Genomic DNA, 72,089 nt, shown 5'->3' with positions numbered 1-72,089 from the left:
CTGCGTATGCACCCTCAGGGGATGTGGCACGTATATATTTGGTCTAAAACTCCTCCTCTGCTAAAGTGACTGTTTTTGATGCCATAGACAAAAAAATTCCTTGAAAATTTTTCAAAATGTCAGTAAAAGGGCATGCAGGGCACTGGAGATTTATCTAGGGAGAAGTCTGAGGTTTTATGCTTTGATACAATGTAATCCCCACAAGTTACACTGTATAAGTGTTTGTGGGCGTGTGCGCGCGCCTGTTTGTGTGTGTGCGTGTCCTTTAGATTTGCAGTTTTTAATTTCCTGCCCAGTTCCGCCCCTGTGTGGCGACACTGCAGGCAGAGAACACCACTGGACTAGAGAGCAGTTAAGATGCTTCTAGGCAGTGCAACTCCAAGTTTGCCTCGGGATTACAGATTTTGTCAGTTAACATTTACCCCGAGCTACATCGGGATTACCGCCAGCGAGCTTAATCAAATAACTCAATCAGGAACATGATGGCAATGTGTTTCAGAAAAGAAATGAAAAGAAAAGAAAAAGGAAAAATTGCTGATTAGATTCTGCAAGGTGACTGCGCAGGCAGGTCTGAGGAAGTCAGTCCTCACACAAAAGTCCGTTGGCCCTGGGGAGTGAGCAGAAAAGGACAAGACACCTGGAAGACCTCCGGTAGATAAGAGCACATCCAAGTCAAAAGGAAAGCCGTCTAAAATTTTAAAAAATCATTTTATTGGAGGCTGACACAACTCTTATCAAAATCCATTCATCTATCCATCCATCCACTATGCCAAGCACATTTGTACATGTGTTGCCATCACCATTCTCAAAACATTTGCTTTCTGCTTGATCCCTTAGTATCAGGTCCTCACTTTCCCCTCACTCCCTCCACAGCTCTCCTAATGAACCCTTGAAAATTTAAAATTATTAATATTTGGTCATATTTTACATTGTCCGATGTCACCCTTCACCAAGTTTTCTGTAGTCCATCCCCCCAGGGAGGAGGTTATATGTAGATCCTTGTAGATAGGCTCCCCCTTTCCATTCCTCCGTCCCTCTACCCTCTGGGCATCAGCACTGGTCCTGAAGGGATCATCTCTCCTGGATTCCCGGAAACCATCTGCAAGGAGATTCATCTGAGAATGGTGATTTCCTCTGTCCAGAAAAATAGACTACGACTGACTCTCAAGTACTTTAAAAACTGTTTTTAGGGAGTGGGGAGTTATGAGATCGGCTCTTCTGTCTGAAGACATTGCCAAAGAGACAGAGCGTTGTGATTGCACAATTTTTTGTGTGTCATGTCCAGCATTGCCACGATTAGAAATTCATCATCATCAACCTCAGCTCCAGGGAAGAAGAAACTCTTCTAGAATCAAAAAGGATGAAAATAAATGGCGGTATGAAGGATATGACAAGCAGCTAAAGTGAAAGTTTAAATGGTCAAAAAAGCAAAACAAAACAAAAGTTAAAAAGACAAAAACTTGATTTTCTCCGCCATCCTCAACAAACAAAAAATTCAAAAAGTTTGTGTAAGAATTGGATTGCTTTGTGGGGTGGATAGGTGATGGCTGGGTGTTAGGTAGGGTAGGGAGAATCCAGGTGACAAAGTCCGCAGTGGCTTCCCTGGGTGGTGTGCCTGCCTTAAGTGGAAATCGATCATCACTCCTCAAGGAAAATCTATCACACGCACCCAAACACACACAGGGTGGTCATGAGTGTTCTCATGACTCCTTGGGTGGGTCAGTGGTTCCTGTAGCCACCTTGTAACCACTTCTCCATATGCACCCCGCCTCACTTTTTGTTCTGATCACAGTGGTCACACCCATTAGCGCTTGTCTGCTCCTACCAGCACCTGCGGTCACTCCAGTGGAAACCTGCTGCTGCCAGTCACTATCAGTTGATGGCAATTCTGCCCCATTGCTCTCTCTCCACTGATCGATTGATTCCCATGTGAGTGGCCTAACTATTGACAGAGAATTCTTCAACAAACAGGCAGACAAACAGGCAGGCACAGGCAGACTGACACACGGACAACAGATCCTTGGGAAGAGCTGTACCCACTGAAAGAGCCACACCACCATCAATCAAAAGAGCTTTTAGTGAAATCCAGTGGGTGAATGGGTGAACTGTAAGAGTCAGTGGGTTCTGAGAGCACAGCAGAACACACTCAGCTTATTAGATTGCAAACCACCAGTATGGAAGGATGACCAATCATGGACCCATGCAATTCCTCGAAGTGGGATCTTTAGGGGGGAATTCCCAGTATATTCAGGCTTCAGGCTGAGGTGTTTCTATCCACCGATTATTTCAAAACTGGGCCTTGGGTGTGTGAATGTTTGAGCACTGCGGGGGAATTGGCGCACATTTATCTGGGCTAAAACTCCCTCTGTGCTAAAGTAAGACTTTTTTTGAAGCCATGTGCAAAAAGTTTCCAAGGAAAATTGTTTTCCAAATGACAGTAAAGGACAGGCAAGGCACTGGGGACTAATCTAGGGATAAATCTGAGGTGATTTGCTTTGATACAATATAATCCTCCCAGGTTGCACTTTATCACTGTTTGTGTATGTGCATGTGCTTTTTAGACATGCGATTTTGAATTTCCCACCCAGTTCGGTTCCCATTTGGTGACACTGAAGGCTGAGAACTATGCTGCACCTAGGAGCAAAGAACAGACTTCTCTGCAGTGCAACCCTAAAAGTGTCCCAGGATTATTGCTTCTAACAGTTAACATTTACCGCAAGCGAGCTTCGGGATAACCGCCAGGGAACATAACCATATAACTCAATCATGGAAATGATGGCAATGGGTTTCAAAATGGAAAGGAAAAGGAAAAAAAAAAACTCTCATCAGATACAACAAGGTGGCAGGGCTAGCAAAATCCAAGGAAGTCAGTCCTCACATAAAAAGGTCCTTCAGCCCTGGGAAGTGAGCAGAAAAGGACAGGACACCTGGAAGACCTCCAGAAGATAAGAGAACATCCAAGTCTAAAGGAAAGCCTTCTTTAAAAATATATATATATATATATATATATATATATATATATATATATATATATATATATATATTATTGGAAGTTCGTACAACTCTTATCAAAATCCTTCAATCCATCAGATGTGTCAAGCACATCTGTACCAGTGTTGCCATCATCATTCTCAAAATATTTGCTTTCTGCTTGAGCCCTTGCTATCAGCTCCTCATTTTCCCACTCCCTCCCCGCTCCCCCTACCTCATGAACCTTTAATATTTAAGAATTATTAGTATTTTGTTATAACTTACACTGTCCAATGTCTGCTTTCACCCTCGCTTTTTCCTCCATCCCCTCAGAAAGGAGATTATATGTAGATACTTGTAAATTGGTTCCTGTTTTCCACCTCACCTTTCCTCTACCCTTCTGGTATCCTCACTGGTCCTGAAGGAATTATCTCTCTTGCATTCCAGGAAATCCATCTGAAAGGAGTTTCACTTGAGAATGGTGACTTCTTCTGTGTGTAAAAATAGAAACACATCTGGCTCTCCAGTACTTTTGAAACTGTATTTAGGGAGTAGGGAGTTATGAGATCGGCTCTGCCATCTCAAAAGTTTGTGAAAGAGACACAGAACAGAACGTTTTGATTGCAGAATGTTCTGTTGTGTCTAGTCTAGTATTACCATGATTGGAAAATCATCATCATCATCATCACCACCTTCATCTTCAATCACAGTTAAAGGGAAGAAAACAATGTTCTACAATTTAAAAGGATGACAATAGTATTGCGGTATTGATGGTACGACATGCGGCTGAAGTGCAACTTTAAACAGTTTAAAAATATACAAACAAGCAAAACACCTGATCTTTTTCCCCATCCCCAACAAACAAACCAACCCCAAAATGTGTGTAAGAATCTGAGTTTTTGTTGGGGAGGCAAGAGATGGGTGGGGGGTCGGTGTTAGGCAGGACAGGGAGAACTCAGGTGGTATAATCCACAGTGGCATGGCTGGGTGGTGTGCCTGTCCTCAATGGAAATCAATATCACTCCTCTAGCAAGGGCTATCACATACACAAACAGACACACACTAACAGACACACACACACACACACAGACGGTGTGCATGGGTCAGTCAGATTCCTAGAGCCACAATGTAAGCTCTTTGACATACACGCCCCATCTCTCTATGTGTTCCAATCACGGTGGTCTGACCCCTGCCTCCTATTCTGGTCCCATTCATAACTGTGGTTTCTGGAGGGGAAACCCATCACAGTCAGTCACGATTGGTTTTGTGGCAATTCTGTCCCTCTGTTCTCAACTCGACCGATTAATTGATTCCCATTTGAGTGGCCAAGCTAGTGACTGAGAATCTTCAACAGACAGGCCGACAGACAAGCAGATAGGCAGATAGACAGATGGACAGATCCTTGGGAAGAGTTTACCCAGTTGATTTCAAAGACAGTCCAATGAGCCACAACACAATAAATCCAATGAGCTTTTAGTGAAAGCCAGTGGGTGAATGGGCAACACAGAGGAATCAGTGGGTCGCGAGAGCACAGCAGAATACACTCAGCTTATTGGGCATCAAACCACCAGCAGGGAAGGAGGATCAATCCTTAACACACCCAGTACCTCCAAGTGAGAATGTTTTGGGGGAATTCCCAATGTTTGCAGTCCTCAGGCTGAGGTGTTCCTAGCTACTGTTTAGTTCATAATTGGTCAACGTGTTTGTGAGAGTGAGGGCATGGAGGGGATGTGGTTGTAGTAGGCCATAAGCTGGCCCAGGTGTTTCTTGGTGTGCGACTAGTCCCCTGTGCCTCTGTTTACCTTGTAACTAAAAGCATTGTGAGATACCTAATTCCTTTCTGACCTGGCAGCTAAAAGCAGTGTGAGATAACTCAGTTATTTACAACCTCTTAAGATCCTTTTGAACCTTGCATGTCCTTGCGCTTATCCTTGAATATAGTGCTCTTATTATACAAATGTTTAGAAAGCGTGACTAGCTAAGTAACATTTGCATAGATTAGAGGTTAGGCATGTTTTTTAAAGCAAGTTCTCTGATGTTTGTTTTGTAACCATTCCCTTGTAAGAACAGTGTAAAAACCAAGCTCTGAACATATTTTAGTCCATCAGACTGTTGTCCTCCCAATCCCATGCTTTGTATATGGCTCTATCTTTTTTTCTTTCACCCGCACGCCTCATTTCAGACGCAGCTTGATGGGGGATAAACTGGACTAATCACCCGCACTTTTGGCGCCCAACATGGGAGCTTTGAAAACTGAGGACCCCGTGACAGACAGGCCGTGAAAGTTTACAGTGAAAATTAAGGGCAAGTGGTGAAACGTTGGGAGTAACAAATAATGGGACACACTTCTAGTAAATGTATGTATGTAAATATGCTTCAAAATATGTTAAGAACGAGAGGAGCAAAAGGAACCTACTAAAGATTAGAAGAGTTTTTAGATTTTGTGGTTAATGTATGTCACCTTCTGCTGCTGACTTGAAACGTTCAGGGAAGCACGTGCAGGGCCCTGATCTGCTTCAGCTTAGACCAAATTATGGTGTAATACTGAGAGCCTCGTGCATTGGAGCAAACATTGTGGGAAACAGTGAGGGAAGATGGACCCCTCGGGTTGGAGGGCACTCAGAATGGGACTGATGCCGCAGTCCAGCTGCAGCAATGTCCACGGATGCCTCAAGGTGGGTCACGGCGTCGGCGAGTGAGAGACAGAAACCACACGACTCAAAGGTTGCGGGTGACACTTCCAATTTTATTCATGCAAAGCTTCAAATTATAGATGCTTTTCCTTTGCTTAAATCTTACGGCTTGAGGTCATACATCAGGAAATTCTCAAGACCATGACAAGTTACATAATCACATTTCTTTACTCTCCATCAGATGCACATCAGGATTCCTGGTTAAAAATTAGCACATCTTGAAAGGAAAACTGTCCCAAACACAAGTGTGAAAAACACAAACCTTCTAACCATAAGTGAGCACACTTTATCACACTAGGGCATATTGTTCGAACTATGAAATCAATAAAGCATTCATGCATTTCATTATCAAACACCAAAATGACTTGACAGACTTTGGCTGTCCTTTCTGTTCCTTCTTAAATTGTTCCTCTGGGCTTTCATTTATTGTTTTCTTTTCCACTAAGTTCCCATAAATCAAATTCCCAATGGTCTTTCTGAACCAAGACACGAGTTGCCTCAAAATATGTAGCTTTGCATCAGTGGACGTCAAGTTGCCTCACAATAGGTAGCATTACTTCAGTGGACTCCAACCACCACGGGGGCTTCAGCTCCTTGCAATGAAGATCAGGGCGTCTTGCAAGCAAGTGTAGGGCCCGTGGGCAACTGACATCTCGTGAGCAATTCCAATCATTTCTCACTTGGGGAGGGTCCTTGGGAACTTTCGTCAGCCTGGGTGTCCTGCTGACTAGCTGGACTTGTCGTCTCATTCCGCTGTTGCTTCTCAGTTTGTAGTATCAGCACGTACATCCGAACATAGGTTTTGGCTGTGTTTTGGTAAACCACCTCAGCCAGTGTGTCCCTGGGTCAGGCCCTGCCGGTGCATGATGCAACTATCCTTTTCGGGCACGTATGTGCGCGCAAGCACACACCCAGCGCCACACAGAGGCACGCACACTCACACGGTCACGTTGTGCGCTTCGGAAAGGCGCAGTCCCCCGGGTTTTTAAATATTACTTCGAAACATAAACAGTTTTAATTTAAAAATAAAAAGGATACATTTTTAAATAAAAGGGGTATCTTTGAGAAATGAAACCAGAAACCAGAACTATGCAGAAGGAGGAGGAGGTGAATGCTCTTTGGCGCTCGCCAGACAGTTGCAAACACGTGCCTCATCCCTATTGGCTGTGCTCATTCCTGTCGCCAATCACATCTTGTATATCGAATCAGGTGCTCGAAGGGAAAGCTATGTAAGAGCGGCGGCTGGCACTCTCCTCCGAAGAGCTCAAGTTCCGCTGGCCTGTCGGAGCCCACAGCCCTCTCTTCTCCCCCAGAACTGCTCCTCCATCCGCAGCATGGCGTCGAAAGGCCCTCCTGCCCGTTCTCAGCGTACCCAAGACCGAAGAAAGAGGACTGTCTGGACCGCTTCTCAATCTGACATCTTAGAAGCCTCATTTGCTCGAGACCCGTATCCAGGCTTCACGGCCAGAGAAGAACTTGCCAGAGCCTTCGACGTGGCCGAGGACAGAATCTTCCTGTGGTTCAAAAATCGCAGAAGTCGACAGCTCAGGAGGAGCCGACTGAGCTCCGTGCCGCCTCGCACCACTTCTGCAGCCAAAGCGCCGAAGGCAGACAGACGCAAGAGGACTGTCATCAGCAAAGATCAAAGAGCCCACCTGGTGCAAGCATTCCAGAAGCAGCCATTCCCTGGCGTGAAAGACAGGCAAGAGCTGGCACGCCACACAGGCCTTCCGGAAGCGCGGATTGACACGTGGTTCCAGAACAGAAGGGCCCGACACCCACCGCACACCAGGGTGCAGCTGGATCACCGCGGGCTCCAGCGATGCAGCTCCAGCCCGGTCTTCCCATGTCCGCTTCTGCAGCCACTGGAGCAAAGCACACCCCTAGATGCCCAGGGACCGCCCTCCCTGGGCTTCGAGGGCGGCGGCCGAGGTGATGGAGACAGCAATCCGTTAGCTTGCGTCATGGGAGGCCAAGCCTCTGTGGGCCCGGTGCCCCATCAGGGGCAAATGCCACAGGAGTTCACCCAGGCGGCAAGGCCTCCGGAGACAAGGACACACTACTTGGACCTTTCCAGCTGCGGAAACCAAGGTCCCAAAGAACACGACATTCTTTCGGACGCCGCGCAGTGGAAAGACACTTCGTTGTGGGAGCATCCAAACCTGTTCTGGCAGAGCCCGGCTCCTGCACACACACCAGCCCCAGTGGGATGGGGGCCTGGCCTGGCCCTGAGCGTGAGTGCCCAGCGGCAGCTGACTGGGGAGACACACCTGCACAACCAGCAGGCCACACTGCTGCAGGAAAATTCTCCACTGCTTGCCCAAGCCTCTCCACAAGGCACCAGCTTCTTGGACCAACTCCTCGACGACCTGGAAATTCAGCAGAATGCCCAGCCATTGGTGAATCAACAGGAAGCAGGCCTGCAATGGGAGCCACCACTGCAATTCCCCATCAGCGAGGAGCTCTATCAGGAGTACCTAAGAGACTTGTAAAACGCCCCGAAGGCCCGGAAGACTCACTAAAACCCTCTGAAAAGCACCAATCATACCTTATACGCTTAAAAAAAATTAAAGAAAACACGAAACGTATTTAAAACCACCTTTAATGCCCCACAACCAGGAAAATAATAAACACACTGAAATCAGTAAGAAACAACAGCAACACAATGATACCCTAAAAAAGGCCCCTGAAGGAGTAGATATCTATGTATATTTATATATTATATAAGTGATTTTATGTAAACAATTAATGTATAATACGTTTATAATTTATACATCATAGATCATTTATACATAGAGTACATACAAAATCTGAAACCCCCCCAAAACCATTCATAAACCGTGGAATACATTTGCAAAGACCCAAAGGGACCAAAGAAGCCCTTTAGGACCCCTTGGAGATCATTTGTAATTTCCTCCCCCCAAGAGAGTAAAACCCTACATAGACTTGGTCAGGTGTCCACTGAGCTTCTTCATGTCCCCGGCCCCACCAATTGAGGTCATCGAGCTGCAAGCTGATTAACAGGCTAAAGGCCATCCCTTCACTCTCAAGAGCCTCAAGTTCAGAGAACATCATGTATCTCTTGCTGCACACGTGTGACAGGAAAGCCCACCCCTAGAGTCCAGATGACAACCTAAGCTTTGTCTCTGAGCTGGCTTGACCTTAGTTGTCTTTGAATTCTTGTTCAGGGCTTAATCTATGTGCCTGATGGAAAGGGTGTGGAGCCTACTTAGGGTGGGGCAGGAAGCAGGTCTGAAATCTTTTGATAGCTGACCGCACTCAGGCATGTAGTCATCAAGCAGTTGCCCTGGGAGTTCATGTAGTAGCGTAGCAACCTTGTGCTGTGAAGTGCCTTCAGACTGGCATTGTTATGGTGTGTGGAGGTGGTGGTGTGGTGGTGTGGTGGTGGTGGAGGAGGAGACACGGTGGGGACCGACAGTGACTTCGTAGACGGTGACTGGGATACACCTCCAAACCAGGAAAGTGAAGGTACCCTCCAGGGAAGCCCCACCCTCTCAGACTACTTAACAGATGGACATTGACAGTTGGTTCACACACATGGTCCTGTAGGTTGTGTTTCACACACTCTGGGGACTGTGAAAACCCCAGATCTATGCTTGAGTCTCCGTGTGAATGAATGGATTCCATTTGAGCTTCCATTCGGAGCACTGCGTGGACGGTGGAAGACCAACATGCACTTTTCAGTGGATTTGCCTCTGTGGCTCTGACGACTGGATAAGGGGGTAGATTGGCAAAGGTCTAAGCCTTTGCCCAGCTAGATGGCAGTCACTCTCTCTCTGGTTCTCTCTCTTCTCTCCCACACACCCACACCCACATCCACACACACAAACAGAGGGTCATGCATTATCTCCTGACTGCTTGGGTCAGTCCGAATTTCCTGGAGACACCTTGGAAGCTCTTCTGCGCATGAATCCCATCTCTCTATGTGTTCCATTTACAGTGGTCAGACCCGTGCCCGTTTCTCTGATCCCACTCGCAACTGTGATCTCTTAGTGGAAACCTGCCTCCGCCAGTCACGATCAGTTTGGTGGCAATTCTCTGATTTTGCTGTCTCTCCGCCGATCCATTGATTTCCATTTGACTGGCCTAGCTAGTGACTGAGAATTCTTCAACATGCATGCAGACAGACACCTCCTTCGGAAGAGTTGTACGTGGTTGGTTTCACAGACAGTCCAAAGAGCCACACCGCAATCAATCAAGTGAGATTTTAGTGAAAGCCATTGGGTGAATGTGTGAACTGGAAGAGTCAGTGGGTCACAAGAGCACAGTAGAACACACTCAGCTTATTAGGCGTCAAACGGCTAGCAGGAAAGGATCATCAATCCTTGACATGAGCAGTTCCTCCAAGTGGGAACATTCTGGGGGAATTCCCACTGTGTGCAGTCCTCAGGATGAAGTGTTCCAAGCCAATGATTATTTCAAAACAGGTCGGGGTGTGTGTAGGGGGGGTGGTTGTGCACGCGGCAGGGGATGTGCTGCACATTTATCTGGTTTAAAACTCCGTTTGTGCTAAAGTGAGGATTTTTGGATGCCATGGGCAAAAAGTTTCTAGGCAAAAACTTTGCCAAATAACAGTAAAAGGTAAGGAAGAGCCCTGGAGACTGATCTAGGGCAAGTCATTGGTGCTTTGTTTGAAATAATGTAATCCTCACAGGTTACCCTCATCAATGTAAGTGTGTGTGTGTGTGTGCTTGTGTGTGTGTATGTGTGTGTGTGCGTCCGTGTGTGTGTGTGTGTGTTTTTGGACATCCCACCCAATTCTGCTTCCGTGCAGCAACACTGCACAGAGAGAAAACCGCTGGACCAGGGAGCAGTTATGTAATCCCGAGTGTGGGTCCGGATTACAGCTTCTGACAGTTAACATTTACCCTGAGGCACCCTCGGGATTACCCCCAGGGAGTTTAACAATGTAACACAATCACAAACACAATGGCTATGTATTTCAATAAAGAAAAGGGAATGCAAAACACCTGCTGAAAAATTTCAGCAAGGTGGCAGGGCAAGCAAGGTCCCAGGAAGTCACTCCTCACACAAAAGACCCTTGAGCTCAGGGAAGTGAGCACAAGAAAGACAGGACTTTTGGAAGGTGCCTACGGATAAGAGCATGGCCAAGTCCAAAAAAAGCCATCTGTTTTTTAATCCTTTTATTGGAGGCTCACACAACCCTTAACAAATTCCATACACGCATCTATTCTTCCATCCATCCATCCATCCAGCCATCAATCCATCCATCCATTCACCAACCCATTGTATCAAGCACATATGTATATGTGTTGCCATCATCATTCTCAAAACTTTTGCGTTCTGCTTGAGCCCTTGGTATCAGGTCCTCATTTCCCCCCTCCTTCCCCACTGCCCCTTCCTCATGAACCATTGATAATTTAAAATTATTAGTACTTTTACATGTCTTACTCTATCTGATATCTCACTTTCCCCTCTTTTCTGTAGTCTATCTCCCCAGGGATGGAGTTATATGTAGAACCTTGTAAATAAATTCCCATTTCCTTCCCACCCTCCTTCCACTCTCCTGGTATCACCACTGGTCCTGAAGGGACCATCTCTCCTGGATTCCCGGAAAGCCATCTGAAAGGAGATTCATCCAAGAATGGTGATGTCATCTATGTTTAAAAATTGACACACATGTGGCTCTGGAGTACTTTTAAAACTGATTATAGGGCATTGGAGTTTACGAGTTCGGCTCTTCCATATCAAAAGGTTGGCAAAGAGACACAGAAAAGAAAGTTGTGATTTCATGATTTGTGTGTCAAGTCAAGTATTGGCACGATTAGAAAATCATCATCATCATCACCACCACCACCATCATCATCGGTCACAGGTACAGGAAAGAAGAAAATATTCTAGAATCAAAACTGGTGAAAATAAATGGCTGTAAGAATGGTATGACATCAGGCTGAAATGCAAGTTTAAAAGTTTCAAAAAAGCAACACAAAACAAAAAAAATGAACCCATCTGATCTTTCCCCCCACCCACAACAAACAAACCAACCAAAAGTTTGTATAAAAATTGCATTGCATTGCAATGTGGGAGGGTGGATGTTAGGTAGAATAGGGAGAACCCAGTGGCATAGTCCTCAGTGGCTTTCGTGTGTGCTGTGCCTGCCATGATTGGAAATCAATCATCACTCCTCGTATACACACACACACACACACACACACACACACACACACACGGTGGTCATGCCTCCTCTCCTGACTGCTTGGATCAGTCAGAGGTTCCTGGAGCCACTTTGTAAGCCCTTCTGCGTATGCACCCTCAGGGGATGTGGCACGTATATATTTGGTCTAAAACTCCTCCTCTGCTAAAGTGACTGTTTTTGATGCCATAGACAAAAAAATTCCTTGAAAATTTTTGAAAATGTCAGTAAAAGGGCATGCAGGGCACTGGAGATTTATCTAGGGAGAAACCTGAGGTTTTATGCTTTGATACAATGTAATCCCCACAAGTTACACTGTATAAGTGTTTGTGGGCGTGTGCGTGCGCCTGTTTGTGTGTGTGCGTGTCCTTTAGATTTGCAGTTTTTAATTTCCTGCCCAGTTCCGCCCCTGTGTGGTGACACTGCAGGCAGAGAACACCACTGGACTAGAGAGCAGTTAAGATGCTTCTAGGCAGTGCAACTCCAAGTTTGCCTCGGGATTACAGATTTTGTCAGTTAACATTTACCCCGAGCTACATCGGGATTACCGCCAGCGAGCTTAATCAAATAACTCAATCAGGAACATGATGGCAATGTGTTTCAGAAAAGAAATAAAAAGAAAAGAAAAAGGAAAAATTGCTGATTAGATTCTGCAAGGTGAATGCGCAGGCAAGTCTGAGGAAGTCAGTCCTCACACAAAAGTCCGTTGGCCCTGGGGAGTGAGCAGAAAAGGACAAGACACCTGAAAGACCTCCGGTAGATAAGAGCACATCCAAGTCAAAAGGAAAGCCGTCTAAAATTTTAAAAAATCATTTTATTGGAGGCTGACTCAACTCTTATCAAAATCCATTCATCTATCCATCCATCCACTATGCCAAGCACATTTGTACATGTGTTGCCATCACCATTCTCAAAACATTTGCTTTCTGCTTGATCCCTTAGTATCAGGTCCTCACTTTCCCCTCACTCCCTCCACAGCTCTCCTAATGAACCCTTGAAAATTTAAAATTATTAATATTTGGTCATATTTTACATTGTCCGATGTCACCCTTCACCAAGTTTTCTGTAGTCCATCCCCCCAGGGAGGAGGTTATATGTAGATCCTTGTAGATAGGCTCCCCCTTTCCATTCCTCCGTCCCTCTACCCTCTGGGCATCAGCACTGGTCCTGAAGGGATCATCTCTCCTGGATTCCCGGAAACCATCAGCAAGGAGATTCATCTGAGAATGGTGATTTCCTCTGTCCAGAAAAATAGACTAAGACGGACTCTCAAGTACTTTAAAAACTGTTTTTAGGGAGTGGGGAGTTATGAGATCGGCTCTTCTGTCTGAAGACATTGCCAAAGAGACAGAGCGTTGTGATTGCACAATTTTTTGTGTGTCATGTCTAGCATTGCCACGATTAGAAATTCATCATCATCATCATCAACCTCAGCTCCAGGGAAGAAGAAACTCTTCTAGAATCAAAAAGGATGAAAATAAATGGCGGTATGAAGGATATGACAAGCAGCTAAAGTGAAAGTTTAAATGGTCAAAAAAGCAAAACAAAACAAAAGTTAAAAAGACAAAAACTTGATTTTCTCCGCCATCCTCAACAAACAAAAAATTCAAAAAGTTTGTGTAAGAATTGGATTGCTTTGTGGGGTGGATAGGTGATGGCTGGGTGTTAGGTGCGGTAGGGAGAATCCAGGTGACAAAGTCCGCAGTGGCTTCCCTGGGTGGTGTGCCTGCCTTCAATGGAAATCGATCATCACTCCTCAAGGAAAATCTATCACACGCACACAAACACACACAGGGTGGTCGTGCGTGTTCTCATGACTCCTTGGGTGGGTCAGTGGTTCCTGTAGCCACCTTGTAACCACTTCTCCATATGCACCCCGCCTCACTTTTTGTTCTGATCACAGTGGTCACACCCATTAGCGCTTGTCTGCTCCTACCAGCACCTGCGGTCACTCCAGTGGAAACCTGCTGCTGCCAGTCACTATCAGTTGATGGCAATTCTGCCCCATTGCTCTCTCTCCACTGATCGATTGATTCCCATGTGAGTGGCCTAACTATTGACTGAGAATTCTTCAACAAACAGGCAGACAAACAGGCAGGCACAGGCAGACTGACACACGGACAACAGATCCTTGGGAAGAGCTGTACCCGCTGAAAGAGCCACACCACAATCAATCAAAAGAGCTTTTAGTGAAATCCAGTGGGTGAATGGGTGAACTGTAAGAGTCAGTGGGTTCTGAGAGCACAGCAGAACACACTCAGCTTATTAGATTGCAAACCACCAGTATGGAAGGATGACCAATCATGGACCCATGCAAATCCTCGAAGTGGGATCTTTGGGGGGGAATTCCCAATGTCTTCAGGCTTCAGGCTGAGGTGTTTCTAGCCACCGATTATTTCAAAACTGGGCCTTGGGTGTGTGAATGTTTGAGCACAGCGGGGGTATTGGCGCACATATATCTGGGCTAAAACTCCCTCTGTGCTAAAGTGAGACTATTTTGAAGCCATGTGCAAAAAGTTTCCAAGGAAAATTGTTTTCCAAATGACAGTAAAGGACAGGCAAGGCACTGGGGACTAATCTAGGGATAAATCTGAGGTGATTTGCTTTGATACAATATAATCCTCCCAGGTTACACTCTATCACTGTTTGTGTGTGTGCATGTGCTTTTTAGATATGCGATTTTGAATTTCCCACCCAGTTCGGCTCCCATTTGGTGACACTGAAGGCTGAGAACAATGCTGGACCTAGGAGCAAAGAACAGACTTCTCTGCAGTGCAACCCTAAAAGTGTCCCAGGATTATTGCTTCTAACAGTTAACATTTACCGCAAGCGAGCTTCGGGATAACCGCCAGGGAACAGAACCATATAACTCAATCATGGAAATGATGGCAATGGGTTTCAAAATGGAAAGGAAAAGGAAAAAAAAAACTCTCATCAGATACAACAAGGTGGCAGGGCTAGCAAAATCCAAGGAAGTCAGTCCTCACATAAAAAGGTCCTTCAGCCCTGGGAAGTGAGCAGAAAAGGACAGGACACCTGGAAGACCTCCAGAAGATAAGAGAACATCCAAGTCTAAAGGAAAGCCTTCTTTAAAAAAAAATATATATATATATATATATATATATATATATATTATTGGAAGTTCGTACAACTCTTATCAAAATCCTTCAATCCATCAGATGTGTCAAGCACATCTGTACCAGTGTTGCCATCATCATTCTCAAAATATTTGCTTTCTGCTTGAGCCCTTGCTATCAGTTCCTCATTTTCCCACTCCCTCCCCGCTCCCCCTACCTCATGAACCTTTAATATTTAAAAATTATTAGTATTTTGTTATAACTTACACTGTCCAATGTCTGCTTTCACCCTCGCTTTTTCCTCCAACCCCCCAGAAAGGAGATTATATGTAGATAATTGTAAATTGGTTCCTGTTTTCCACCTCACCTTTCCTCTACCCTTCTGGTATCCTCACTGGTCCTGAAGGAATTATCTCTCTTGCATTCCAGGAAATCCATCTGAAAGGAGATTCACTTGAGAATGGTGACTTCTTCTGCATGTAAAAATAGAAACACATCTGACTCTCCAGTACTTTTGAAACTGTATTTAGGGAGTAGGGAGTTATGAGATCGCCTCTGCCATCTCAAAAGTTTGTGAAAGAGACACAGAAGAGAACGTTTTGATTGCAGAATGCTCTGTTGTGTCTAGTCTAGTATTACCACGATTGGAAAATCATCATCATCATCAGCACCACCTTCATCATCAATCACAGTTAAAGGGAAGAAAACAATGTTCTACAATTTAAAAGGATGACAATAGGATTGCGGTATTGATGGTACGACATGCGGCTGAAGTGCAACTTTAAACGGTTTAAAAATATACAAACAAGCAAAACACCTGATCTTTTTCCCCATCCCCAACAAACAAACCAACCCCAAAATGTGTGTAAGAATCTGAGTTTTTGTTGGGGAGGCAAGAGATGGGTGGGGGGTCGGTGTTAGGCAGGACAGGGAGAACTCAGGTGGTATAATCCACAGTGGCATGGCTGGGTGGTGTGCCTGTCCTCAATGGAAATCAATATCACTCCTCTAGCAAGGGCTATCACATACACAAACAGACACACACTAACAGACACACACACACACACACAGACGGTGTGCATGGGTCAGTCAGATTCCTAGAGCCACAATGTAAGCTCTTTGGAATACACGCCCCATCTCTCTATGTGTTCCAATCACGGTGGTCTGACCCCTGTATCCTATTCTGGTCCCATTCATAACTGTGGTTTCTGGAGGGGAAACCCATCACAGTCAGTCACGATTGGTTTTGTGGCAATTCTGTCCCTCTGTTCTCAACTCGACCGATTAATTGATTCCCATTTGAGTGGCCAAGCTAGTGACTGAGAATCTTCAACAGACAGGCCGACAGACAAGCAGATAGGCAGATAGACAGATGGACAGATCCTTGGGAAGAGTTTACCCAGTTGATTTCAAAGACAGTCCAATGAGCCACAACACAATAAATCCAATGAGCTTTTAGTGAAAGCCAGTGGGTGAATGGGCAACACAGAGGAGTCAGTGGGTCGCGAGAGCACAGAAGAATACACTCAGCTTATTGGGCATCAAACCACCAGCAGGGAAGGAGGATCAATCCTTAACACACCCAGTACCTCCAAGTGAGAATGTTTTGGGGGAATTCCCAATGTTTGCAGTCCTCAGGCTGAGGTGTTCCTAGCTACTGTTTAGTTCATAATTGGTCAACGTGTTTGTGAGAGTGAGGGCATGGAGGGGATGTGGTTGTAGTAGGCCATAAGCTGGCCCAGGTGTTTCTTGGTGTGCGACTAGTCCCCTGTGCCTCTGTTTACCTTGTAACTAAAAGCATTGTGAGATACCTAATTCCTTTCTGACCTGGCAGCTAAAAGCAGTGTGAGATAACTCAGTTATTTACGACCTCTTAAGATCCTTTTGTACCTTGCATGTCCTTGCGCTTATCCTTGAATATAGTGCTCTTATTATACAAATGTTTAGAAAGCATGACTCCCTAAGTAACATTTGCATAGATTAGAGGTTAGGCATGTTTTTTAAAGCAAGTTCTCTGATGTTTGTTTTGTAACCATTCCCTTGTAAGAAGAGTGTAAAAACCAAGCTCTGAACATATTTTAGTCCATCAGACTGTTGTCCTCCCAATCCCATGCTTTGTATATGGCTCTATCTTTTTTTCTTTCACCCGCACGCCTCATTTCAGACGCAGCTTGATGGGGGATAAGCTGGACTAATCACCCGCATTTTTGGCGCCCAACATGGGAGCTTTGAAAACTGAGGACCCCGTGACAGACAGGCCGTGAAAGTTTACAGTGAAAATTAAGGGCAAGTGGTGAAACATTGGGAGTAACAAATAATGGGACACACTTCTAGTAAATGTATGTATGTAAATATGCTTCAAAATATGTTAAGAGCGAGAGGAGCAAAAGGAACCTACTAAAGATTAGAAGAGTTTTTAGATTTTGTGGTTAATGTATGTCACCTTCTGCTGCTGACTTGAAACGTTCAGGGAAGCACGTGCAGGGCCCTGATCTGCTTCAGCTTAGACCAAATTATGGTGTAATACTGAGAGCCTCGTGCATTGGAGCAAACATTGTGGGAAACAGTGAGGGAAGATGGACCCCTCGGGTTGGAGGGCACTCAGAATGGGACTGATGCCGCAGTCCAGCTGCAGCAATGTCCACGGATGCCTCAAGGTGGGTCACGGCGTCGGCGAGTGAGAGACAGAAACCACACGACTCAAAGGTTGCGGGTGACACTTCCAATTTTATTCATGCAAAGCTTCAAATTATAGATGCTTTTCCTTTGCTTAAATCTTACGGCTTGAGGTCATACATCAGGAAATTCTCAAGACCATGACAAGTTACATAATCACATTTCTTTACTCTCCATCAGATGCACATCAGGATTCCTGGTTAAAAATTAGCACATCTTGAAAGGAAAACTGTCCCAAACACAAGTGTGAAAAACACAAACCTTCTAACCATAAGTGAGCACACTTTATCACACTAGGGCATATTGTTCGAACTATGAAATCAATAAAGCATTCATGCATTTCATTATCAAACACCAAAATGACTTGACAGACTTTGGCTGTCCTTTCTGTTCCTTCTTAAATTGTTCCTCTGGGCTTTCATTTATTGTTTTCTTTTCCACTAAGTTCCCATAAATCAAACTCCCAATGGTCTTTCTGAACCAAGACACGAGTTGCCTCAAAATATGTAGCTTTGCATCAGTGGACGTCAAGTTGCCTCACAATAGGTAGCATTACTTCAGTGGACTCCAACCACCACGGGGGCTTCAGCTCCTTGCAATGAAGATCAGGGCGTCTTGCAAGCAAGTGTAGGGCCCGTGGGCAACTGACATCTCGTGAGCAATTCCAATCATTTCTCACTTGGGGAGGGTCCTTGGGAACTTTCGTCAGCCTGGGTGTCCTGCTGACTAGCTGGACTTGTCGTCTCATTCCGCTGTTGCTTCTCAGTTTGTAGTATCAGCACGTCCATCCGAACATAGGTTTTGGCTGTGTTTTGGTAAACCACCTCAGCCAGTGTGTCCCTGGGTCAGGCCCTGCCGGTGCATGTGGCGCAAGCACACACCCAGCGCCACACAGAGGCACGCACACTCACACGGTCACGTTGTGCGCTTCGGAAAGGCGCAGTCCCCCGGGTTTTTAAATATTACTTCGAAACATAAACAGTTTTAATTTAAAAATAAAAGGGATACATTTTTAAATAAAAGGGATATCTTTGAGAAATGAAACCAGAAACCAGAACTATGCAGAAGGAGGAGGAGGTGAATGCTCTATGGCGCTCGCCAGACAGTTGCAAACACGTGCCTCATCCCTATTGGCTGTGCTCATTCCTGTCGCCAATCACATCTTGTATATCGAATCAGGTGCTCGAAGGGAAAGCTATGTAAGAGCGGCGGCTGGCACTCTCCTCCGAAGAGCTCAAGTTCCGCTGGCCTGTCGGAGCCCACAGCCCTCTCTTCTCCCCCAGAACTGCTCCTCCATCCCCAGCATGGCGTCGAAAGGCCCTCCTGCCCGTTCTCAGCGTACCCAAGACCGAAGAAAGAGGACTGTCTGGACCGCTTCTCAATCTGACATCTTAGAAGCCTCATTTGCTCGAGACCCGTATCCAGGCTTCACGGCCAGAGAAGAACTTGCCAGAGCCTTCGACGTGGCCGAGGACAGAATCTTCCTGTGGTTCAAAAATCGCAGAAGTCGACAGCTCAGGAGGAGCCGACTGAGCTCCGTGCCGCCTCGCACCACTTCTGCAGCCAAAGCGCCGAAGGCAGACAGACGCAAGAGGACTGTCATCAGCAAAGATCAAAGAGCCCACCTGGTGCAAGCATTCCAGAAGCAGCCATTCCCTGGCGTGAAAGACAGGCAAGAGCTGGCACGCCACACAGGCCTTCCGGAAGCGCGGATTGACACGTGGTTCCAGAACAGAAGGGCCCGACACCCACCGCACACCAGGGTGCAGCTGGATCACCGCGGGCTCCAGCGATGCAGCCCCAGCACGGTCATCCCATGTCCGCTTCTGCAGCCACTGGAGCAAAGCACACCCCTAGATGCCCAGAGACCGCCCTCCCTGGGCTTCGGGGGCGGCGGCCGAGGTGATGGAGACAGCAATCCGTTAGCTTGCGTCATGGGAGGCCAAGCCTCTGTGGGCCCGGTGCCCCATCAGGGGCAAATGCCACAGGAGTTCACCCAGGCGGCAAGGCCTCCGGAGACAAGGACACACTACTTGGACCTTTCCAGCTGCGGAAACCAAGGTCCCAAAGAACACGACATTCTTTCGGACGCCGCGCAGTGGAAAGACACTTCGTTGTGGGAGCATCCAAACCTGTTCTGGCAGAGCCCGGCTCCTGCACACACACCAGCCCCAGTGGGATGGGGGCCTGGCCTGGCCCTGAGCGTGAGTGCCCAGCGGCAGCTGACTGGGGAGACACACCTGCACAACCAGCAGGCCACACTGCTGCAGGAAAACTCTCCACTGCTTGCCCAAGCCTCTCCACAAGGCACCAGCTTCTTGGACCAACTCCTCGACGACCTGGAAATTCAGCAGAATGCCCAGCCATTGGTGAATCAGCAGGAAGCAGGCCTGCAATGGGAGCCACCACTGCAATTCCCCATCAGCGAGGAGCTCTATCAGGAGTACCTAAGAGACTTGTAAAACGCCCCGAAGGCCCGGAAGACTCACTAAAACCCTCTGAAAAGCACCAATCATACCTTATACGCTTAAAAAAAATTAAAGAAAACACGAAACGTATTTAAAACCACCTTTAATGCCCCACAACCAGGAAAATAATAAACACACTGAAATCAGTAAGAAACAACAGCAACACAATGATACCCTAAAAAAGGCCCCTGAAGGAGTAGATATCTATGTATATTTATATATTATATAAGTGATTTTATGTAAACAATTAATGTATAATACGTTTATAATTTATACATCATAGATCATTTATACATAGAGTACATACAAAATCTGAAACCCCCCCAAAACCATTCATAAACCGTGGAATACATTTGCAAAGACCCAAAGGGACCAAAGAAGCCCTTTAGGACCCCTTGGAGATCATTTGTAATTTCCTCCCCCCAAGAGAGTAAAACCCTACATAGACTTGGTCAGGTGTCCACTGAGCTTCTTCATGTCCCCGGCCCCACCAATTGAGGTCATCGAGCTGCAAGCTGATTAACAGGCTAAAGGCCATCCCTTCACTCTCAAGAGCCTCAAGTTCAGAGAACATCATATATCTCTTGCTGCACACGTGTGACAGGAAAGCCCACCCCTAGAGTCCAGATGACAACCTAAGCTTGGTCTCTGAGCTGGCTTGACCTTAGCTGTCTTTGAATTCTTGTACAGGGCTTAATCTATGGGCCTGATGGAAAGGGTGTGGAGCCTACTTAGGGTGGGGCAGGAAGCAGGTCTGAATGCTTTTGATAGCTGACCACACTCAGGCATGTAGTCATCAAGCAGTTGCCCTGGGAGTTCATGTAGTAGCTTAGCAACCTTGTGCTGTGAAGTGCCTTAAGACTGGCATTGTTATGGTGTGTGGAGGTGGTGGTGTGGTGGTGTGGTGGTGGTGGAGGAGGGGACACGGTGGGGAGCGACATTGACTTCGTAGACGGTGACTGGGATGCACCTCCAAACCAGGAAAGTGAAGGTACCCTCCAGGGAAGCCCCACCCTCTCAGACTACTTAACAGATGAACATTGACAGTTGGTTCACACACATGGTCTTGTAGGTTGTGTTTCACACACTCTGGGGACTGTGAAAACCCCAGATCTATGCTTGAGTCTCCGTGTGAATGAATGGATTCCATTTGAGCTTCCATTCGGAGCACTGCGTGGACGGTGGAAGACCAACATGCACTTTTCAGTGGATTTGCCTCTGTGGCTCTGACGACTGGATAAGGGGGTAGATTGGCAAAGGTCTAAGCCTTTGCCCAGCTAGATGGCAGTCACTCTCTCTCTGGTTCTCTCTCCCACACACCCACACCCACATCCACACACACTAACAGAGGGTCATGCATTATCTCCTGACTGCTTGGGTCAGTCCGAATTTCCTGGAGACACCTTGGAAGCTCTTCTGCGCATGAATCCCATCTCTCTATGTGTTCCATTTACAGTGGTCAGACCCGTGCCCGCTTCTCTGTTCCCACCCGCAACTGTGATCTCTTGAGTGGAAACCTGCCTCCGCCAGTCACGATCAGTTTGGTGGCAATTCTCTGACTTTGCTGTCTCTCCGCCGATCCATTGATTTCCATTTGACTGGCCTAGCTAGTGACTGAGAATTCTTCAACATGCATGCAGACAGACACCTCCTTCGGAAGAGTTGTACGTGGTTGGTTTCACAGACAGTCCAAAGAGCCACACCGCAATCAATCAAGTGAGATTTTAGTGAAAGCCATTGGGTGAATGTGTGAACTGGAAGAGTCAGTGGGTCACAAGAGCACAGTAGAACACACTCAGCTTATTAGGCGTCAAACGGCTAGCAGGAAAGGATCATCAATCCTTGACATGAGCAGTTCCTCCAAGTGGGAACATTCTGGGGGAATTCCCACTGTGTGCAGTCCTCAGGATGAAGTGTTCCAAGCCAATGATTATTTCAAAACAGGTCGGGGTGTGTGTAGGGGGGGTGGTTGTGCACGCGGCAGGGGATGTGCTGCACATTTATCTGGTTTAAAACTCCGTTTGTGCTAAAGTGAGGATTTTTGGATGCCATGGGCAAAAAGTTTCTAGGCAAAAACTTTGCCAAATAGCAGTAAAAGGTAAGGAAGAGCCCTGGAGACTGATCTAGGGCAAGTCATTGGTGATTTGTTTTGAAATAATGTAATCCTCACAGGTTACCCTCATCAATGTAAGTGTGTGTGTGTGTGTGTGTGTGTGTGTGTATGTGTGTGTGTGTGCTTCCGTGTGTGTGTGTGTGTTTTTGGACATCCCACCCAATTCTGCTTCCGTGCAGCAACACTGCACGGAGAGAAAACCGCTGGACCAGGGAGCAGTTAAGTAATCCCGAGTGTGGGTCCGGATTACTGCTTCTGACAGTTAACATTTACCCTGAGGCACCCTCGGGATTACCCCCAGGGAGTTTAACAATGTAACACAATCACAAACACAATGGCTATGTATTTCAATAAAGAAAAGGGAATGCAAAACAACTGCTGATAAATTTCAGCAAGGTGGCAGGGCAAGCAATGTCCCAGGAAGTCACTCCTCACACAAAAGACCCTTGAGCCCAGGGAAGTGAGCACAATAAAGACAGGACTTTTGGAAGTTGCCTACAGATAAGAGCATGGCCAAGTCCAAAAAAAGCCATCTGTTTTTTAATCCTTTTATTGGACGCTCACACAACCCTTAACAAATTCCATACACGCATCTATTCTTCCATCCATCCATCCATCCAGCCATCCATCCATCCATCCATTCACCAACCCATTGTATCAAGCACATATGTATATGTGTTGCCATCCTCATTCTCAAAACTTTTGCGTTCTGCTTGAGCCCTTGGTATCAGGTCCTCATTCCCCCCCTCCTTCCCCACTGCCCCTTCCTCATGAACCCTTGATAATTTAAAATTATTAGTACTTTTACATGTCTTACTCTATCTGAGGTCTCACTTTCCCCTCTTTTCTGTAGTCTACCTCCCCAGGGATGGAGTTATATGTTGAACCTTGTAAATAAGTTCCCATTTCCATCCCACCCTCCTTCCACTCTCCCGGTATCACCACTGGTCCTGAAGGGACCATCTCTCCTGGATTCCCGGAAAGCCATCTGAAAAGAGATTCATCCAAGAATGGTGATTTCATCTATGTTTAAAAATTGACACACATGTGGCTCTGGAGTACTTTTAAAACTGATTATAGGGAATAGGAATTTATGAGTTCGGCTCTTCCATATCAAAAGGTTGGCAAAGAGACACAGAAAAGAAAGTTGTGATTTCATGATTTGTGTGTCAAGTCAAGTATTGGCACGATTAGAAAATCATCATCATCATCACCACCACCACCACCACCAATATCATCGGTCACAGGTACAGGAAAGAAGAAAATATTCTAGAATCAAAACGGGTGAAAATAAATGGCTGTATGAATGGTATGACATCAGTCTGAAGTGCAAGTTTAAACGTTTCAAAAAAGCAACACAAAACAAAAAAAAAAGAACCCATCTGATCTTTCCCCCCACCCACAACAAACAAACAAACCAAAAGTTTGTATAAAAATTGCATTGCATTGCAATGTGGGAGGGTGGATGTTAGGTAGAATAGGGAGAACCCAGTGGCATAGTCCTCAGTGGCTTTCGTGTGTGCTGTGCCTGCCATGATTGGAAATCAATCATCACTCCTCGTACACACACACACACACACACACACACACACACACGGTGGTCATGCCTCCTCTCCTGACTGCTTGGAGCAGTCAGAGGTTCCTGGAGCCACCTTGTAAGCCCTTCTGCGTATGCACCTTCAGGGGATGTGGCACGTATATATTTGGTCTAAAACTCCTCCTCTGCTAAAGTGAGTGTTTTTGATGCCATAGACAAAAAAATTCCTTGAAAATTTTTCAAAATGTCAGTAAAAGGGCATGCAGGGCACTGGAGATTTATCTAGGGAGAAGTCTGAGGTTTTATGCTTTGACACAATGTAATCCCCACAAGTTACACTGTATAAGTGTTTGTGGGCGTGTGCGCGCGCCTGTTTGTGTGTGTGCGTGTCCTTTAGATTTGCAGTTTTTAATTTCCTGCCCAGTTCCGCCCCTGTGTGGTGACACTGCAGGCAGAGAACACCACTGGACTAGAGAGCAGTTAAGATGCTTCTAGGCAGTGCAACTCCAAGTTTGCCTCGGGATTACAGATTTTGTCAGTTAACATATACCCCGAGCTACATCGGGATTACCGCCAGCGAGCTTAATCAAATAACTCAATCAGGAACATGATGGCAATGTGTTTCAGAAAAGAAATGAAAAGAAAAGAAAAAGGAAAAATTGCTGATTAGATTCTGCAAGGTGACTGCGCAGGAAGGTCTGAGGAAGTCAGTCCTCACACAAAAGTCCGTTGGCCCTGGGGAGTGAGCAGAAAAGGACAAGACACCTGGAAGACCTCCAGTAGATAAGAGCACATCCAAGTCGAAAGGAAATCTGTCTAAAATTTAAAAAAAATCATTATATTGGAGGCTCACACAACTCTTATCAAAATCCATTCATCTATCCATCCATCCACTATGCCAAGCACATTTGTACATGTGTTGCCATCACCATTCTCAAAACATTTGCTTTCTGCTTGATCCCTTAGTATCAGGTCCTCACTTTCCCCTCACTCCCTCCACAGCTCTCCTAATGAACCCTTGAAAATTTAAAATTATTAATATTTGGTCATATTTTACATTGTCCGATGTCACCCTTCACCAAGTTTTCTGTAGTCCATCCCCCCAGGGAGGAGGTTATATGTAGATCCTTGTAGATAGGCTCCCCCTTTCCATTCCTCCGTCCCTCTACCCTCTGGGCATCAGCACTGGTCCTGAAGGGATCATCTCTCCTGGATTCCCGGAAACCATCTGCAAGGAGATTCATCTGAGAATGGTGATTTCCTCTGTCCAGAAAAATAGACTACGACTGACTCTCAAGTACTTTAAAAACTGTTTTTAGGGAGTGGGGAGTTATGAGATCGGCTCTTCTGTCTGAAGACATTGCCAAAGAGACAGAGCGTTGTGATTGCACAATTTTTTGTGTGTCATGTCCAGCATTGCCACGATTAGAAATTCATCATCATCATCATCATCAACCTCAGCTCCAGGGAAGAAGAAACTCTTCTAGAATCAAAAAGGATGAAAATAAATGGCGGTATGAAGGATATGACAAGCAGCTAAAGTGAAAGTTTAAATGGTCAAAAAAGCAAAACAAAACAAAAGTTAAAAAGACAAAAACTTGATTTTCTCCGCCATCCTCAACAAACAAAAAATTCAAAAAGTTTGTGTAAGAATTGGATTGCTTTGTGGGGTGGATAGGTGATGGCTGGGTGTTAGGTAGGGTAGGGAGAATCCAGGTGACAAAGTCCGCAGTGGCTTCCCTGGGTGGTGTGCCTGCCTTAAGTGGAAATCGATCATCACTCCTCAAGGGAAATCTATCACACGCACACAAACACACACAGGGTGGTCGTGCGTGTTCTCATGACTCCTTGGGTGGGTCAGTGGTTCCTGTAGCCACCTTGTAACCACTTCTCCATATGCACCCCGCCTCACTTTTTGTTCTGATCACAGTGGTCACACCCATTAGCGCTTGTCTGCTCCTACCAGCACCTGCGGTCACTCCAGTGGAAACCTGCTGCTGCCAGTCGCTATCAGTTGATGGCAATTCTGCCCCATTGCTCTCTCTCCACTGATCGATTGATTCCCATGTGAGTGGCCTAACTATTGACTGAGAATTCTTCAACAAACAGGCAGACAAACAGGCAGGCACAGGCAGACTGACACACGGACAACAGATCCTTGGGAAGAGCTGTACCCGCTGAAAGAGCCACACCACAATCAATCAAAAGAGCTTTTAGTGAAATCCAGTGGGTGAATGGGTGAACTGTAAGAGTCAGTGGGTTCTGAGAGCACAGCAGAACACACTCAGCTTATTAGATTGCAAACCACCAGTATGGAAGGATGACCAATCATGGACCCATGCAATTCCTCGAAGTGGGATCTTTAGGGGGGAATTCCCAATGTCTTCAGGCTTCAGGCTGAGGTGTTTCTATCCACCGATTATTTCAAAACTGGGCCTTGGGTGTGTGAATGTTTGAGCACTGCGGGGTAATTGGCGCACATTTATCTGGGCTAAAACTCCCTCTGTGCTAAAGTGAGACTTTTTTGAAGCCATGTGCAAAAAGTTTCCAAGGAAAATTGTTTTCCAAATGACAGTAAAGGACAGGCAAGGCACTGGGGACTAATCTAGGGATAAATCTGAGGTGATTTGCTTTGATACAATATAATCCTCCCAGGTTACACTCTATCACTGTTTGTGTGTGTGCATGTGCTTTTTAGACATGCGATTTTGAATTTCCCACCCAGTTCGGCTCCCATTTGGTGACAATGAAGGCTGAGAACAATGCTGGACCTAGGAGCAAAGAACAGACTTCTCTGCAGTGCAACCCTAAAAGTGTCCCAGGATTATTGCTTCTAACAGTTAACATTTACCGCAAACGAGCTTCGGGATAACCGCCAGGGAACATAACCATATAACTCAATCGTGGAAATGATGGCAATGGGTTTCAAAATGGAAAGGAAAAGGAAAAAAAAAACTCTCATCAGATACAGCAAGGTGGAAGGGCTAGCAAAATCCAAGGAAGTCAGTGCTCACATAAAAAGTTCCTTCAGCCCTGGGAATTGAGCAGAAAAGGACAGGACACCTGGAAGACCTCCAGAAGATAAGAGAACATCCAAGTCTAAAGAAAAGCCTTCTTTAAATATATATATATATATATATTTTATTGGAAGTTCGTACAACTCTTATCAAAATCCTTCAATCCATCAGATGTGTCAAGCACATCTGTACCAGTGTTGCCATCATCATTCTCAAAATATTTGCTTTCTGCTTGAGCCCTTGCTATCAGCTCCTCATTTTCCCACTCCCTCCCCGCTCCCCCTACCTCATGAACCTTTAATATTTAAGAATTATTAGTATTTTGTTATAACTTACACTGTCCAATGTCTGCTGTCACCCTCGCTTTTTCCTCCATCCCCCAGAAAGGAGATTATATGTAGATACTTGTAAATTGGTTCCTGTTTTCCACCTCACCTTTCCTCTACCCTTCTGGTATCCTCACTGGTCCTGAAGGAATTATCTCTCTTGCATTCCAGGAAATCCATCTGAAAGGAGATTCACTTGAGAATGGTGATTTCTTCTGTGTGTAAAAATAGAAACACATCTGGCTCTCCAGTACTTTTGAAACAGTATTTAGGGAGTAGGGAGTTATGAGATCGGCTCTGCCATCTCAAAAGTTTGTGAAAGAGACACAGAAGAGAACGTTTTGATTGCAGAATGTTCTGTAGTGTCTAGTCTAGTATTACCACGATTGGAAAATCATCATCATCATCAGCACCACCTTCATCATCAATCACAGTTAAAGGGAAGAAAACAATGTTCTACAATTTAAAAGGATGACAATAGGATTGTGGTATTGATGGTACGACATGCGGCTGAAGTGCAACTTTAAACGGTTTAAAAATATACAAACAAGCAAAACACCTGATCTTTTTCCCCATCCCCAACAAACAAACCAACCCCAAAATGTGTGTAAGAATCTGAGTTTTTGTTGGGGAGGCAAGAGATGGGTGGGGGGTCGGTGTTAGGCAGGACAGGGAGAACTCAGGTGGTATAATCCACAGTGGCAATGCTGGGTGGTGTGCCTGTCCTCAATGGAAATCAATATCACTCCTCTAGCAAGGGCTATCACACACACAAACAGACACACACACACACACACACACACGGTGTGCATGGGTCAGTCAGATTCCTAGAGCCACATTGTAAGCTCTTTGGCATACACGCCCCATCTCTCTATGTGTTCCAATCACGGTGGTCTGACCCCTGCCTCCTATTCTGGTCCCATTCATAACTGTGGTTTCTGGAGGGGAAACCCATCGCAGTCAGTCACTATTGGTTTTGTGGCAATTCTGTCCCTCTGTTCTCAACTCGACCGATTAATTGATTCCCATTTGAGTGGCCAAGCTAGTGACTGAGAATCTTCAACAGACAGGCCGACAGACAAGCAGATAGGCAGATAGACAGATGGACAGATCCTTGGGAAGAGTTTACCCAGTTGATTTCAAAGACAGTCCAATGAGCCACAACACAATAAATCCAATGAGCTTTTAGTGAAAGCCAGTGGGTGAATGGGCAACACAGAGGAGTCAGTGGGTCTCGAGAGCACAGCAGAATACACTCAGCTTATTGGGCATCAAACCACCAGGAGGGAAGGAGGATCAATCCTTAACACACCCAGTACCTCCAAGTGAGAATGTTTTGGGGGAATTCCCAATGTTAGCAGTCCTCAGGCTGAGGTGTTCCTAGCTACTATTTAGTTCATAATTGGTCAACGTGTTTGTGAGAGTGAGGGCATGGAGGGGATGTGGTTGTAGTAGGCCATAAGCTGGCCCAGGTGTTTCTTGGTGTGGGACTAGTCCCCTTTGCCTCTGTTTACCTTGTAACTAAAAGCATTGTGAGATACCTAATTCCTTTCTGACCTGGCAGCTAAAAGCAGTGTGAGATAACTCAGTTATTTACGACCTCTTAAGATCCTTTTGAACCTTGCATGTCCTTTCGCTTATCCTTGAATATAGTGCTCTTATTATACAAATGTTTAGAAAGCGTGACTCCCTAAGTAACATTTGCATAGATTAGAGGTTAGGCATGTTTTTTAAAGCAAGTTCTCTGATGTTTGTTTTGTAACCATTCCCTTGTAAGAAGAGTGTAAAAACCAAGCTCTGAACATATTTTAGTCCATCAGACTGTTGTCCTCCCAATCCCATGCTTTGTATATGGCTCTATCTTTTTTTCTTTCACCCGCACGCCTCATTTCAGACGCAGCTTGATGGGGGATAAGCTGGACTAATCACCCGCAATTTTGGCGCCCTACATGGGAGCTTTGAAAACTGAGGACCCCATGACAGACAGGCCGTGAAAGTTTACAGTGAAAATTAAGGGCAAGTGGTGAAACGTTGGGAGTTACAAATAATGGGACACACTTCTAGTAAATGTATGTATGTAAATATGCTTCAAAATATGTTAAGAGCGAGAGGAGCAAAAGGAACCTACTAAAGATTAGAAGAGTTTTTAGATTTTGTGGTTAATGTATGTCACCTTCTGCTGCTGACTTGAAACGTTCAGGGAAGCACGTGCAGGGCCCTGATCTGCTTCAGCTTAGACCACATTATGGTGTAATACTGAGAGCCTCGTTCATTGGAGCAAACATTGTGGGAAACAGTGAGGGAAGATGGACCCCTCGGGTTGGAGGGCACTCAGAATGGGACTGATGCCGCAGTCCAGCTGCAGCAATGTCCACGGATGCCTCAAGGTGGGTCACGGCGTCGGCGAGTGAGAGACAGAAACCACACGACTCAAAGGTTGCGGGTGACACTTCCAATTTTATTCATGCAAAGCTTCAAATTATAGATGCTTTTCCTTTGCTTAAATCTTACGGCTTGAGGTCATACATCAGGAAATTCTCAAGACCATGACAAGTTACATAATCACATTTCTTTACTCTCCATCAGATGCACATCAGGATTCCTGGTTAAAAATTAGCACATCTTGAAAGGAAAACTGTCCCAAACACAAGTGTGAAAAACACAAACCTTCTAACCATAAGAGAGCACACTTTATCACACTAGGGCATATTGTTCGAATTATGAAATCAATAAAGCATTCATGCATTTCATTATCAAACACCAAAATGGCTTGACAGACTTTGGCTGTCCTTTCTGTTCCTTCTTAAATTGTTCCTCTGGGCTTTCATTTATTGTTTTCTTTTCCACTAAGTTCCCATAAATCAAACTCCCAATGGTCTTTCTGAACCAAGACACGAGTTGCCTCAAAATATGTAGCTTTGCATCAGTGGACGTCAAGTTGCCTCACAATAGGTAGCATTACTTCAGTGGACTCCAACCACCACGGGGGCTTCAGCTCTTTGCAATGAAGATCAGGGCGTCTTGCAAGCAAGTGTAGGGCCCGTGGGCAACTGACATCTCGTGAGCAATTCCAATCATTTCTCACTTGGGGAGGGTCCTTGGGAACTTTCGTCAGCCTGGGTGTCCTGCTGACTAGCTGGACTTGTCGTCTCATTCCGCTGTTGCTTCTCAGTTTGTAGTATCAGCACGTCCATCCGAACATAGGTTTTGGCTGTGTTTTGGTAAACCACCTCAGCCAGTGTGTCCCTGGGTCAGGCCCTGCCGGTGCATGTGGCGCAAGCACACACCCAGCGCCACACAGAGGCACGCACACTCACACGGTCACGTTGTGCGCTTCGGAAAGGCGCAGTCCCCCGGGTTTTTAAATATTACTTCGAAACATAAACAGTTTTAATTTAAAAATAAAAGGGATACATTTTTAAATAAAAGGGATATCTTTGAGAAATGAAACCAGAAACCAGAACTATGCAGAAGGAGGAGGAGGTGAATGCTCTATGGCGCTCGCCAGACAGTTGCAAACACGTGCCTCATCCCTATTGGCTGTGCTCATTCCTGTCGCCAATCACATCTTGTATATCGAATCAGGTGCTCGAAGGGAAAGCTATGTAAGAGCGGCGGCTGGCACTCTCCTCCGAAGAGCTCAAGTTCCGCTGGCCTGTCGGAGCCCACAGCCCTCTCTTCTCCCCCAGAACTGCTCCTCCATCCGCAGCATGGCGTCGAAAGGCCCTCCTGCCCGTTCTCAGCGTACCCAAGACCGAAGAAAGAGGACTGTCTGGACCGCTTCTCAATCTGACATCTTAGAAGCCTCATTTGCTCGAGACCCGTATCCAGGCTTCACGGCCAGAGAAGAACTTGCCAGAGCCTTCGACGTGGCCGAGGACAGAATCTTCCTGTGGTTCAAAAATCGCAGAAGTCGACAGCTCAGGAGGAGCCGACTGAGCTCCGTGCCGCCTCGCACCACTTCTGCAGCCAAAGCGCCGAAGGCAGACAGACGCAAGAGGACTGTCATCAGCAAAGATCAAAGAGCCCACCTGGTGCAAGCATTCCAGAAGCAGCCATTCCCTGGCGTGAAAGACAGGCAAGAGCTGGCACGCCACACAGGCCTTCCGGAAGCGCGGATTGACACGTGGTTCCAGAACAGAAGGGCCCGACACCCACCGCACACCAGGGTGCAGCTGGATCACCGCGGGCTCCAGCGATGCAGCCCCAGCACGGTCATCCCATGTCCGCTTCTGCAGCCACTGGAGCAAAGCACACCCCTAGATGCCCAGAGACCGCCCTCCCTGGGATTCGGGGGCGGCGGCCGAGGTGATGGAGACAGCAATCCGTTAGCTTGCGTCATGGGAGGCCAAGCCTCTGTGGGCCCGGTGCCCCATCAGGGGCAAATGCCACAGGAGTTCACCCAGGCGGCAAGGCCTCCGGAGACAAGGACACACTACTTGGACCTTTCCAGCTGCGGAAACCAAGGTCCCAAAGAACACGACATTCTTTCGGACGCCGCGCAGTGGAAAGACACTTCGTTGTGGGAGCATCCAAACCTGTTCTGGCAGAGCCCGGCTCCTGCACACACACCAGCCCCAGTGGGATGGGGGCCTGGCCTGGCCCTGAGCGTGAGTGCCCAGCGGCAGCTGACTGGGGAGACACACCTGCACAACCAGCAGGCCACACTGCTGCAGGAAAACTCTCCACTGCTTGCCCAAGCCTCTCCACAAGGCACCAGCTTCTTGGACCAACTCCTCGACGACCTGGAAATTCAGCAGAATGCCCAGCCATTGGTGAATCAGCAGGAAGCAGGCCTGCAATGGGAGCCACCACTGCAATTCCCCATCAGCGAGGAGCTCTATCAGGAGTACCTAAGAGACTTGTAAAACGCCCCGAAGGCCCGGAAGACTCACTAAAACCCTCTGAAAAGCACCAATCATACCTTATACGCTTAAAAAAAATTAAAGAAAACACGAAACGTATTTAAAACCACCTTTAATGCCCCACAACCAGGAAAATAATAAACACACTGAAATCAGTAAGAAACAACAGCAACACAATGATACCCTAAAAAAGGCCCCTGAAGGAGTAGATATCTATGTATATTTATATATTATATAAGTGATTTTATGTAAACAATTAATGTATAATACGTTTATAATTTATACATCATAGATCATTTATACATAGAGTACATACAAAATCTGAAACCCCCCCAAAACCATTCATAAACCGTGGAATACATTTGCAAAGACCCAAAGGGACCAAAGAAGCCCTTTAGGACCCCTTGGAGATCATTTGTAATTTCCTCCCCCCAAGAGAGTAAAACCCTACATAGACTTGGTCAGGTGTCCACTGAGCTTCTTCATGTCCCCGGCCCCACCAATTGAGGTCATCGAGCTGCAAGCTGATTAACAGGCTAAAGGCCATCCCTTCACTCTCAAGAGCCTCAAGTTCAGAGAACATCATATATCTCTTGCTGCACACGTGTGACAGGAAAGCCCACCCCTAGAGTCCAGATGACAACCTAAGCTTGGTCTCTGAGCTGGCTTGACCTTAGCTGTCTTTGAATTCTTGTACAGGGCTTAATCTATGGGCCTGATGGAAAGGGTGAGGAGCCTACTTAGGGTGGGGCAGGAAGCAGGTCTGAATGCTTTTGATAGCTGACCACACTCAGGCATGTAGTCATCAAGCAGTTGCCCTGGGAGTTCATGTAGTAGCGTAGCAACCTTGTGCTGTGAAGTGCCTTAAGACTGGCATTGTTATGGTGTGTGGAGGTGGTGGTGTGGTGGTGTGGTGGTGGTGGAGGAGGGGACACGGTGGGGAGCGACATTGACTTCGTAGACGGTGACTGGGATGCACCTCCAAACCAGGAAAGTGAAGGTACCCTCCAGGGAAGCCCCACCCTCTCAGACTACTTAACAGATGAACATTGACAGTTGGTTCACACACATGGTCTTGCAGGTTGTGTTTCACACACTCTGGGGACTGTGAAAACCCCAGATCTATGCTTGAGTCTCCGTGTGAATGAATGGATTCCATTTGAGCTTCCATTCGGAGCACTGCGTGGACGGTGGAAGACCAACATGCACTTTTCAGTGGATTTGCCTCTGTGGCTCTGACGACTGGATAGGGGGGTAGATTGGCAAAGGTCTAAGCCTTTGCCCAGCTAGATGTCAGTCACTCTCTCTCTGATTCTCTCTTCTCTCCCACACACCCACAACCACATCCACACACACAAACAGAGGGTCATGCATTATCTCCTGACTGCTTGGGTCAGTCCGAATTTCCTGGAGACACCTTGGAAGCTCTTCTGCGCATGAATCCCATCTCTCTATGTGTTCCATTTACAGTGGTCAGACCCGTGCCCGCTTCTCTGTTCCCACCCGCAACTGTGATCTCTTGAGTGGAAACCTGCCTCCGCCAGTCACGATCAGTTTGGTGGCAATTCTCTGACTTTGCTGTCTCTCCGCCGATCCATTGATTTCCATTTGACTGGCCTAGCTAGTGACTGAGAATTCTTCAACATGCATGCAGACAGACACCTCCTTCGGAAGAGTTGTACGTGGTTGGTTTCACAGACAGTCCAAAGAGCCACACCGCAATCAATCAAGTGAGATTTTAGTGAAAGCCATTGGGTGAATGTGTGAACTGGAAGAGTCAGTGGGTCACAAGAGCACAGTAGAACACACTCAGCTTATTAGGCGTCAAACAGCTAGCAGGAAAGGATCATCAATCCTTGACATGAGCAGTTCCTCCAAGTGGGAACATTCTGGGGGAATTCCCACTGTGTGCAGTCCTCAGGATGAAGTGTTCCAAGCCAATGTTTATTTCAAAACACGTCGGGGTGTGTCTAGGGGGGGTGGTTGTGCACGCGGCAGGGGATGTGCTGCACATTTATCTGGTTTATAACTCCGTTTGTGCTAAAGTGAGGATTTTTGGATGCCATGGGCAAAAGGTTTCTAGGCAAAAACTTTGCCAAATAACAGTAAAAGGTAAGGAAGAGCCCTGGAGACTGATCTAGGGCAAGTCATTGGTGATTTGTTTTGAAATAATGTAATCCTCACAGGTTACCCTCATCAATGTAAGTGTGTGTGTGTGTGTGTGTGTGTGTGTGTGTGCGTCTGTGTGTGTGTGTGTGTTTGGACATCCCACCCAATTCTGCTTCCGTGCAGCAACACTGCACGGAGAGAAAACCACTGGACCAGAGAGCAGTTAAGCAATCCCGAGTGTGGGTCCGGATTACTGCTTCTGACAGTTAACATTTACCCTGAGGCACCCTCGGGATTACCCCCAGGGAGTTTAACAATGTAACACAATCACAAACACAATGGCTATGTATTTCAATAAAGAAAAGGGAATGCAAAACAACTGCTGATAAATTTCAGCAAGGTGGCAGGGCAAGCAATGTCCCAGGAAGTCACTCCTCACACAAAAGACCCTTGAGCCCAGGGAAGTGAGCACAATAAAGACAGGACTTTTGGAAGGTGCCTACGGATAAGAGCATGGCCAAGTCCAAAAAAAGCCATCTGTTTTTTAATCCTTTTATTGGACGCTCACACAACCCTTAACAAATTCCATACACGCATCTATTCTTCCATCCATCCATCCATCCATCCAGCCATCCATCCATCCATCCATCCATTCACCAACCCATTGTATCAAGCACATATGTATATGTGTTGCCATCCTCATTCTCAAAACTTTTGCGTTCTGCTTGAGCCCTTGGTATCAGGTCCTCATTCCCCCCCCCCTTCCCCACTGCCCCTTTCTCATGAACCCTTGATAATTTAAAATTATTAGTACTTTTACATGTCTTACTCTATCTGATGTCTCACTTTCCCCTCTTTTCTGTAGTCTATCTCCCCAGGGATGGAGTTATATGTAGAACCTTGTAAATAAGTTCCCATTTCCATCCCACCCTCCTTCCACTCTCCCGGTATCACCACTGGTCCTGAAGGGACCATCTCTCCTGGATTCCCGGAAAGCCATCTGAAAGGAGATTCATCCAAGAATGGTGATTTCATCTATGTTTAAAAATTGACTCACATGTGGCTCTGGAGTACTTTTAAAACTGATTATAGGGCATAGGAATTTATGAGTTCGGCTCTTCCATATCAAAAGGTTGGCAAAGAGACACAGAAAAGAAAGTTGTGATTTCATGATTTGTGTGTCAAGTCAAGTATTGGCACGATTAGAAAATCATCATCATCATCACCACCACCACCACCACCAATATCATCGGTCACAGGTACAGGAAAGAAGAAAATATTCTAGAATCAAAACGGGTGAAAATAAATGGCTGTATGAATGGTATGACATCAGGCTGAAGTGCAAGTTTAAACGTTTCAAAAAAGCAACACAAAACAAAAAAAAAGAACCCATCTGATCTTTCCCCCCACCCACAACAAACAAACAAACCAAAAGTTTGTATAAAAATTGCATTGCATTGCAATGTGGGAGGGTGGATGTTAGGTAGAATAGGGAGAACCCAGTGGCATAGTCCTCAGTGGCTTTCGTGTGTGCTGTGCCTGCCATGATTGGAAATCAATCATCACTCCTCGTACACACACACACACACACACACACACACGGTGGTCATGCCTCCTCTCCTGACTGCTTGGAGCAGTCAGAGGTCCCTGGAGCCACCTTGTAAGCCCTTCTGCGTATGCACCTTCAGGGGATGTGGCACGTATATATTTGGTCTAAAACTCCTCCTCTGCTAAAGTGAGTGTTTTTGATGCCATAGACAAAAAAATTCCTTGAAAATTTTTCAAAATGTCAGTAAAAGGGCATGCAGGGCACTGGAGATTTATCTAGGGAGAAGTCTGAGGTTTTATGCTTTGACACAATGTAATCCCCACAAGTTACACTGTATAAGTGTTTGTGGGCGTGTGCGCGCGCCTGTTTGTGTGTGTGCGTGTCCTTTAGATTTGCAGTTTTTAATTTCCTGCCCAGTTCCGCCCCTGTGTGGTGACACTGCAGGCAGAGAACACCACTGGACTAGAGAGCAGTTAAGATGCTTCTAGGCAGTGCAACTCCAAGTTTGCCTCGGGATTACAGATTTTGTCAGTTAACATATACCCCGAGCTACATCGGGATTACCGCCAGCGAGCTTAATCAAATAACTCAATCAGGAACATGATGGCAATGTGTTTCAGAAAAGAAATGAAAAGAAAAGAAAAAGGAAAAATTGCTGATTAGATTCTGCAAGGTGACTGCGCAGGAAGGTCTGAGGAAGTCAGTCCTCACACAAAAGTCCGTTGGCCCTGGGGAGTGAGCAGAAAAGGACAAGACACCTGGAAGACCTCCGGTAGATAAGAGCACATCCAAGTCGAAAGGAAAGCCGTCTAAAATTTTAAAAAATCATTATATTGGAGGCTCACACAACTCTTATCAAAATCCATTCATCTATCCATCCATCCACTATGCCAAGCACATTTGTACATGTGTTGCCATCACCATTCTCAAAACATTTGCTTTCTGCTTGATCCCTTAGTATCAGGTCCTCACTTTCCCCTCACTCCCTCCACAGCTCTCCTAATGAACCCTTGAAAATTTAAAATTATTAATATTTGGTCATATTTTACATTGTCCGATGTCACCCTTCACCAAGTTTTCTGTAGTCCATCCCCCCAGGGAGGAGGTTATATGTAGATCCTTGTAGATAGGCTCCCCCTTTCCATTCCTCCGTCCCTCTACCCTCTGGGCATCAGCACTGGTCCTGAAGGGATCATCTCTCCTGGATTCCCGGAAACCATCTGCAAGGAGATTCATCTGAGAATGGTGATTTCCTCTGTCCAGAAAAATAGACTACGACTGACTCTCAAGTATTTTAAAAACTGTTTTTAGGGAGTGGGGAGTTATGAGATCGGCTCTTCTGTCTGAAGACATTGCCAAAGAGAGAGAGCATTGTGATTGCACAATTTTTTGTGTGTCATGTCTAGCATTGCCACGATTAGAAATTCATCATCATCATCATCAACCTCAGCTCCAGGGAAGAAGAAACTATTCTAGAATCAAAAAGGATGAAAATAAATGGCGGTATGAAGGATATGACAAGCAGCTAAAGTGAAAGTTTAAATGGTCAAAAAAGCAAAACAAAACAAAAGTTAAAAAGACAAAAACTTGATTTTCTCCGCCACCCTCAACAAACAAAAAATTCAAAAAGTTTGTGTAAGAATTGGATTGCTTTGTGGGGTGGATAGGTGATGGCTGGGTGTTAGGTAGGGTAGGGAGAATCCAGGTGACAAAGTCCGCAGTGGCTTCCCTGGGTGGTGTGCCTGCCTTCAATGGAAATCGATCATCACTCCTCAAGGAAAATCTATCACATGCACACAAACACACACAGGGTGGTCATGCGTGTTCTCATGACTCCTTGGGTGGGTCAGTGGTTCCTGTAGCCACCTTGTAACCACTTCTCCATATGCACCCCGCCTCACTTTTTGTTCTGATCACAGTGGTCACACCCATTAGCGCTTGTCTGCTCCTACCAGCACCTGCGGTCACTCCAGTGGAAACCTGCTGCTGCCAGTCGCTATCAGTTGATGGCAATTCTGCCCCATTGCTCTCTCTCCACTGATCGATTGATTCCCATGTGAGTGGCCTAACTATTGACTGAGAATTCTTCAACAAACAGGCAGACAAACAGGCAGGCACAGGCAGACTGACACACGGACAACAGATCCTTGGGAAGAGCTGTACCCGCTGAAAGAGCCACACCACAATCAATCAAAAGAGCTTTTAGTGAAATCCAGTGGGTGAATGGGTGAACTGTAAGAGTCAGTGGGTTCTGAGAGCACAGCAGAACACACTCAGCTTATTAGATTGCAAACCACCAGTATGGAAGGATGACCAATCATGGACCCATGCAATTCCTCGAAGTGGGATCTTTAGGGGGGAATTCCCAATGTCTTCAGGCTTCAGGCTGAGGTGTTTCTAGCCACCGATTATTTCAAAACTGGGCCTTGGGTGTGTGAATGTTTGAGCACTGCGGGGGAATTGGCGCACATTTATCTGGGCTAAAACTCCCTCTGTGCTAAAGTGAGACTTTTTTTGAAGCCATGTGCAAAAAGTTTCCAAGGAAAATTGTTTTCCAAATGACAGTAAAGGACAGGCAAGGCACTGGGGACTAATCTAGGGATAAATCTGAGGTGATTTGCTTTGATACAATATAATCCTCCCAGGTTACACTCTATCACTGTTTGTGTGTGTGCATGTGCTTTTTAGACATGCGATTTTGAATTTCCCACCCAGTTCGGCTCCCATTTGGTGACAATGAAGGCTGAGAACAATGCTGGACCTAGGAGCAAAGAACAGACTTCTCTGCAGTGCAACCCTAAAAGTGTCCCAGGATTATTGCTTCTAACAGTTAACATTTACCGCAAACGAGCTTCGGAATAACCGCCAGGGAACATAACCATATAACTCAATCGTGCAAATGATGGCAATGGGTTTCAAAATGGAAAGGAAAAGGAAAAAAAAAAACTCTCTTCAGATACAGCAAGGTGGCAGGGCTAGCAAAATCCAAGGAAGTCAGTCCTCACATAAAAAGTTCCTTCAGCCCTGGGAATTGAGCAGAAAAGGACAGGACACCTGGAAGACCTCCAGAAGATAAGAGAACATCCAAGTCTAAAGAAAAGCCTTCTTTAAAAAAAAAAAATATATATATATTATTGGAAGTTCGTACAACTCTTATCAAAATCCTTCAATCCATCAGATGTGTCAAGCACATCTGTACCAGTGTTGCCATCATCATTCTCAAAATATTTGCTTTCTGCTTGAGCCCTTGCTATCAGCTCCTCATTTTCCCACTCCCTCCCCTCTCCCCCTACCTCATGAACCTTTAATATTTAAGAATTATTAGTATTTTGTTATAACTTACACTGTCCAATGTCTGCTGTCACCCTCGCTTTTTCCTCCATCCCCCAGAAAGGAGATTATATGTAGATACTTGTAAATTGGTTCCTGTTTTCCAACTCACCTTTCCTCTACCCTTCTGGTATCCTCACTGGTCCTGAAGGAATTATCTCTCTTGCATTCCAGGAAATCCATCTGAAAGGAGATTCACTTGAGAATGGTGATTTCTTCTGTGTGTAAAAATAGAAACACATCTGGCTCTCCAGTAGTTTTGAAACTGTATTTAGGGAGTAGGGAGTTATGAGATCGGCTCTGCCATCTCAAAAGTTTGTGAAAGAGACACAGAAGAGAACGTTTTGATTGCAGAATGTTCTGTAGTGTCTAGTCTAGTATTACCACGATTGGAAAATCATCATCATCATCATCACCACCTTCATCATCAATCACAGTTAAAGGGAAGAAAACAATGTTCTACAATTTAAAAGGATGACAATAGGATTGCGGTATTGATGGTACGACATGCGGCTGAAGTGCAACTTTAAACGGTTTAAAAATATACAAACAAGCAAAACACCTGATCTTTTTCCCCATCCCCAACAAACAAACCAACCCCAAAATGTGTGTAAGAATCTGAGTTTTTGTTGGGGAGGCAAGAGATGGGTGGGGGGTCGGTGTTAGGCAGGACAGGGAGAACTCAGGTGGTATAATCCACAGTGGCATGGCTGGGTGGTGTGCCTGTCCTCAATGGAAATCAATATGACTCCTCTAGCAAGGACTATCACACACACAAACAGACACACACAAACAGACACACACACACACACACGGTGTGCATGGGTCAGTCAGATTCCTAGAGCCACATTGTAAGCTCTTTGGCATACACGCCCCATCTCTCTATGTGTTCCAATCACGGTGGTCTGACCCCTGCCTCCTATTCTGGTCCCATTCATAACTGTGGTTTCTGGAGGGGAAACCCATCGCAGTCAGTAACGATTGGTTTTGTGGCAATTCTGTCCCTCTGTTCTCAACTCGACCGATTAATTGATTCCCATTTGAGTGGCCAAGCTAGTGACTGAGAATCTTCAACAGACAGGCCGACAGACAAGCAGATAGGCAGATAGACAGATGGACAGATCCTTGGGAAGAGCTTACCCAGTTGATTTCAAAGACAGTCCAATGAGCCACAACACAATAAATCCAATGAGCTTTTAGTGAAAGCCAGTGGGTGAATGGGCAACACAGAGGAGTCAGTGGGTCGCGAGAGCACAGCAGAATACACTCAGCTTATTGGGCATCAAACCACCAGCAGGGAAGGAGGATCAATCCTTAACACACCCAGTACCTCCAAGTGAGAATGTTTTGGGGGAATTCCCAATGTTTGCAGTCCTCAGGCTGAGGTGTTCCTAGCTACTGTTTAGTTCATAATTGGTCAACGTGTTTGTGAGAGTGAGGGCATGGAGGGGATGTGGTTGTAGTAGGCCATAAGCTGGCCCAGGTGTTTCTTGGTGTGCGACTAGTCCCCTGTGCCTCTGTTTACCTTGTAACTAAAAGCATTGTGAGATACCTAATTCCTTTCTGACCTGGCAGCTAAAAGCAGTGTGAGATAACTCAGTTATTTACGACCTCTTAAGATCCTTTTGAACCTTGCATGTCCTTGCGCTTATCCTTGAATATAGTGCTCCTATTATACAAATGTTTAGAAAGCGTGACTCGCTAAGTAACATTTGCATAGATTAGAGGTTAGGCATGTTTTTTAAAGCAAGTTCTCTGATGTTTGTTTTGTAACCATTCCCTTGTAAGAAGAGTGTAAAAACCAAGCTCTGAACATATTTTAGTCCATCAGACTGTTGTCCTCCCAATCCCATGCTTTGTATATGGCTCTATCTTTTTTTCTTTCACCCGCACGCCTCATTTCAGACGCAGCTTGATGGGGGATAAGCTGGACTAATCACCCGCACTTTTGGCGCCCAACATGGGAGCTTTGAAAACTGAGGACCCCGTGACAGACAGGCCGTGAAAGTTTACAGTGAAAATTAAGGGCAAGTGGTGAAATGTTGGGAGTAACAAATAATGGGACACACTTCTAGTAAATGTATGTATGTAAATATGCTTCAAAATATGTTAAGAGCGAGAGGAGCAAAAGGAACCTACTAAAGATTAGAAGAGTTTTTAGATTTTGTGGTTAATGTATGTCACCTTCTGCTGCTGACTTGAAACGTTCAGGGAAGCACATGCAGGGCCCTGATCTGCTTCAGCTTAGACCAAATTATGGTGTAATACTGAGAGCCTCGTGCATTGGAGCAAACATTGTGTGAAACAGTGAGGGAAGATGGACCCCTCGGGTTGGAGGGCACTCAGAATGGGACTGATGCCGCAGTCCAGCTGCAGCAATGTCCACGGATGCCTCAAGGTGGGTCACGGCGTCGGCGAGTGAGAGACAGAAACCACACGACTCAAAGGTTGCGGGTGACACTTCCAATTTTATTCATGCAAAGCTTCAAATTATAGATGCTTTTCCTTTGCTTAAATCTTACGGCTTGAGGTCATACATCAGGAAATTCTCAAGACCATGACAAGTTACATAATCACATTTCTTTACTCTCCATCAGATGCACATCAGGATTCCTGGTTAAAAATTAGCACATCTTGAAAGGAAAACTGTCCCAAACACAAGTGTGAAAAACACAAACCTTCTAACCATAAGTGAGCACACTTTATCACACTAGGGCATATTGTTCGAACTATGAAATCAATAAAGCATTCATGCATTTCATTATCAAACACCAAAATGACTTGACAGACTTTGGCTGTCCTTTCTGTTCCTTCTTAAATTGTTCCTCTGGGCTTTCATTTATTGTTTTCTTTTCCACTAAGTTCCCATAAATCAAACTCCCAATGGTCTTTCTGAACCAAGACACGAGTTGCCTCAAAATAGGTAGCTTTGCATCAGTGGACGTCAAGTTGCCTCACAATAGGTAGCATTACTTCAGTGGACTCCAACCACCACGGGGGCTTCAGCTCCTTGCAATGAAGATCAGGGCGTCTTGCAAGCAAGTGTAGGGCCCGTGGGCAACTGACATCTCGTGAGCAATTCCAATCATTTCTCACTTGGGGAGGGTCCTTGGGAACTTTCGTCAGCCTGGGTGTCCTGCTGACTAGCTGGACTTGTCGTCTCATTCCGCTGTTGCTTCTCAGTTTGTAGTATCAGCACGTACATCCGAACATAGGTTTTGGCTGTGTTTTGGTAAACCACCTCAGCCAGTGTGTCCCTGGGTCAGGCCCTGCCGGTGCATGATGCAACTATCCTTTTCGGGCACGTATGTGCGCGCAAGCACACACCCAGCGCCACACAGAGGCACGCACACTCACACGGTCACGTTGTGTGCTTCGGAAAGGCGCAGTCCCCCGGGTTTTTAAATATTACTTCGAAACATAAACAGTTTTAATTTAAAAATAAAAGGGATACATTTTTAAATAAAAGGGGTATCTTTGAGAAATGAAACCAGAAACCAGAACTATGCAGAAGGAGGAGGAGGTGAATGCTCTATGGCGCTCGCCAGACAGTTGCAAACACGTGCCTCATCCCTATTGGCTGTGCTCATTCCTGTCGCCAATCACATCTTGTATATCGAATCAGGTGCTCGAAGGGAAAGCTATGTAAGAGCGGCGGCTGGCACTCTCCTCCGAAGAGCTCAAGTTCCGCTGGCCTGTCGGAGCCCACAGCCCTCTCTTCTCCCCCAGAACTGCTCCTCCATCCGCAGCATGGCGTCGAAAGGCCCTCCTGCCGGTTCTCAGTGTACCCAAGACCGAAGAAAGAGGACTGTCTGGACCGCTTCTCAATCTGACATCTTAGAAGCCTCATTTGCTCGAGACCCGTATCCAGGCTTCACGGCCAGAGAAGAACTTGCCAGAGCCTTCGACGTGGCCGAGGACAGAATCTTCCTGTGGTTCAAAAATCGCAGAAGTCGACAGCTCAGGAGGAGCCGACTGAGCTCCGTGCCGCCTCGCACCACTTCTGCAGCCAAAGCGCCGAAGGCAGACAGACGCAAGAGGACTGTCATCAGCAAAGATCAAAGAGCCCACCTGGTGCAAGCATTCCAGAAGCAGCCATTCCCTGGCGTGAAAGACAGGCAAGAGCTGGCACGCCACACAGGCCTTCCGGAAGCGCGGATTGACACGTGGTTCCAGAACAGAAGGGCCCGACACCCACCGCACACCAGGGTGCAGCTGGATCACCGCGGGCTCCAGCAATGCAGCTCCAGCCCGGTCTTCCCATGTCCGCTTCTGCAGCCACTGGAGCAAAGCACACCCCTAGATGCCCAGGGACCGCCCTCCCTGGGCTTCGGGGGCGGCGGCCGAGGTGATGGAGACAGCAATCCGTTAGCTTGCGTCATGGGAGGCCAAGCCTCTGTGGGCCCGGTGCCCCATCAGGGGCAAATGCCACAGGAGTTCACCCAGGCGGCAAGGCCTCCGGAGACAAGGACACACTACTTGGACCTTTCCAGCTGCGGAAACCAAGGTCCCAAAGAACACGACATTCTTTCGGACGCCGCGCAGTGGAAAGACACTTCGTTGTGGGAGCATCCAAACCTGTTCTGGCAGAGCCCGGCTCCTGCACACACACCAGCCCCAGTGGGATGGGGGCCTGGCCTGGCCCTGAGCGTGAGTGCCCAGCGGCAGCTGACTGGGGAGACACACCTGCACAACCAGCAGGCCACACTGCTGCAGGAAAACTCTCCACTGCTTGCCCAAGCCTCTCCACAAGGCACCAGCTTCTTGGACCAACTCCTCGACGACCTGGAAATTCAGCAGAATGCCCAGCCATTGGTGAATCAGCAGGAAGCAGGCCTGCAATGGGAGCCACCACTGCAATTCCCCATCAGCGAGGAGCTCTATCAGGAGTACCTAAGAGACTTGTAAAACGCCCCGAAGGCCCGGAAGACTCACTAAAACCCTCTGAAAAGCACCAATCATACCTTATACGCTTAAAAAAAATTAAAGAAAACACGAAACGTATTTAAAACCACCTTTAATGCCCCACAACCAGGAAAATAATAAACACACTGAAATCAGTAAGAAACAACAGCAACACAATGATACCCGAAAAAAGGCACCTGAAGGAGTAGATATCTATGTATATTTATATATTATATAAGTGATTCTATGTAAACGATTAATGTATAATACGTTTATAATTTATACATCATAGATCATTTATACATAGAGTACATACAAAATCTGAAACCCCCCCAAAACCATTCATAAACCGTGGAATACATTTGCAAAGACCCAAAGGGACCAAAGAAGCCCTTTAGGACCCCTTGGAGATCATTTGTAATTTCCTCCCCCCAAGAGAGTAAAACCCTACATAGACTTGGTCAGGTGTCCACTGAGCTTCTTCATGTCCCCGGCCCCACCAATTGAGGTCATCGAGCTGCAAGCTGATTAACAGGCTAAAGGCCATCCCTTCACTCTCAAGAGCCTCAAGTTCAGAGAACATCATGTATCTCTTGCTGCACACGTGTGACAGGAAAGCCCACCCCTAGAGTCCAGATGACAACCTAAGCTTGGTCTCTGAGCTGGCTTGACCTTAGCTGTCTTTGAATTCTTGTACAGGGCTTAATCTATGTGCCTGATGGAAAGGTGTGGAGCCTACTTAGGGTGGGGCAGGAAGCAGGTCTGAATGCTTTTGATAGCTGACCACACTCAGGCATGTAGCCATCAAGCAGTTGCCCTGGGAGTTCATGTAGTAGCGTAGCAACCTTGTGCTGTGAAGTGCCTTAAGCCTGGCTTTGTTATGGTGCGTGGTGGTGGTGTGGTGTTGTTTGTTGGGACACGGTGGGGAGCGACATTGACTTCGTAGACTGTGACTGGGATACACCTCCAAACCAGGAAAGTGAAAGTCCCCTCCAGGTGAGCCCCAGCCTCCCAGACTACTTAACGGATGAACATTGACAGTTGGATCACACACACGGTCTTGAATGTTGTGCTTCACACACTCTGGTGACTGTGAAAACCCCAGATCTATGCTTGAGTCTCCGTGTGAATGAATGGATTCCATTTGAGCTTCCATTCTGAGCAATGTGTGGACGGTGGAAATCCAACATGCAGTTTTCAGTGGATTTGCCTCTTTGGCTCTGACGACTGGATAAGGGGGTAGAATGGCAAAGGTCTAATGCTTTGCCTAGATAGATGGCAGTCTCTCTCTCTCTCTCTCTCTCACACACACACACACACACACACACACATACATACACACACACAGAGGAGTCATGCATTATCTCTAGACTGCTTGGGACAGACAGAGTTTTCTGGAGCTACCTTGGAAGCTCTTCTGTGCATGGATCCCATCTCTCTTGGTGTTCCACTCACATTGGTCAGACCGGTGCCCGCTTCTCTGATCTCATCCGCAACTGTCATCTCTTCAGTGGAAACCTGCCTCCGCCAGTCACGATCAGTTTGGTGGCAATTCTCTGACTTTGCTGTCTCTCTGCCGATCCATTGATTTCCATTTGACTGGCCTAGCTAGTGAGTGAGAATTCTCCAACATGCAGGCAGACAGACACCTCCTTCGGAATAGTTGTACGTGGTTGGTTTCACAGACAGTCCAAGAGCCACACCGCAATCAATCAAGTGAGATTTTAGTGAAAGCCATTGGGTGAATGGGTGAACTGGAAGAGTCAGTGGGTCATAAGAGCACAGCAGAACACGCTCAGCTTATTAGGCATCAAACGACTAGCAGGAAATGATCATAAATCCTTGACACAAGCAGTTTCTCAACGTGGGAACATACTGGGGAAATTCCCACTGTGTGTCGTCCTCAGAATGAAGTGTTTCAAGCCAATGTTTATTTCAAAACAGGTTGGGGTGTGTGTAGGGGGTGGTGGTTGTGCACGCAGCAGAGGTTGTGGTGCACATTTATCTGGTTTAAAACATCATTTGTGCTAAAGTGAGGCTTTTTTGATGCCATGGGTCAAAAGTTTCCAGCAGAAACTTTGCCAAATGACAGTAAAAGGCAAGGAAGAGCCCTGGAGACTGATCTAGTTCAGGCCAGTGGTGATTTGATTTGAAATAATGTAATCCTCAAATGTTACCCTCATCAATGTCTGTGTGTGTGTGTGTGTGTGTGTGTGTGTGTGTGTGTGTGTGTGTGTGTGTTTTGGATGTCCCACCCAATTCTGCTTCCGTACAGCAACAGTGCACGAAGAGAAAAACCGCTGGACCAGGGAGCAGTTAAGTAATCCTGAGTGTGGATCCGGATTACTTCTTCTGACAGTTAACATTTACCCTGATGCGTCCTCGAGTTACCGCCAGGGAGCTTAACAACATAACACAATCACAAACAAAATGGATGTGGGTTTCAATAAAGAAAAGGGAATGAAAAACAAATGCTGATAAACTTCAGCAAGGTGGCAGGGCAGGCAAGGTCCCAGGAAGTCACGCCTCACACAAAAGTCCCTTGAGCCCAGGGAAGTGAACAGAAAAATGACAGGAGACTTGGAAGATGCCTACGGATAAGAGCATGTACACGTCCAAAGGAAAGCCATCTCTTTTTTAAATCCTTTTATTGGAGGCTCACACAACTCTTATCAAATTCCATCCATGCATCTATTCTTCCATCCATCCATCCATCTATCCATCAACTCATCCATCCATCCATTGTATCAAGCACATATGTATATGTGTTGCCATTATCATTCTCAAAACATTTGCTTTCTGCTTGAGCCCTATCAATCAGATCCTCACTTTCCCCCTTCCTCCCAGCTCCCCCTACCTCATGAACCCTTGATATTTAAAACTTATTAGTATTTTGTTATAACTTACACTGTCCAATGTCTCCTTTCACAGTCTTTTTCTTCTCCATCTCCCCTGAAAGGAGATTATATGTAGATATTTTTTAATTGGTTCCCGTTTTCCACCTCACTCTTCCTCTACCCTTCTGGTATCCTCACTGGTCCTGAAGGAATTATCTCTCTTGGATTCCAGGAAATCCATCTGAAAGGAGATTCCCTGAGAATGGTGATTTCTTCTGTCTGTAAAAATAGACACACATCTGACTCTTGAGTTCTTTTAAAACTGTATTTAGGGAATAGGGAGTTAGCAGATCGGCTCTTCCGTCTCAAAAGTTTGTCAAGAAACACAGAAGAGAACGTTTTGATTGCAGAATGTTCTGCTGTGTCTAGTCAAGTATTGCCACGATTGGAAAATAATCATCATAATCACCATCACCTTCATCATCAATCACAGTTAAAGGGAAGAAAAAATGTTCTAGAATTTAAGGATGACAATAGCAAGGCGGTATTGATGGTATGACATGTGGCTAAAATGCAAATTTAAACGATTTTTAAAAAGTACAAACAAGCAAAACACCTGATCTTTTTCCCCATCCCCAACAAACAAACAAACCCAAAAATGTGTGTAAGAATTTGAGTGTTTGTGCGGGACGCAAGAGATGGCTTGTGGGGGGTCGGTGTTAGGCAGGACACGGAGAACTCATGTGGTATAATCCACAGTGGCATGGCTGGGTGGTGTGCCTGTCCTCAATGGAAATTGATATCACTCCTCAAGCAAGAGCTATCACTCACACACACAAACACACACACACACACACACACACACGCACGCACACACAAAGACGGTGTGCCTGGGTTATCTGCTGACTGTTTGGGTCAGTCAGATTTTTGGTGCCACATTGTAAGCTCTTTGGCATATGTGCCCCAACTCTCTATGTGTTCCAATCACGGTGATCTGACCCCTGCCTGCTACTCTGGTCCCACTGAAAACTGTGATTGTTGGAGGGGAAACCATCACAGCTAATCATGATCAGGTTCCTGGAAATTCTGTCCCTTTGTTCTCAACTCCACCAATTAATTGATTCCCATTTGAGTGGCCTAGCTAGTGACTGAGAATCTTCAACAGACAGGCCGAAACACAGGCAGAGAGGCAGATGGACAGATCCTTGGGAAGAGTTTACCCAGTTGATTTCAAAGACAGTCCAATGAGCCACAACACAATAAATCCAATGAGCTTTTAGTGAAAGCCAGTGGGTGAATGGGCAACACAGAGGAGTCAGTGGGTCGCGAGAGCACAGCAGAATACACTCAGCTTATTGGGCATCAAACCACCAGCAGGGAAGGAGGATCAATCCTTAACACACCCAGTACCTCCAAGTGAGAATGTTTTGGGGGAATTCCCAATGTTTGCAGTCCTCAGGCTGAGGTGTTCCTAGCTACTGTTTAGTTCATAATTGGTCAACGTGTTTGTGAGAGTGAGGGCATGGAGGGGATGTGGTTGTAGTAGGCCATAAGCTGGCCCAGGTGTTTCTTGGTGTGCGACTAGTCCCCTGTGCCTCTGTTTACCTTGTAACTAAAAGCATTGTGAGATACCTAATTCCTTTCTGACCTGGCAGCTAAAAGCAGTGTGAGATAACTCAGTTATTTACGACCTCTTAAGATCCTTTTGAACCTTGCATGTCCTTGCGCTTATCCTTGAATATAGTGCTCTTATTATACAAATGTTTAGAAAGTGTGACTCCCTAAGTAACATTTGCATAGATTAGAGGTTAGGCATGTTTTTTAAAGCAAGTTCTCTGATGTTTGTTTTGTAACCATTCCCTTGAAAGAAGAGTGTAAAAACCAAGCTTTGAACGTACTTCCGTCCATCAGACTGTTGTCCTCCCAATCCCATGCTTTGTATATTGCTATTTCTTGTTTTCTGTCATCCGCACGCCTAATTTCAAACGCTGCTTGATGGGGGATAGCTGGTCTAATCACCCCCATATTTGGCGCCCAACAAGCGGCTTTGAAAACTGAGGTCCCATGACAGACAGGCCGTGAAAGTTTACAGTGAAAATTAAGGGCAAGTGGTGAAACGTTGGGAGTAACAAATAATGGGACAGACTTCTGGTAAATATACGTATGTAAATATGCTTCAAAATATGTTAAGAGCGAGAGGAGCAAAAGTAATCTACTAAAGATTAGAAAAAGGTTTTTTAGATTTTGTGGTTAAGGTATGTCACCTTCTGCTGCTGACCTGAAACATTCAGGGAAGCACGTGCAGTGTCCTGATCTGCTTCAGCTTAGACCAAATTATGGTGTAATACTGAGAGCCTCGTGCATTGGAGCAAACATTGTGGGAAACAGTGAGGGAAGATGGACCCCTCGGGTTGGAGGGCACTCAAAATGGGACTGATGCCGCAGTCCAGCTGCAGCAAGGTCCACGGTTCCCTCAAGGGTCACGGCGTTGGCGAGTGAGAGAGAGAAACCACACAACTCAAAGGTTGCAGGTGACAGTTCCAATTTTATTCATGCAAAACTTCAACTTGTATATTCTTTTCCTAGCTAAAATCTTACGACTTGAGTTCATACAGGAGGAAATTCTCAAGACCATGACAAGTTACATAATCACATTTCTTTACTATCCATCAGATGCACATCAGGATTCCTGGTTAAAAATTAGTACATCTTGAAACAAAAACTGTCTCAAACACAAGTTTGATAAACATAAACATTCTAACAATAACTGAACACACTTTATCACACTAGGGCATATTGTTCGAACTATGAAATCAATAAAGCATTAATTCATTTCATTATCAAACACCAAAATTACTTGACAGATTTTGGCTCTTCTTTCTGTTCCTTTTTAAGTTGTTCCTCTAGGGCTATCATTTATTGTTCTGTTTTCCACTAAGTTCCCATAAATCAAACTCCCAGTGGTCTTTCTGTACCAAGGCATGAGTTGCCTCAAAATAGGTAGCTTTACTTTAGTGGACTCCAACCACCACGGGGGCTTCAGCGCCTTGCAATGAAGATCAGGTTATCTTGCAAGCAAGGGCAGGGCCGGTGGGCAACCGATATCTGGTGAGCAACTCCAATCATTTCTCACTTGGGGAGGGTCCATAGGAACTTTTGTCAGCGTGGGTGTCCTGCTGCGTAGCTTGACTTGTTGTTTCATCCCACTGTTGCTTCTCATTTTCTAGTATCAGCACGTCTATCTGGACATAGGTTTTGGCTGTGTTTTGGTAAACCACCACAGCCAGTGTGTCCCTGTGTTAGGCTCTGCTGGTGCATAATGCAACTATCCTTTTCGGGCACGCAATTGTGCGGGCACACACCCATCTCACACACTCACACATTGGAAATACCAGTGACATGGCCTCTGGCCTTCCTTTGTGTACCTAGCTGAAAATGGACAGATAATAAACATTTCACAGTTATTCACCAGTCCATGTACCACCCTTAGAGCAGCACTGGTGTAGACCATACATCACTGAGTTCTCCTGCACAAGGAGATGGAGCCCTCGTGGCTGAGTGGTTACACACTGGTTGTAAGCCACCAGCTGCTCCAGGGGAGAAAAGGTGCCTTTCTATTCCAGTAAAGAGCAACCCCAGAAACCCACATGGGCAGTTCTACTTTGTCCTATAGAGTCATTATGAGCTGGAATCAACTCAATGGCAGGAGACTGAGATTTTGGCTGTCATGTTATCCGGTGGTGGAAGATTGGTGGCCAGGGTTCTTGGTTTGGCTGGGGCACAAGTGGGGAGGGTTAAATTACTTTGTGTACATTACACTAGAAGAGTGGCCACTTCCTATTTTTAGAATGTAATTGAAAAAGGACTGCAGTTAATTCCAGTTGATAGTCAACCTGAAAACACTGTGGGACCAAGGGTAGGGTGCCCAAGCATATGCTCCTGAGAGGCCCACCCTGGTCTTTGCCCATCCCTTCCCAGTTAGTGACATTCTGGGCAGTTAAGGCAAATGCAAAGACTAGACGACATGTACGGAAAAATGTTCCAGTGTCAAGGCTTCACTCTGACTAGTTTTAAATACAGAGGCAATGTGAGGTGGGCCCTACTTTACCTGCTGTGATAGTTAAGATTTATTAACTATTCTGGCCAAAAAACACATGTGGGGTTAATTGAAGGGCAGGGAGATAAATGCCTCAGTAAGTCTCGCCTTTCTTGTTCTCTGGTCTCTTGTTCTCTGATGGTCAGACCAGTGTGCCTTAGCAGTTCTTTACCTCAACTGGCAAGGCTCACTTACTGCGAGACATTCCTGAAGAGAAGCCACATGGGCCTACCTGATGCAGCCCTGGGTGCTGGAGAATCCTCCTGGAGACCCCTCCCAGCGCTGATATGCTTACGTGCTCACTGATTCAGCTTTTCTTCTGCAGCCAGCATCACTGCGTGTGTTTGGTAAGATGGAGGAGGACTTTGTATATTGGTGTGGGACATACGGGCTAATGTTGGACTTGTGGGCTTGGGCAGCACTGGGTTGGGATGTTTTCTTGATGTGCACTTACCCTCTATCTATAACTCTCTTTTATACATATGAGTTTCTGTGGATTTATTTCTCTATTGTACCTAGAATGCACAACTACTATAAGAAAAGCCAGGACACAAGTTAGCACCCTTGTCAGTTTGGGAAGGATACTAAATACACAAAAGCAATTTCCTCCCATGGCATCCCTGGGTGGCACAAACAGTTAAGAGCTCAATTCCTAAATAAAATGTACTTCTGAACCCATATGGTGGTGCCTCAGAAAACAGACCTGGTGGCCTGCTTCTGAACGCTCACACAGCCTTGAAGCCCCTACCTAACATGGTTCAGTTTGGCTCTGCACACAGGGTAGATCCGTGACTTGGAATCAACCCCACAGCAACCAGTTTGGATGACAGGTACTCAGTTCCTGAGTTATGACCGGTCCCATTCTGATGATTCTGTCATGAACCAGTCCTGACAGAAGTGAAATACCTCATTATTCTTGCTTTTTATTATCCTATTTACACATCTGACCTTTATTAGCCTGTGGGGGTTGAAAAAATTGCATATAAACTTACAGCTAGAACATCAGGGATATGTGCTATAGAATCCCAATTCTGCCTTGCGGACGTGGTTAGACCAGAGGATGTACAGCGGTGCAGTAGGGATCTGGAAACACAGGGAATCTAGGACGATTGATCCCCTTAGGACCAGTGGTAAGAGTGGCAACACCGGGAGGGAAGGGGGTGTAGAAGGGGAGAACCGATCTCAGGGATCTGCGTGTAACCTCCTTACTGGGGGATGGGCAATGAGAAGGTGGGTGAGGGGAGATGCTGGGCAGTGTAAAATAATAATTTATAAACTATTAAGGGTTCAAGGGGGAGGGAAAAAAGGAAGATGCGCTGATTTCAGGAACCCAGGTGGAAGGCGAATTTTGAGAATAATGAGGGTAGCGAATGTATAGGGGTGCTTTACTCAATTGATGTATGTATTGACTGTGATAAGAGTTGTACGAGCCCCAATAAAATGATTTATTAAAAAAAAGAAAGAAAAGCAGATGGTCATAAAGCAGCTCATCATAACTTGAATACAGCACAAATCAGGGATTGTGTTTTCTGGGTCTTTGAACTGATATGAGCCAGTTCAGTTGTGGGTTGATGAAAAGAATGTGAAATAGACTTTTTATTTTAAAGCTTTGATGATCTGGAAGACTAAATGGAATGGGGGCAGATATGGTTTAAATCCTGGAATTAGAGATTTGGGAACCTTTCAGGAACCTGTTTCATGACACCAATTTACTTCAAACACTGTGGAGAGCGACACACATTCGATGCAGCAAGTGCTTGGCTGCCATCTTTGAGCTGGGCACTATAATTTTCTACTCAGACTATCCAGACATTTACTTGAATGCTGGCCTTACTTTTTTTTTTAAGGGAAATAAGTTTATAATGGCCTAAATTTTTTTAAATTTCCATAGACCACATCATTTAATAAGAAAGAAAATTTTAAAAACTGAACAAAGGAAAAGGTGGCTATAAAGTAGAATCAGCAGGGTTGCTGGGTAAAAGACAGGGACTGCAGGACACAGGGTACTGGGAACTTCAGATTTGGGTGGAGACACTGATTTGGGCCAATGTGACTTATTGCTGGCCACGAGGAAACCAGGGTGAACCACTTTGAGAAGCTCTAGTGTTTTCTCTTTGTCTCCGTTGTCTGATTTACTCTCACCTGGAGCTTTTGATTCTATGTCTCCTCTTCTAAAGGCTAGTTTTTCAGGGGATTTGTCCGGAGCCATGAGGCCCGGCCATTACTTGGAATTCATTAGCCTGAGCTCTGGGTATTCTTCTACCCCAGCCTCCCCTTGATTGGGTAAAAGATTGTCCTCGCCCACGCCTGATTTGCATAAACATGCCACTCCGTGGCATACCTAATTGAAGACTGTAAGCCCTTACTGTCTCACGGGCAGGGTGCGCTCCCCTAAACTCCCTGATTGGCCTGTTGCCAAAGTAGCCTAATTTGCATGTGCAGCGGATGCTTCCCCTCTTGCTGGCTGATATAAGCTGTAACTCTTTGTTCATTAAAACAAGACTTGATCAGGATACTGTCTTGTCTTCATTCTCCATGCCTCTTATACCCCCTCACCCCCCAATTCCCACTCTCTCCTCCAGGATCCACGTTGAAGTTCCCACGGGACAGGACAGGGATTGACAGCTCCTTCTAGACTTGTGAAAAACTCTTAGTCTGCAGGTTTGGAGTCGGGCTGGCTGCAGTTGTGTCTATGGGAGTGAGAGGGACATCCGGATTGAAGGGTCTATTCAGATGGTACATGTATCCTACTGGAGAAGTCAGATAGAACAGTCTGGTCACTGTAGTTGCCATCCCTCCTGGGACAGAATTCAGGGTGTAGGAGAAGAAAGATAGGGATAAAAGTGATGAAAACACAAGCAAATATCTTTAATATATAGATCCCTTCAGACTCTGGTCTAGACATTGATCCTGTGTGGGGTCTTTACATACACTGTATCCTGATTTCAGAAACAGTTCTGAGGAGTCGTTGATTATGCCTGAGTAGGAGGGCTCACTGCCTAGATATCACACTTCCTGGGTCTGCATGATGGCTCTTCCACCTCAAGCGGTGTCTTAGTGTACCTCTGTTTCCTTGTCTGTAAAATGGGGTTGATAGTTCTCTCACCTCATCCACTTTGTGGTTAGTTATTCAATAAACTAATCATGCTTATATATTATTAAAGGTTACGGGGCTTGGCTGCTAACCAAAGGCTGGTTATTTGAATGCACCCAGAGGTGCCTTAGAAGAAAGGCCTGGTGTTCTACTTCCAAACTCTCAGCCCTGGGAAACCTATGGAGCATAATTCTATGACAGACATAGAGTCGCCATGAGTGGGTGTCAGCTAGATTGCCACTTTGTTTTTCCCTACTTATAACACTCTTCAGGAGCCTGGAGGTGGAATGGGTTTCACATGGGGCTGCTAACCAAATGGTCAAAAATTCATAACCATTAGCCCCTCTTGGGAGAAAGAAGAGGTCTGCTATGCCCAGAAAAGAGTTCTAGCCCCCAAAACATGCACAGTGGCAGTTCTTCCCTGTCCCATGGTGTCACTATGAGTCACCCCAACTCGATGGCTGTGAGTGTTTTGGAGATGCACTTCCAGCTGGGTTAGGCAGCAAGTCTACATGTAGCCTTGATTCACCCTTCTCAGATGTCTCGGTCAACATTGAGGCAACTGCTAGGCTTGAACCAACAGGGCCGCTGTTGTCTGCCTGGAGATGTGACCACGTGCCAGGTAGCTAACCCTCACCTCACCCATAGGTCTTTGCTCACTCCTGCAGCATGATTCACTGTTCCCATGTGGATGGAAGCCAATGGAAAGGAATGTGACTCAAGCTTTCTCTTTTCAGCTGTTAGTTCTGTGACCCTATGCAGGCTCTAGTCTACATAGATGGTCCCACCAACTATGTTCCTGCTGTTGCTATCACCTAGGAAAGAATTTTATGAGCATTGCCTATGTGGCCAGTAGGGCTTGCTCCTCAGGAGACAGATTCTAGTCACCCTTCCGTTAATCTCCTTAGGGAATATTTCTCCTCCACCAGTCCTCACCTGGGAGAAGGTTGTGGCTGTCTACTCCCATGGAGTTAGTCTCAGCACCCCACAGGAGCAGTTCTCCTCTATCTTAGAGGTAACTAGGAGTCGACATGGTCACGATGACAGTGACTTTGGTTTTGAGTCCTCACACGGCAGCCATGTGTAAGTGGATAACACGTTGGGCTGCTAACTGTAAGGTGAACAGTTTGAAACCACCAGCTGCTTCTTGGGAGAAAGAGGAGGCTTCCTATTTCCATAAAGATCTGAAATCTCAGAAACCCATAGGGGCAGCTCTACTCTGTCCCATAGGGACACTAACATCAGAACTGAATTGATAGCAGTAATTTTTTAGTTGAGCCCTCACACTGAGGAGCGCTGGGGGCGTAGTGTTTTGTGCCTGCTAACTGCATGGTCAGCAGTTTGAAACCACCAGGACCAAGATGAGTCTTTCCACTCCTGTAAAGATTTACAGCCTCAGGAACCCCAGGGATCAGTTCTACTCTGTCCACTTGATCACTATATATCAGAACAGATTTAATAGCAGTGAATGGCTTTAAAACTCAAGCAGAAACCATAGTGGTGCAGAATTTTAAGCATCTGGATGCTAACTGCAAGTTTGGTGCTAGAAACCCACCAGCCCACTCCCTAGGACAAAGTTGAAGCTGTCTGCTCCCATAAAGATCCACAGCCTTGGAAACCCCGTTGGGGTTTCCTTCTCTGTCCTGCAGGGTCACTATGAATCAGAGTTGACTCTAAGGCAGTAAGTGTGGTTTTGCTTCTGTCACTATTCTCAGTTTCCCAATTAATTCAGACTTATTTGCAACCATGGTTCATGTGTAAGGCTGTCAGGTAAAACTCAGGCTGCCCAGTTAAAACTGAATCCAAAATAAATAATGAAATTTTCTTAGTACACACATTCACCCATAGTTATACCAAATATGACATATAATAAAAGTCTTTCTATTGTTTACCTGAAATTCTAATTTAACTGGGAATTCTATATTTTCATGTAAAGAACCTGGCAGGCAGGACCACAGAGGGCTCTTTTAGTATCATTGAAAAAAACCAGTCCTCATTCTCTAGCAGTATAGGCATCTCCTGATGCCAAAATGAGGAAGCACTTGGGCACAGGTGGTTTGATTGAGAAGTGGGCCTGGAAAACACAGTGCAAGAGCAGCACGGTGAGACCAGGAAGGGAGAGAAACCAATAAGAGGGAGTCACTAGGACTCAATCCCCTAGGGGGCTTCCCAGCAACCAAGGAACTTTTCTTAGCATCAGGCCACAGGAGGAGAGAGGAACTGGGGCTGAGCATTGCCCTTGGGGCATTCAGGCCTCTGCATTTCTGGGTTGCACTAGGTTGCCCCTGTGCTTGACTGAGCCTGCCCATGGCAGAGAAGCAGAGAGCCTCAGGCAATGGAGGTGGAAAGCTGTCAGTGTACTGGAAACTCTCTCCCACAGCTGATGAGTTACAATGCTACATCTGAACAGAGATTAAGGCGGATGTCTAGAGCCTCAGCTTGATTTGCCCAAAATCAACCTCTCAATCTTAGTAGGATGAAGCAACTTCTTTCTACCCTGGCCTGAGCCTCCTCTGCCTTGTGGTATCGCATCCCATAGCGTCTAACCAAATCCACGAAGCACTTTGAGCCCCAGACTACATGTGTCTGTCCTAGCTCTATTTAGATCACACCTAGTTCCAGACCCATTATCTGGCCCCTTCAAATCAGCAGTGGCCAGGGTTTGTGCCTGTGGCTGCTGCTGCTATTACACAGAGTCCTGGTGAGACAGTGGGGTAAGCATTGGGCTGGCAACTGTAAGGTCAGTGGTTCACACTCATCAGTTCATCCACTGGAGAACAATGTGCCTGGCTACTCCTGAAAAAATTCACAGTCGCAGAAATCCCAGGGAGTAGTTATGCTCTGCCCTAAAGGGTGGCTATGAGTCAGAATGGACTCCCTGGCAGTGATGTTGGTTTTGGACTTAGGTGGTTGTTGTTAATGGTCCTGAAGTAGGCTCCATCTCATGGTGACCTTATGTACAAAAGAACAAAACATTGACCATGCCTGTACCATCTTCAGAGCACTGGTGTGCTTGAGTCCTTTGCGAGATCTACTGTGTCCATTGGTTTCATGGATGAGCTCCCCTGGTTTGTTTACCCAATGTGCAAAGCATGATGTCTTTTTCTACCATTGGCCCTTAGTGATGACGTGTCCACAGTATGCATGCCACAGTCTTGTCATCTTCGTTTCCTAATAGGGTTCTGGTTGTATTTCTTTGAAGATGGATTGTTCATATTTTTGATAGTCCACTGTAAATTCAATATCTCAAATATACCTGGGCCAACCTCTAATGTTCTATTACCACCCATTATAAAATAGCACCACTTCCTGGCAACCGGCTTGCTTGTTAATTATGTACTGGGTTAGCCAACAGGCTAGTTCAAGTCTTCTGGAACATTCCAGGGAGCATACATTCTTTCCTCCCACTTGGCCAACCCCAAAGTAATCCAGTATTACAAAGACTTGATCTGCAAAACTGACTTGAATTTAATGGAATATACAAACACACAGCCACCACCACCACCATCCTTTGTACCTAGAGCCAATACTGAACTACTCAGCTGTCAGCAGTTATTGGGATTCATGACTGAGAGACCCAAACTGCATGTGAACATCACGTCTCTTCTTGCCACTCTGAGGCAGCAAGGACCCTTAAATACCCTTTAGAACATCCTCCCCCTTCAGAGTAAATAAATGCAGGTCTCTGACGAGGGAGTCAAAACTGGAGGCTGCCAAGCAATGGGTGGGTTTTTCCCTTGCCACAGCAACCTCTTCACTCATCGGAGGCTGGCTCAAGTTTTAGAGAAAGGAAGGGTGATAACTCATGAGATTAAAACAGGCCTGCTTCTCAGACATGTATTCTATATGAAAATGTAGTTTATGGGTATCAGGTTCACAAATCTAAAGTCCAAGCAATTCTACCTATGACCATCAGTCATGGAAGTTACACTCACAGAGCATGAAAATGTACATGACCACTATTAACCCATAACCAGCCACGGAGCATCTTCTACCGAGGAACCAGGTTTCCCTGACAACAACTATCTGCCCTGTTTTTACAGGCTGGTACCCAAACTAGTGGCATTGAGTCTCAAACAAGAGGATTTATCATGAGATGCTCTCAAGGCCCATCTCTGCTGTTTTGTAGGAGGGGATTAGATTAGGAGTCAGAAAAAAAAGGTTCGATTGCCACCTTGGCTGTTTATAACCCAATGTGAAACTCGGCCATTTCCCCTCTTTGTCTCAGTTTTATCCCCTACCTAGAAGTACCTAAGAGGCTGTGAACCTCCTTTGCAACAGTTGCTATTAGAACCGTCTTTGTCCAGAATAGCAGAGTGGTGAGTGAAGATCTCAGACATCAGATTACTCTTCTAAATCTAACTCTTCTATTGACTCACTCTGTAACCTTGGGCTAGTCATTTGACCTCTCCGTGCCCTGACCTCCTCTTCTGTCAAATAACAATAGTACTTGCTTCATACTAGCATTTGGTGAATTGGAGGAGTTAATAATTGTGCAGGACTTACCCTCATCGCAGCCACCGGGCCCAAAAGTGACACTGTTGCTGTGCTGCAGGTCAAAATGCCACAGCAGGCGCAGGGTGGCAGGACCCATGTAGGGCTGTGTAGCAGGCGCGGAGCGCATGGGGCAGGCAAGGGATCCAGAGCTTGCACAGGGAGCCCTGGTCTGGCAAGCCCTGCTGCACCATTGAGCGCAGGAAGTCTGCGCACAGCAGGCCCTCTGCATTGTGGGCAGTGCAAGTGTAGAGCCCAGAGTCCAAGGGCCGCGCATTGCACAGTACAAGCTGCCGGATGCTGGTGACCACCATGTTGCCTTACATCTGGTCCGGGCGCAGGATCAGGTTCTCAGGCTGCTCACTCTGCTGCTCCCAGGTGATGGGGGGGGGGCAGGGGGCGCCCGCTGACTTCAAAGTGCAGGCTGGCCATGCCAAGAACAGCCACAGCCTGCTGTGATGGGTTGCTGGAAAGCACTGCAGCTTGGCTCTGGCACATCAGGTGACTTCCCTTGTGTGGTTCATGCTGTGGTCTCAGGCGGCTCCTGCGTGGTCCCTGGGTCGGGTGCACTGTAGGATCTGGAGGCCTGGGGCTGCTGGGGGGCCAGCCCAGAACTACCTTGAAGGGCACGATGCACAGGCCGCACAAACACGCCTCTGCTTCTAGGTGGCAGAGGTTTCACTAAGTGAGGCCTTCTGAGAGGCAGGTGAAGCTGGACTCCTTTCTGCATCGCTTGAGGCAGAGGCACATGGGCTGCCAGACCCAGATGCAGCAGTCGGAGCCCTGCTGCGTGAACATTAAGCCCTCACAAGAGGCAGTGGCTGGTGCTTTGTGGTCCCTGGGACCGAAGTGCGCCACCACGCAGCTCCGCAGGCCCCACACTTTGGGGCAGCCTCGCTCTGGGCCTGCGCAGTCCTGGGAAATAGAGGGAGTGGTTCAAGGTGGGCCCACTGGTGCTGCTGTGCTCCTGCCAGGACCGGTCCAAGCATCTAGCCTCCCAACCCAAGCCTAGGATTCTAGTAGTACATACGCCCCCCTCCCCCACTCAGCCTCATTATTCTATTTCCAAGCCTGTCTGCTATCTGGAAAGCCGATGAGTCATGCTCCTCTTGTTGGGTGACCACAGTTATTGCACCCCTCCCTAGGACCACCTCCACTCCCACACCCAGGCAGCTTTCATTCTTCCAGGCCCAGAGCCTTCACCCCACTGCTCCCAGGGATACCTCTCTCACTTCCTAGGGCCACGTTCAGAGGCCAGAGTGCAGCACTAAGAGGTCTCCGTGTTCAGGTGGGAAGGGGTGAGATCCCAGAGTAAGGGGATCCTGGGGCAGAGCCTACATGGTACCTGCGGAAGGCCTATCCCCTGATGATCCTCTGTTGCTCTCCTCCCTAAAATTTTTTTTTAATGTGTAGGACTTAAAACAAAGCCCGACAAATGGTAAGTGTTAAATTCTACTTCCTTACATAAAATTCATTTACTCAACATTTATTGAGTGCTTATTATGGATCAAATACTCGCCCAGGCAGTGAGAATACAATAATTATGGAAACGTGGTCACCCTTTAGGGAGTTCACAATGGAATGTGGGAAGCAGGCTAATGAGCCATTCATCCAAATAAATATTGAATCACGGAAATGCATAAAACATGAAGGCAAAGGGAACATGGACAGTGGAGCCAGAAGACAGACTTCCGAAGGCTTCACAGAAGACGTGGCATTTGTGCTGGTTCTCCAAGCAGGGACTGGATTGGCACTCCCCACAGGCACAATGCCTCATCAGAGCCATGGGAGTGTGGAAGCACACGAAATGTGGGGATTCAGGTTCTACATGTGACTGTCATGTCAGATGGGACACAGGAATAATAGATCCAAAAACATTGCTCAGAACCGATTTTGAAAGGCTTTGAATTCCAAGTTAATAAGTTTTAATTTTACCCTATAAAATCTTGCCTTAGACCAAGGTCCCTGGAAGCCAACTATGAGCATGATTCTTATGGAAATGATTTATTAGGTGTTACCAGGAAAAGCTAGAATGGGAGGGAGAAAAAGGTATAAGGCAAACAAAATATGTCAAAGTGTGCTACCAAGTTCTATGAGAGACAATTTAGCTCAATCCTTCAGGGTCACTCTGGAGACAGGATAAAAGACGCCTCAAGCATGGTCTCCATGGAAGTAAGAGAATTAGAGACTTGTAGCTACTCACCCCTCAGTCACTGTTTCTGGGCTCCCCTGGGTACTCTATGGCACAGGAGTTGTTCAAGCAGCCTGGTGTCATCAGAGGGTCTGAGAAGAGCATCTGCAGAGTTATGAAGAGTCATTGACATTTTAAAACCAAAGAATGATACAGCCTTATCTCCATGTCAGAAATCTAACTGGTAATGGCACACAAAAGTGGAGATGCATCTAAGGATGAGAAAATCACTCAGACAGCCATGGTCATGGTCCAGGCAAGAGCTACTGCGGGTCCAAACAAAAGGTTCCAGGTGAGGATGAACTAGAAAGGAGGAAGGGAATTGGAGAAGCATTTATGGTTAGGATCTGATAATCATTTGAATTTGAGGACGAGGTAGCTAACTTGTGTAGCCATAAAGGACTAAGGGACACAAAGTACATTAGCCAAGAAAGATGGGAGAATGATGCTGACCATGATGGATACCTGGAGGACACTCATCTAGAAACACCCAATAGACTGGGGGAAATGTGGGCCTGGACATCAGGAGAGAGGCTATGGCTAGAGCCATACATTTGGAAGGCATTGACAGATGCCAGTTGTTGTTCTTGTTAGGTGCAGTTGAGTCACTTCTGACACATTGTGACCCTATGTACAACAGAACAAAACCCAACCCAGTCCTGCACAATGCTCACAATTGTTCTTATGTCTAAGCCCATTATTGCAGCCGCTGTCTCAATCCATGTTGAGAGCCTTCCTCTTTTTCACTGCCCCTCTATTTTACCAAACGTGATGTCCTCCAGGGACTTGCCTCTCCTGACAATATGTCCAAAGTTCATGAGCGAACTCTTGCCATGCTTGCCTCTAAAGAGCATTCTGAATATACTTCACCCAAGATAGATCTGTTTGTTCTTCTGGCAGCCTATGGTACTTTCAAAATTTTTTCCATAATTCCATAATTCACTTATAATAATATCACTTATTCTTCCATCTTCCTTATCTAATGTCCAACTTTCACATGCATATGAGATGATTGAAAATGCCATGACTTGGGCCAGGAGAACCTTTGCTCTCAATGTAACATCTTTATTTTCAAAACCTTAAAGAGACTTTGTGCAGCAAATATATCCAACCTAATGCTTCATTTCATATCTTGATTGCAGCTTCCATGAGTATTATTTGTGGAGCCAAGAAAAATGAAAACCTTGAAAAATTAAATATTTTCCCCATTTATCATGATGTTACCTATTGGTCCCATTGTGAGTATTTTGGTTTGCTTTATATTGAGTTATAATCCACACAGAAGGTTGCCATCCTTGATCTTCATCAGTTGTTATTTTGAGGTCATGTCAGCTCTGACCCAAAGCGACCCAATGCACAACAGAACAAAACACTGCACTGTCCTGTGCTGCCTTCACAATTGTTCCTATGCCTGAGTTCATGGTTGTAGCTACAGTGTCAATCCATCTCAGGGGAGCCTTCCTCTTTTTCACTGCCCTTCCACTTTACCAAACATGTCCTCTTCCAGGGACTGGCCTCTCCTGACTATATGTCCAAAGTGAAGCCTTGCCATCCTTTCCCTCTAAGTAAGTGCCTCAAAGTAAGGCACCTTGACCTTACTTCTTCCAAGATAGATCGTTTTGTCTTTTTAGCAGTCCATTTAACGTTCTATATTCCTCCCCAGCACCACACTCAAATGCTTCTATTCTTCTAAGGTCTTTCTTATTCCATGTCCAACGTTCCCATGTATAGGATACAATGGAGAAGACTGGGACTTTGAGGACTAAGGTGTGCCTGACCCAAGTCACGGTCTGCTCTTCAATCTAAAGCAGTCTTGAGCAGCAGCTTTACCTAAAGCAATACTTCTTTTGGTCTCTCAACTGCTGCTTCCATGAACATTGATTGTGCATCCAAGTAAGACACAGACCTTGATGACTAAAATATTTTCTCCATGTATCATGGTGTTACCTATCGGTCCAGTGGTGAGGATTTGGGTCTTCTTTACATTGATTTGTAACCGATACTGAAGGCTGTAATCCTCGCTCTTCATCAGCAAGTGCTTCAAGTCCTCCTCCCTTTCACCAAGCAAAGTTTTTGAATATCTGTATATCTCAGGTTGTTAATAAGCCTTCCCTTGAATCCTGATACCACATTCTTCTTCATGTAATCTAGCTTCTCTGATGATTTGCTCAGCATACAGATTGAAAAAGTATGGTGAGAGGATTCAACCCTAACACCTTTCCTGACTCTAAGCCATTCAATGTGTCCTTACTCTGTTAACAGATGTACCTCTTGATCCATGTACAAATTTGTAACATTTTATTGTGTTCTGGAAGTCCATTCTCCTTAAAGTTATCCAAAGTTTATTATGGGTCACACAATTGAATGCCTTTGCATAGTAAATGATTCACAAGTAAACATCTTCCTGGTATTCTCTGCTTTGAGCCAAGATCCATCTGACATCACCAATAATATCCCTTGTTCCACATCCTCTTGTGAATCCAGCCTGAACTCCTGGCAGTTCCCTGTCAATATACTGCTGCAACCATTGTTGGATGATTTTAGCAAAATTTTCCTTGTGTGCAATATCAAAGATATTGTTCTATAGTTGGAGCATTTTGTTGGATCACCTTGCTTTGGAATGGGGACAAATATTGATCTCTTCCAGCCAGTTGGCTGAGTAACTCTCTTCCAAATTCCCTAGGATTGATGAGTGAGTGCTTCCAGTGCTTTTTCAGCCTGCTGAAACATTTCTATGGATATTCCATCAATTCCTGGAGCCTTGTGCTTGGCTAATGCTTTCAGTGAAGTCTGAAATTCTTGTGTCAGCACCATTGGTTCTTGTTCATATGCTACTTCCTAAAATGGTGAAATGTTGACTAGTGCTTTTTTTGTACAGTGACTCTGTGTAGTCTTTCCATCTTCTCTTGATGTTTCTTTTATCATTCATTATTTTGTTTATAGAATCTTTCAAGATTGCAACTTGAGACTTGAATTTTTTTTCTTGACCTCATGCAGAGCTTCTTCATCAGTAGGAACCAGAAAAAAGAGAACACCAAAGAGTGTCAGCTCTTCAGATGAGGAAGTGTCATGGATTGAACTGTATTCTTCCCCTCATAAAAAATATGTTGAAGAACCAGTCCACTTAAAACTCATTGTCATCAAGTTGATGCCACCTCATAAAGACCCTATAAGATAGGGTAGAACTGCCCCGGTGGGTTTCCAAGACTGTAGTTCTTTGCAAGATTAAAAAAGCCCCGTTTTTCTCCCCAAGTGCATCTGGTGGTGTCAAACTAATGACCTCGAGGATTGCAGCTCAGCTAAGCATTGTGAACATGACCTCAAATGGAAGTGGGATTTTTGCATGTGTAATTAGTTATACAAGGAGGTCATTAGACTGAACCCAAATCCTGTATGACTGATGCCCTCATGGGAAGAGAAGATCCACAGACCGATTCAAATGGAAAACTGTCAAGTGAAGAGAGAGGCAAAGATTGGAGTTGTGCTGTCATCAGCTAAGATTTCCCTGAGGCTACAAAAAGAAACCAAAAATTCCCTAGAGCCTTGGTAGTAAGCGTGGCCCTGCCAACACCTTTACTTCAGACTTCTAGCCTCCAGAACTATGAGAGAACTAAGTGTCTCTTGTGAACTGGTGGCAATTTGTTACCAAAGCCTCTGGACACTCGTGGTGCCAGGAACAAGGTGAGTGAGTACTAAGGAGCATACAGCACTAGAAAAGACATGCAGCAAGGCAAAAGGAGCAGCAAACAGGAAAGCATGGTCCCTTGGCATTTAATGATACACAGAGGTCAATGGAGGCCAAAGGATGAGCAGGTGTCATTAGGCTAGACTATATTCCCAAAGCATTGCCCCCCCATAGAAACAATTATGAAAGGGGAAACCATATTGTAAGAGGTTGAAAAGGAAGGGGAAGAAGAATAGAGGTGGCAAGTGAAAGTGTTATCTGTGGACCTGCAGCATCATCTGGGAAGTTGTTAAGCACAAACAGAGCATTTTAGGGCCTCACTCCAGAACGACTGAATTTAGAAGTCTGAAGGTAAAGTCTAGAAATCTGTCTTAAGAAATCCTCTAGGTGATTCTGATGCCTGCTCAAGTTTGAGGCCCACTGATGTCTAAAACCTTCAAGAAGTTTGTGAGCACAAAGCAATATGACAGAAGCCGGTACTCATAACCTGTCAGTTTGTCATACTGAAGTGGCTTGTGTATTGGTGGGATGCTGGAAGCTGTATTATTGGTATTTCAAATAGCAGCAGGGTCACCCAAGGTGAACATTTTCAACAGAACATCCAGACTAAGAGCAGGCTACATAGAAGAAATAGGCTGTCCACTTTTGAGGACTTATCCACTGAAAACGTTATGAACAGCAAAGAACAGACAACCAAAATTTATCAGATGACATAGATAAGACTGACATCCACCCACAAATGGCTGAGATGAGTGCCCACTGGATATGTGACATCCATTTTTTTGGGTGCACAGCCTCAACACATGGGCTAAAATTGTCAACTGTCTCTCTCCATCACAGCATGTTATAATAAATTGGTGACCGATGATTGCTGTGTGTACCCAGCATGAAATAAACCATCAACTAGGTCACACAAAAAAACCAATTGAATCTCTGTGTTTTCACAGGCAGAAAAGCTAAAATGAGTTTGTTGCCACAAATGGTGCATTACAGCCCAAATTCTCATTCCTAATGTCCAACATCACTCTAGTTTGTTATTATTATGTTTGTTGTAAAACCATCCACCCCAACCTAGCGCATAAAATATAAGGGTGGGAGTGGGAGGTGATCCTGGAGACGGATGGCAAGTAGTAACTAATTGGGCTGGAGGGGACCTGTGAGCAGCTCAAGCACCTGGTGAGCCAGGAGTGCCTGGCTTGCCTGCTTCCTGAGCAGGACCAAGAGTCAAGTCAAGGTCTTGTTCCAGAACCACTAGACCAGGTGCTGCAAGTGGCACATCGTGGATATGTGGTTGGTGAAGAGAAGACGGCCCTTGGACACGAAGAAGTTGAGGTGGGTAGCTCAGCCACAGATGGTGGTGAAGAGTAAATCCGCTTGTGAGACCCCCAACTTGAGCAATGGAAAGATTCTGTGGGTGCGGAAGTGCAAAGGTTTCTCTGGTTAGCCCACATGGCAGCACTGTGGAGGGCATCTTGGGAAGACACAGGGAGCCCAGAACAATGAGGATAGGGAGTTATGGAGGGCAGCCAGGGCTGTGTATGTGCAAGAGTAAGGGAATATTGCTCCCTGGGATCCTGGTCATGCACAGGTTTATTCCAATAACACACATGGAAACATGTCTCTGCCATCAGGTGATGGCTATGGGTAAGTTCGCTCCCTAGTACACTTGTCTTAGAGGGATCCCCAGTGGAGTAGTGGCTACGTATTCAGTTTTGATCTGCAAGGTCAACCGTTCAAAACCACCAACCAATCCGCAGGAGAAAGACAGGGCTGTCTATTGCTGTAAAGTTAGTCTCAGAATCTCAAAGGACAGGCAGTTCTAACCCTGTCCTATCGGTTTGCTATGAATTGGCATCAATGGCAGTGAGGGTTTTTGTTGTTGTTTCTTTGTTTTGTTTTAATCTTGTTAGGTGTGTGACCCCCCCCCCCCAAAAAAAAAGCTTCTAATCAAAACTGTGGCTTCTGAAGGGATCTGCTCTGCCAGTGAAATTCAAAACAGAGACAGCAGGTCAGAAGGTGATGGTGACTGTTTTGGTTTGGGGATCTGAAAGGGATCATCTGGATAGATTTCTCAAGGGACACAATACGATCAAAGAACATGCCAAAGCAAGTGATCCATGTCCTTCAATGATGCCAAAACGACCCTGTTGGTCATGGTATGTCGTGTGACTGGAAGTGTATATAAGCAGAGAAGACCTCAGAGAATAATTACATAAGTCTATAGAGCAGGGATCAGGGATACACTGCGGGGCTCTCGGTCCACGCATGTGGCTCTGAAGTAAAATGGAAACCTTTCCAAGGACAGTTATTATTCAGATAATGGTGATTGAATTTGTAAAAAAATATATTTTTATCTCTCTCAAAGAATCTTTCAATTGTTGTGAGGGACAAAGTTGGCTCTTCTGTCTCAAAAGTTTGCCTCCCAGGATGTAGACCAAGAAGGAGGCTATGTCTAGAAACAGTCGCTTCACATTTGGATGTTTTTGTTTAATAAAGTGTCTGTGGTTTTAGAGCAATGCTTTCTGACTTACCCGCACATAGTTTTACAGAATAAGTCATGAAGCAGCTGCTTGGACTGGGTGGGCACAGGGAAGCTGGGAAGGGTGACGACCAGGAAGAATCACTAGATAATCAATAAATTATTTAATACATCTGCGTCAGGACTGTGACTCCAGAGCTATAACCCCAGTGCATTTCTTCTGGTGTGAAACAAAATTGCAGTCAATTATTATCTTCCTTATCAGTCATTATATCCTATGGTTCTGGGGATTGGCAGTACGAAGCTAGCAGACTCTTCTGTGGAGTTTCCATCCGGCAATGGCTGATGATGAAGCCACCTCACACAGCTTCCCGACTGGTGTACCTGACAATGGCCACTAGTGTTCGCTGGGACTTTAAGAGGGACTATTGTCAGCATCTGCATGTGGCCTCTTCACCACACTTCCTCACAGCAAGGGGTTTGGACTCTGAGGGTCTTGTGCAGAGAAAGAGCCAGGTGGGAGCTATATTACCTCAGAAGTCGCATCGCACCTCACCTGCCATACTTTATTCCTAGAGAGCCATAAGGCCTGCATGGGTTCAAGGGAGGAAACATAGACTCCAACTTTGGATGCGGAATGACAAGATTCTGGAAGAGCTTGTAGGGAAGAAACAATCCCTTGAAGGCATTTTGTGAGCTACAATCTGCCCCAAGACATAAACCTTAAACGTGCAACTCAGTGATAGCCTTGCCCACTCTGGCTGGTGAGTTGCAGTGACTTTCTTTTGAAGGGAGGGAAGGCAAATTTGGAAGGGATCCCTCAGAAGCCCCCAAGTGGCCTGAAACCTCACCTTGGCAGACACCTACTGAGAGTTCCTTCCTCCTTCAGGGAGTTAAGCTGGGGGAGAGGATGGTTGCTGAACGGACAAAAGGAATTGATTAACACTCTGGAATTACATCACTCCCTCTCTTTGTCCATTTTTCACTGTTGTTCTTGTCCTGTGTTGAATTTATTTTTTCCTTACTTTCCCCTAGGAACTTCCCCTTAGATATGGGGTTGGGGGAGGGGTTGATTGATCTGTGCTGAAATCAGGGAGGTTTATATTAATAGCGGGATCATATTACTCACCCCCATAGTTTCCATAGCAGCCGGGACTAATTGGTGGGAGGAATGGGCAGATAAAGGTCGCATTGAGGGGTTCGGTGCTTGGTGCAGGTGAAGGCTGACGTGTTTAGAATGGAGAGAGGAAAACAGTCTGTTGGGGAAATATTATTGGAGATGGCTTTGAGACTAGTCTTTGCTGGTCTCTTGCTCCTCACTCTCCCCTTGGTAGCAGCTTGTGTGTGCCCTTACCCGCCATCTGCTCATCCCCACTTGGAGCCGTTCTGGCTATTATTTCCTCATGACAAAGCTGTCAGCTCATCATCCTGCTTTCTTCCATTCACACTTCTTTAGCTCCATGCTGACTTCTAACTTGAGAGAATCAGAAAAGTCAAGCCCCCACCCCACGGGGCCTTTGCTGAAGGAGACAGCCCAGATCTGTGCTGCAATCTGGGTAGGGAATATCTCCTAGTTCACTCTCCCAATTCTCCCTAACAGGTTTTTCCTGCCACTGCTCCTGGCTAGAGGGGATGATGTGCTCGAGTGATGTCACAGAAGTCACAGAAAAAGAACCAAGCGACTCCGCAAAGACCATTCATGAGCTGGAATATGCTAGAAGCTCTTGAATGGGAAGCCACCATTCTGGCATTGAACATGCTCCTATGGACCCTCCCAGTTCTAAGGCTTCAGTGCAGTCCCACCTGAGTGAGTTCTCCCCAGATGAGTTCCTCCTAGAAGTGAAAGAGGGCTTATCCTTCTTTAGCTTTGAAGCTACTCCTTCTACACCTGGTAGATCCAGATATTGAGGATCTTCCCTTCCTGATTCCGGAACTCAACTGTGCTGATTGATAGCTGCATGGCCAAGGACACAGACACAGCTCTGTATTCTCCATTCATTCTCTTTAGGCCCCACTGTTTTCCTTTTGTCTAATTGTGCAACAGAAATCTCTGGGGATTGTTTTTTTCTAATGTTCTTCCAGTTCCTTAAAGGAGGGTATAGAGAAATGAAAAGTCTCTAACTGGAGTCTCTCCAGCATGCACTGACACCCCAAGGAGGCTGCAATAGGTCTCAACCAAAAGTGGGAGTCTGCTGCCTCACCCCTAGACAGGGAACCCATCATGGGTAGGGGCCAAGCGCTGTTTCTGTCTGGACCTTCAGGGTCTTCTCAGTGCCTGGCTCATAGAGAAAATGAAAAATGCTTTTTCCTTCTTAACCAGCCAGAGATTTACTATTATTCTTAGGTTCGGTCCAGTTGGTTCCCACTCATAACAACCCTATGTAAAACAGAACAAAATGCCCCCCGGTACCATCATCACAATTATTCTTATGTTTGAGGCCATTACTGCAGCCCCCATGTCCTTCCATCTCATGAGAGCCTTCCTCTTTTCCATTGCCCCTCCACTTTACCAAGCATGATGTCCTTTTTCTGGGCCTGGTCTCTTCTGACAACATGTTGAAAGTACATGGCCAAAGGGTGACAAAATCGGGCCATCCTTACTTCTAAGGAGCATTTGGCCTGTGCTTCATCCAAGACAAGTTTCTTGGTACTTCTGGTAGTCCATGGTACTTTTTTTCCCCTAGCACCAAAATTCAAATGCATCGATTCCTCTTTGGCCTTCCTTATTCAATATCCAAATTTTACATGCATAGGAAGTGTTTGAACATACTATGGCTTGTGTCTGAACCTTAGTTCTCAAAATAACATCCCTGCTTTTCAATACTCTAAAGAGGTCTTGTGAATATATACCGAACACAATGCAATGCATTTTTAAACTCTCGATTGCTGCTTGCATGAGCGTTGATCAGGGATCCAAGGAAGAGGAAATCCTTGACCACCTCACAATTCTACATCTAAGTATATACCTCAAAGAATAACAAACAGAGACTCAAAGAGATAGTAGTATACAAGTTCACTGCAGCACTACACACAATAGCTGAAAGGTGGTGGTTACAAAAATGCCTGGGGCCCGAAGAATGGATAAACCAAACAATATCTAAGTCATACAATGGAATATTATTCATCCTCTAAAAAGGAATGATGTTTTGGAACACCATGGAGGACCCTTGAAAACCTGAGTGAAACAAGTCAGACCAAAATGAGAGCTTGATATGAAATATGCAGAATCCATAGGCAAATCCATTGAGACAGCAAGCAGAGTCATGGTTGAAAAGGACTGGGTGACGAAGGCAATGGGGAGTGACTGGTTAAGGAGCACTGGCTGTGTCTCCATTCAGAGTGATCCAAATGTTCTGAAACAAGATGGGGGTGATGGTTGTACATCATTTAGAATGTTCTTCAGGCCACTGGATTGTACAGGGCAAAAGAGCAAATGCTTGGTTTATGTCACTGCCAGAAAAGAGGAGGTTTGGGAGCAAGGTTATGTATGTGTCTTTGTAGTCAGAACTCCAGAGCCTCAGAGCACTCTGCTGATTTTCTTTAGATGCCTTTCCTCCCACATACCCAACAACCTGTTCCTCTATTTTAGCAATGAAAGTCCCTCCACTCAGGCCAACTGTTCTGATCTTATATTCGATTTGCATAAAGCCCCTGCCCTCTCCTGAGGGGTAGCCTCAGCGAAGGCACTGTCAGGCTCAGAATCTTGGTTTCCTGACATGTGAGTGTGCTGGAAAGATTAGATGGGATGATAAATAATAACACTGATCACAAGCAATAATTATATAGCACTTACTATTGGCCAGATGTTGTTCCCCATCTGTGCTTCTAGCAGGCACACAAATGCAATGCCCTTGGGGCTTAACAGAAACTCAGATTCCACTTCAGCAGATCTGAAATGGAATTTCTAACCAGGACAACAGTGAGGACCATGATTCTAAGAAGGATTGAGGCATTTGAATGACCGTGATGGCAAAGACTGTGTATTGAGCATACTGTGGGTGGCCAAAAGAATGGGAATCAGTCTTGGAGGAAATCGAGCCAGGACATTCTTCAAAGAATGTTCCTAGAAGAGAGGATGGCAACATTTTGTCATGCTGATTTTGGACATGTCATTAGGAAAGACCAATTGCGAGAAGAGGACATCATGTTTGGTAAAGTAGTGGATCTGTGGAAATTCTTCATGCCACGGACTGGCACAATAACCACAACAATGACCTCAAACCTGCCAATGGTCAGGAAGATTGCATAGGATCTGGCAGTAATATGTCCTATCAGATGTAAGGTCACAAGGAGTCAAATTTGATTTGCTAGCGACTAACAAGAAGGTATTTCTAGCATTCAATCTCAACCTCGAACACTCAAGCTAAGAACTATTTTTCACTTCCCTTCTACACACAGCAGCACAAAAGGGTTTCAATGATTTGTCAAAAGTCATGGAGCTACATGGATATAGAGCCAAGACTGGACAATGAAGTGATCTGACAACAGAAACAGTAATCATAAGCAGGGTCTTTGTCTTCCGCAAAGATCATAGGCATAACCATAACAGACTTGGCACAAGCCCTGCCACATGGCAACCTTTCAGCAGATAGTTGCTATCTTAGTGCCATCCAGTTGACACCAAATCAGCGACAGTATCGGACAGGGTAGAACTGTCTGTGGGTTTCTGACACTAAATATTTAGAGCAGTAGAAATCCTCATCTTTCTCCCACAAAAGTGCATATTATTGTTGTTATTAATTCGGTCAGAAGTCACATTAATGGTTACCAAATCCTTCCTCTTCTTGGATTCAACATTATACCCCATCGCTCCTCTCCCCATACCAAAACAGGCACGAGAGAGTTGATTCTGACTCATGGTGACGCCATGTGTGCATTCCATAGGACTTTCAAGACTACAGGCTTTAAGCAGTTTGCCAGGCCTTTCCTCCAGGGTGTCCCTGGGTGGGTTCCAACTGCCAATGATTTGTTAAATAGTCGAATGTGGAACTGTTTGGCCCCCTTCAGGAACTCCAATATCCTTGCAGCTCTCTATTCACAAAGGACTTCCTTCCAAACAAGGGCTCAGAGTGCTTGTCTTCTCTCTGTCTTCTTTTCATCAAGTTGTTTGGGTCTCCCCAGGAGCTGGGTCCCAGGGACATATTGTACGTAATTATGACCCTGTCATCTACAACATGATCATGATAAATGGAGAAAAGACTGAAGTGCTCCGGGCTATCTTCTTGCTCCGATCCACAATAAATGATCATGTGAGCCCCAGTCAAGAACTCAAGGGACGTATTGCATTGGGTAAATCTGCTCTATGAGACCTCTTCCTTTTTAAATTTTTTTGTAGCTGGGAAAGAGAAAGGGGAGACGGGTTCTTCTCCCAAGTTGGCATCCCTGCCAGGGCACCCCCCACTC

The sequence above is a fragment of the Tenrec ecaudatus genome, chromosome 15 (assembly GCF_050624435.1).
Source record: "Tenrec ecaudatus isolate mTenEca1 chromosome 15, mTenEca1.hap1, whole genome shotgun sequence".
NCBI classification, from domain to species: domain Eukaryota; kingdom Metazoa; phylum Chordata; class Mammalia; order Afrosoricida; family Tenrecidae; genus Tenrec; species Tenrec ecaudatus.
This window is presented reverse-complemented; position numbering follows the sequence as displayed.